This window comes from Lolium rigidum, chromosome 3 (assembly GCF_022539505.1).
Source record: "Lolium rigidum isolate FL_2022 chromosome 3, APGP_CSIRO_Lrig_0.1, whole genome shotgun sequence".
In the NCBI taxonomy this organism is placed as follows: domain Eukaryota; kingdom Viridiplantae; phylum Streptophyta; class Magnoliopsida; order Poales; family Poaceae; genus Lolium; species Lolium rigidum.
Genome location: NC_061510.1, coordinates 147607055 through 147673189, shown reverse-complemented (window position 1 = coordinate 147673189; position 66135 = coordinate 147607055). Strand labels below are relative to the sequence as shown.

General features: G+C 42.8%; 2 protein-coding genes and 1 pseudogene across 2 annotated transcripts; 1 reads left to right on the top strand and 2 right to left on the bottom strand.

The window, feature by feature from the left end:
- Positions 1-19722: 19722 nt before the first annotated feature.
- LOC124695644 (putative F-box/LRR-repeat protein 23) lies at positions 19723-24316 on the bottom strand. Its single transcript, XM_047228469.1, has 2 exons — positions 23952-24316; positions 19723-20207 (listed from the first exon to the last, which is right to left on the bottom strand). The coding sequence occupies exons 1-2, from the start codon at positions 24314-24316 to the stop codon at positions 19727-19729; spliced, it is 846 nt and encodes a 281-aa protein (XP_047084425.1). The 3' UTR covers positions 19723-19726.
- A 17896-nt stretch (positions 24317-42212) lies between these two features.
- Positions 42213-47512, top strand: LOC124698382 (annotated as a pseudogene).
- Positions 47513-48063: 551 nt separating this feature from the next.
- On the bottom strand, positions 48064-59044 carry LOC124698381 (villin-2-like). Its single transcript, XM_047230862.1, has 24 exons — positions 58856-59044; positions 57789-57926; positions 57577-57676; positions 57403-57471; positions 57078-57314; positions 56795-56972; positions 56576-56708; positions 55348-55507; positions 55117-55270; positions 54935-55035; positions 54693-54851; positions 54327-54395; positions 54182-54250; positions 53887-54024; positions 53025-53153; positions 51619-51766; positions 51483-51493; positions 51258-51398; positions 50922-51047; positions 50110-50166; positions 49889-49987; positions 49614-49812; positions 49012-49208; positions 48064-48542 (listed from the first exon to the last, which is right to left on the bottom strand). The coding sequence occupies exons 2-24, from the start codon at positions 57842-57844 to the stop codon at positions 48429-48431; spliced, it is 2844 nt and encodes a 947-aa protein (XP_047086818.1). The 5' UTR covers positions 57845-57926; positions 58856-59044; the 3' UTR covers positions 48064-48428.
- Between the last annotated feature and the right edge of the window lie 7091 nt (positions 59045-66135).

The following is a 66135-nucleotide window of genomic DNA, read 5'->3' as shown; positions in this document are numbered from 1 at the left end:
TCCCAAGAAGTTCTTTCTTTATAGCCATTAAGATGGGCTCAGCGGTTTTAATGATGCAATCATGAAAAATAGAGTATGAAGCAAAAGAGAGCATCAAGAAGCAAATTCAAAACAAATTTAAGTCTAACATGCTTCCTATGCATAGGAATCTTGTAAATAAACAAGTTCATGAAGAGCAAAGTAACAAGCATAGGAAGATAAAACAAGTGTAGCTTCAAAAATTTCAGCACATAGAGAGGCATTTTAGTAACATGATAATTTCTACAACCACATTTTCCTCTCTCATAATAATTTTCAGTAGCATCATGAGCAAACTCAACAATGTAACTATCACATAAAGCATTCTTATCATGAGTCTCATGCATAAAATTATTACTCTCCACGTAAGCATAATCAATTTTATTAGTTGTAGTGGGAGCAAATTCAACAAAGTGGCTTTCATCATATATAGGAGGCATATTGTAATCATAAAAGAAAATTTTCTCCTCAATGCTTGGGGTACTAAAAGATCCTGCTCATCGAGCCAGCTTCCCCAAGCTTAGAATTTTCCATAGCATTAGCAACAATGGTGTTCAAAGCATCCATAGTAATAACATTCCCATTAGCATGCATATAAAGTTCCATGGGTTTTTTAATTCTCTCTTCAAACACATCATGTCCTAATTCAAGATAAAGTTCATAAAGATCTCTCATATTTTTGTTGTTTTCCATTATGCTTAACTAGTGAAATAAAAACATGCATGATATTAAGTAAAGTAAAACAAGTAACTAATTTTTTTGTGTTTTTGATATAGCAAACAAGATAGCAAATAAAGTAAAACTAGCAACTAATTTTTTTGTGTTTTGATATAAGTGCAGCAAACAAAGTAGTAAATAAATAAAGCAAGACAAAAACAAAGTAAAGAGATTGAGAAGTGGAGACTCCCCTTGCAGCGTGTCTTGATCTCCCGACAACGGCGCCGGAAAAAGAGCTTGATGGCGTGTATTTCACACGTTCGTTGGGCAACCCCAAGAGGAAGGTATGATGCGCACAGCAGCAAGTTTTCCCTCGGAAAGAAACCAAGGTTTATCGAACCAGGAGGAGCCAAGAAGCACGTTGAAGGTTGATGGCGGCGGGATGTAGTGCGGCGCAACACCGGGGATTCCGGCGCCAACGTGGAACCTGCACAACACAACCAAAGTACTTTGCCCCAACGAAACGAGTGAGGTTGTCAATCTCACCGGCTTCTTTGTAACAAAGGATTAACCGTATTGTGTGGAAGATGATTGTTTGCGAGAGAAAACAGTAAAACAAGTATTGTAGCAGATTTGTATTTCAGTATTAAAAGAATGGACCGGGGTCCACGGTTCACTAGAGGTGTCTCTCCCATAAGATAAAAGCATGTTGGGTGAACAAATTACAGTCGGGCAATTGACAAATAGAGAGGGCATAACAATGCACATACATGTCATGATAAGTATAGTGAGATTTAATTGGGCATTACGACAAAGTACATAGACCGCCATCCAACTGCATCTATGCCTAAAAAGTCCACCTTCGAGGTTATCATCTGAACCCCTTCCAGTATTAAGTTGCAAAGCAACAGACAATTGCATTAAGTATGGTGCGTAATGTAATCAACAACTACATCCTCGGACATAGCGCCAATTTTTTATCCCTAGTGGCAACAGCACAGCACAACCTTAGAACTTTCTGTCACTGTCCCAGGTGTCAATGCAGGCATGAACCCACTATCGAGCATAAATACTCCCTCTTGGAGTTAAGAGCAAAAACTTGGCCAGAGCCTCTACTAATAACGGAGAGCATGCAAGATCATAAACAACACATATGTAATAACTTGATAATTAACATAACATGGTATTCTCTATCCATCGGATCCCGACAAACACAACATAGAGTATTACGGATAGATGATCTTGATCATGTTAGGCAGCTCACAAGATCCAACAATGAAGCACAATGAGGAGAAGACAACCATCTAGCTACTGCTATGGACCCATAGTCCAGGGGTGAACTACTCACTCATCACTCCGGAGGCGACCATGGCGGTGTAGAGTCCTCCGAGAGATGAATCCCCTCTCCGGCAGGGTGCCGGAGGAGATCTCCGAGAATCCCCCGAGATGGGATTGGCGGCGGCGGCGTCTCGGAAGGTTTTCCGTATCGTGATTTTTCGCATCGGGGGTTTCGCGACGGAGGCTTTAAGTAGGCGGAAGGGCGAGTCGGGGGCTGACGAGGGGCCCACACCACGGGCGGCGCAGGCCCCCTTGGCCGCGCCGCCTTGTGGTTTGGCCACCTCGTGGCCCCACTTCGTATGCTCTTCGGTCTTCCGGAAGGTTTGTGGCGAAATAGGCCCCGGGTCTTTGTTTCGTCCAATTCGAGAATATTTCGTTACTAGGATTTCTGAAACCAAAAACAGCAGAAAACAAGAATTGGCACTTCGGCATCTTGTTAATAGGTTAGTTCCAGAAAATGCACGAATATGACATAAAGTGTGCATAAAACATGTAGGTATCATCAATAATATGGCATAAAACATAAGAAATTATCGATACGTCGGAGACGTATCAGTGTTCATCATCCAACAAGAGGGTGTAGAGTAGTCCTATTATGTGATCATTGTTGAGAGTGTCCACTAGTGAAAGCGGGATCCCTAGGCCTTGCTTCCAAGCATCGAATCTCCGTTTGTTTACTGTTTTGTTGCATGTTTACTCGCTGCCATATTTTATTCAGATTACTATTACCACTCATACTCATCCATATTACTTGCATCTCACTATCTCTTCGCCGAACTAGTGCACCTTTACATCTGACAAGTGTATTAGGTGTGTTGCAGGGTTGCTTGAGAGGGATATCTTTGACCTCTTCCTCCCTGAGATCGATAAACCTTGGGTGATCCACTTAAGGGAAACTTGCTGCTGTTCTACAAACCTCTGCTCTTGGAGGCCCAACACTGTCTAAAAGAATAGAAGCTCCCGTAGACATCAGTGTGTCATCGGCGGCAACATGGAGGCGAGTCACCGGCGAGTTGCGGCACCGGTGGTGAATAAGAGTCCATGTGCGAGTCATCGAGGAGGTGTGCGTCATCGGCAGCAACATGGAGGTGAGTCACCGGCGAGTTGCGGCACCGGTGGCGAACATGCGGCAGCGAGCATGTCATGGTGGCACGCTCGCGGTGAAGGCGTAGGAGGTGCGTCTCTCGGTGAGTCCAATGGCGACGGCGGCAATCGGCGTGCAAGATGGCATTGGCGGCCATCTGCGAGGTGCACCGACGACATCGACGACCACAGGCTTCAAGGGAGAAAAAAGTAATAGAAAGATTTGGGAGGTGATTGTTGGAACAAATCTTGTTATTAGTACTATGTTTAGAGTTTGATCATGTTTGTTTTCTGTGCAATCGAGTTACCGGCCGGAAAGCTGCGGAAGTATACACATGGAAAGATGTGATCCCGTGTGTGTACAAGCTGATGGCACGGTGTAGCTAGAAAAGTGCACGTAGTCTAGCTGAGATGGATAAACTCGCTAGTGGTTAGCTAGGTTGTTAGTGTCGGCATCTGTGTGGTGTTGGCCTGGTCAGCGCGGCCGTTGTGAACTAGTCGTGCAAGTGCCCAACGTGCGTGTGTATAGCTAGTGGGTGAGTAGTAATCGGATCAGACCGATGCGTGTGTGGGTTAGTCGTTGGTTTCCTATAAAAAGACTTGTAATCAGTTTGGGTAAGAAATGAGAGACACAGAGAAAATGTAGCACTTGTGGGAGCCACGGGAGTCTCACAGCAAAGCTGTTTTTGTTCTTCCATGGCTTGTGTGTCTACAGTTTGTGAGCGTGTGTGTGAGAGAAATACAAGTAAGATCGTGAGGTTGACAGGTAGAAGAAGAAGTAGCTTCCAGGTGCAGCTCCTACAGAATAAGATATCCAAATTGTTCGGTTTGAAATTCGCTACAACTTTATAGTTTACGACTTTTCCATTGGACGTCGTTTTGATGGAGTTTCGAAGCGATCTTTGAAAAGTGTTCAGCAGGGACAGATTCCGGGAAATTCCAGATTTCACCATAATGAGCTATTTCCTTCCATATTTTCCTATTTCCTGCACAACAAAGTTGAAACCAAGAACTTGTGCACTTTTGCAACTATTAATAAGTTATTCCCTTAAAACATATAGTAATTGGTGTAAAACAAGCATGAAACATCAAAAATTATAGATACGTTTGCGACGTATCAACTTGATCTCGCGGTTCTTGAGGCGGTTGAAGCGGTTGAGTTGGGGTAGCTCATCGAACTCGATGCCAAAGGTTGCAGGAATGTTCTCAACCGGTGGAGCGGCTTGTGCAGCCATGGCGCGTGCGCGGCTTTTCGTGTTCATCTAAAAATCAATCATTAATTAAGTACCTTTCAATAATTCAAAACTTTAACTATTTTTTTTTGATCCGATAGAAATAAACATGGAATGATCCTCAACACATAATACAAAAGAATCTCCTCAAATTTGAAAATATAATATGCCCATTAGGATGATAAAGTTTATAATAAGACCTAAGTCTTTATTGATAATCGCAAGAGCTAGGACATGGGTTTGCTGAAAATAAGTTGGGGATCGAAGGAGAAACGTACCTTGGATCAATGGAATGTGAGGAATTGAATAAAAAATGAACATATTTAAATATCCAATGGGGTTGATTTTGATTTGGGAGGAAGAAGAGAGAGAATATGAATGTATTAGGTTTAGGTTAACCTCTTCCCTGGGCATATAACGTGAATTGGCAGTCGGTACGGGCACAGCCCACCCGTACTGAGCAACTCTGCTATAGGATTGGGGCATATCTATGACGCTGCACTCGGTACGGGCGCGCAGTATGGTCGTAGTCCCCCGTACGGGCGATCTCTATTCTTTCTGTGAAAATTTTGAAAGTCGCCATTCTCTCGGTACTCTTCGAAACGAATTTTCATATTTCCATCTTCTTGTCGCGAAGTGGTACGGGCGCGTCCCACCATACCGGTGGTCACTATTTTCTCTGGAACACGCAAAAATTGATATTTCTTTTGCATGTTTGCACATGCCTTTACACACCAACATTACCTCGAAAAAGACTAAGGAAAACAACAGTATATAAAACTGAAGAATACCCATATGTTAGTATATCAAATCAAAAGGTATAGACACATATTTCTTTTCCACTTTTCCAAAAGATCTCATGAACACTCTTGACATGTTAGTGTTATGATACACTGTGAGTTTTGTAAGGGTATGGTTTTGTTCAGTTTGAGCATGCATAAAATTGTTGAAAGTGCGTTCAATAGAAACATTACTATTGCTTGCTCCACTACCATTATTCTAGTTTTATTTTGAACTCCTACAGGATTAGTATATTGTTTTTGAAAATTCGAGCCAAAGTTTTGACTCTTCCATACAGGGTTATAAGTATTTCGAGCTATGAAATCTACTTCCTCAACATTGTATTTGGTGATGGAATTAACTTGGGTATTTCCAGTACCATTTAAAATATTTAAAAGCTTATCTACCTTCGAAGTAAGCTCTTCATTATTGCATTCGTTGAATCAGTTCACCTTTCTTGAGGAGGATCTATCTACATGCCATGGAGCATGGTTGATTTTCATGTCATCTCTAGAAGTCTTATAGCGACATCAACTTGCTTCCTCATGAATGTACCTCTGGCTACAGTATCGCATAGACTTTGAAATTGGGTTAAGGGCATTATAAAATAAGTGGAGAATTAACCAGTCCTCCATTCCATGGCTTGGACAGCTCATGACGGCTTCCTTCATCCTTTCCTATGCAAGAGCTATTGGCCCATGATCTTCTTGTCTAAAACCTGTAATATTAGATCGTACATGCATAGTCTTTGCCGGAGGGAAAAACTTAGTCATGAAAATATTAGTACATTCCTCCTATGAATTAATAGTACCTTTAGGCAAAGCTAGCAACCAGTCTTTTGCTTTTCCACTTAATGAAAAAGAAAACAAACGAAGTTTTACCGTATCGGGGTTGACATCTTTAATACACATATCTTAGTAAATGTATTCAAATGCATACCCGAGCCTCTAAATTGATTCTATTAAACTAAAATTAAAAGTTTAGGCTTAATTACAAAGTTCTCCACTGTGACAATGGGCTCAGTAATAGGTGCACGAATAAAGTCATCATTAGGAACAAAATATTCCCCAAGCTTCTTTTGTGTCATGGTCCCTATATTTTTGGTATTTTTGATTAAGACAAACAAAAGAACAAGTATCTATTTTTTTGGGTTTTCAAATAGATAACAAAAGTAAAATAATAACAATAATTAAAACAAAAACAAAAACAAAACTAACTAACAAGGTCTTTAGTAACCTTACCGTAAGAGCGAAATTGCTTCCTCAGCAACGGCACCCGAAAAAGGATTGATACCTTTGATCTAGATTATGGATTGCAGTATTGTAAGTTTTTTTTCTCTAGAATACCTAGGTTTAATCAAACCTTGGAAAGCACTGCTAAAATGGTGTAAAGGAAACGTCTACAAAACTTGTGATTTTATCTTACGTTTACCGGAACTTTCCAGTTTACTTTGTTTGGTGTTATGTTCAATGGATTAAAATAGGCCAGGGTCAAGGATTGTCCTACAGCTATGCATACATATAGAAATGAAGTACACATGTGTAGTAAATAAAATAGTGATAAGAGATTTGTGAGCATCACATCCGTAAATACTACTGCCCTAAAACCAGAGGTGACAAGAGTCTGTTGATCCAACCATTGTCCCCACAACCGCGAGTAACACCAGTTATTAAGTAAATACATACAAACCAAAGCATTAATATAGATGATTCAGTTGTTGATCCCAAGCGAATCACTTAAAGTGTACCGTCATTTTCCCTTTTTGTCACTAAGGTTTCGTGATAGCACGCCGTTCTCCCCTCATCCCACCTCTTCCTTTGATCTATCCGAGAGGCATGGGTACTTGTAGGTCCTTGAATTGAGGCAAAGATACAAGATTGCAAAGCTCATATTCAACTTCTAGACAAACTTATGAGAGTAGATGCATATAAACGATGCGATGATTCACCCCAACCCGCAACCCGTGAGGACTACTCACACATGATATGAAGATCAAATATATAAATCGTTGTTGAAAATACTTGGATTCAAATCACAATATATTCTTACAATGGCCGCCAATTCTCAAGGAGATCTATATTACAATGATGATGGCTATGGAGGTGATTGGAGAGGAAAATTGATGAACAATGGTGGTGGATCTCCTTCGGTGTGGTGTAGAGGGATCTGGTGGATGGCGGCTCTGTGTGGCGACGAATGGCTCTCAACCAGTTCCCTTTACGAAACTTATAGGGTTTGACCTCGGGAATCTTCCGACGCCCAGTACGAGCGAACGGTACGGGTGGGGCTTGCCCGTACCGATGTCTGCTAAGCTTCCTGGAACCGACTTTGACCCTCTCATTGATTTTGCTGCACTTTTGATGAGATTTTTTTTCAGTAATTGCAGGTCCATTTTCCGTTAAGACTTGATTTCATGCACACCATACAAAGAGAGAAATGATTGCACATCTTTGTAATAATTAGTCATTAGTGGCATACTTAGAGAGAAGTTTAGTCAATTTCTTGACTTTGCAAAGGGTTTAAACATGAGGAAAAATGGTGTATTTCACAGCCATCACTCCTCCTCCCCCTCCTCCTCCTTTTCTCCTCACCGACGACTGATACGTCTCCGACGTATCGATAATTTCTTATGTTCCATGCCATATTATTGATGATACCTACATGTTTTATGCACACTTTATGTCATATTCGTGCATTTTCTGGAACTAACCTATTAACAAGATGCCGAAGAGCCAGTTCCTGTTTTCTGCTGTTTTTGGTTTCAGAAATCCTAGTAACGAAATATTCTCGGAATTGGACGAAACGAAGACCCAGGTTCCTATTTTCACCGGAAGCATCCAGAACACCCGAGAGCCGCCAGAGGGGGGCCATGTGGGCCCCGGATGATAGGGTGGCGCGGCCCGGGCCCCGGCCGCGCCGGCCTATGGTGTGGCCACCCCTTCGACCCTCCTGCGCCGCCTCTTCGCCTATATAAAGCCTCCGTCGCGAAACCCACGATGCGAAGAACCACGATACGGAAAACCTTCCGAGCCGCCGCCATCGCGAAGCCAAGATGCGGGGGACAGGAGTCTCCGTTCCGGCACCCTGCCGGAGCGGGGAAGTGCCCCGGAAGGCTTCTCCATCGACACCGCTGCCATCTCCACCGCCATCTTCATCACCGCCTGCTGCTCCCATTAGGAGGGAGTAGTTCTCCATCGAGGCTCGGGGCTGTACCGGTAGCTATGTGGTTCATCTCTCTCCTATGTACTTCAATACAATAATCTCATGAGCTGCCCTACATGATTGAGATTCATATGATGATGCTTGTAATCTAGATGTCATTATGCTAGTCAAGTGAGTTTTACCTATGTGATCTCCGGAGACTCCTTGTCCCACGTGTGTAAAGGTGACGAGTGTGTGCACCGTGTGGGTCTCTTAGGCTATATTTCACAGAATACTTATTCACTGTTGAATGGCGTAGTGAAGTGCTTATTTATATCTCTTTATGATTGCAATGTGTTTGTATCACAATTTATCTATGTGCTACTCTAGCAATGTTATTAAAGTAGTTTTATTCCTCCTGCACGTGTGCAAAGGTGACGATGTGTGCACCGTGTTAGTACTTGGTTTATGCTATGATCATGATCTCTTGTAGATTGCGAAGTTAACTATTGCTATGATAATATTGATGTGATCTATTCCTCCTACATATGCATGAAGGTGACGAGTGTGCATGCTATGCTAGTACTTGGTTTAGTCTTTTGATCTATCTTACACTAAAGGTTACTAAAATATGAGCATTATTGTGGAGCTTGTTAACTCCGGCATTGAGGGTTCGTGTAATCCTACGCAATGTGTTCATCATCCAACAAAAGTGTAGAGTATGCATTTATCTATTCTGTTATGTGATCAAAGTTGAGAGTGTCCACTAGTGAAAGTCTAATCCCTAGGCCTTGTTCCTAAATACTGCTATTGCTTGCTTGTTTACTTGTTTTCTTGTGTTACTACTCTGCTGCGTTACTACTGCTTGTTTACTTGTCCTGGGCAAAGCACTTTTCCGGTGCCGTTGCTACTACTTATTCATACCACCTGTATTTCACTATCTCTTCGCCGAACTAGTGCACCTATTAGGTGTGTTGGGGACACAAGAGACTTCTTGCTTTGTGGTTGCAGGGTTGCATGAGAGGGATATCTTTGACCTCTTCCTCCCTGAGATCGATAAACATTGGGTGATCCACTTAAGGGAAACTTGCTGCTGTTCTACAAACCTCTGCTCTTGGAGGCCCAACACTGTCTACAAGAATAGAAGCTCCCGTAGACATAAAGTACTTTTCTGGCGCCGTTGCCGGGGAGGGAAGGTAAACGGCACTCACACATTGGCAAGCCCGGCAACTAAGCACTTTTCCTCCCTCGTCAACTACGCGCCAAGCTATTTTCTGGCGCCGTTGCCGGGGAGGAAAGGTAAAAAGGCACTCATACTCCGGTTCCGGGTAACGAGTACTTTTACGGCGCCATTGTGTTTGTGCTCGAAGCTATTTCCTTTAGATCCTGCAATTGCATCTTTTTGTTTCTTGTTTACACTAGTTTAGCATAATGGACAACAATGAGCTTCTTATTCTATTTCCTGATTTAAAACATGGATTGTTTGATGCGAAAATTAAAAAACCTATGAAATCTTATTTGCATGCTGGTAGTAATATTAGTATGAACGCTTTGAACACCATTGGTGATAATAATATAGAAAGTTCTAAGCTTGGAGAAGCTGGTTTTCATGATCTTTTTAGTCCCCCAAGCATTGAGGAGAAAATCCTCTTTGATGATACTATGCCTCCTATATTTGATGATGAGAATAATAATGATAGCTACTTTGTTGAATTTGCTCCCACTACAACTAATAAAATTGATTATGCTTATGTGGAGAGTAATAATTTTATGCATGAGACTCATGATAAGAATGCTTTATGTGATAGTTATATTGTTGAGTTTGCTCATGTTGCTACTGAAAGTTATTATGAGAGAGGAAAATATGGTTGTAGAAATTTTCATGTTACTAAAACACCTCTCTATGTGCTGAAATTTTTGAAGCTATACTTGTTTTATCTTCCTATGCTTGTTACTTTGCTCTTCATGAACTTGTTTATTTACAAGATTTCTTTGCATAGGAAGCATGTTAGACTTAAATGTGTTTTGAATTTGCCTTTTGATGCTCTCTTTTGCTTCAACTACTATTTCTTGCGAGTGCATCATTAAAACTGCTGAGCCCATCTTAATGGCTATAAAGAAAGAACTTCTTGGGAGATAACCCATGTGTTATTTTGCTACAGTACTTTGTTTTATATTTGTGTCTTGGAAGTTGTTTACTACTGTAGCAACCTCTCCTTATCTTAGTTTTGAGTTTTGTTGTGCCAAGTAAAGTCTTTGATAGTAAAGTAAGTACTAGATTTGGATTACTGCGCAGTTCCAGATTTCTTTGCTGTCACGAATCTGGGTCTACCTCCCTGTAGGTAGCTCAGAAAATTAAGCCAATTTACGTGCATGATCCTCAGATATGTACGCAACTTTCATTCAATTTGAGCATTTTCATTTGAGCAAGTCTGGTGGCCTAATAAAATCCATCTTTACGGACTGTTCTGTTTTGACAGATTCTGCTTTTTTATGTCGCATTGCCTCTTTTGCTATGTTGGATGAATTTCTTTGATCCATTAATGTCCAGTAGCTTTATGCAATGTCCAGAAGTGTTAAAAATAATTGTGTCACCTCTGAACATGTTAATTTTTATTGTCCACTAACCCTCTAATGAGTTGTTTCGAGTTTGGTGTGGAGGAAGTTTTCAAGGATCAAGAGAGGAGTATGATACAATATGATCAAGGAGAGTGAAAGCTCTAAGCTTGGGGATGCCCCGGTGGTTCACCCCTGCATATTCTAAGAAGACTCAAGCGTCTAAGCTTGGGGATGCCCAAGGCATCCCCTTCTTCATCGACAAATTATCAGGTTCCTCCCCTGAAACTATATTTTTATTCCGTCACATCTTATGCACTTTGTTTGGAGCGTCTGTGTGCTTTTGTTTTTGTTTTTGTTTGAATAAATGCTTGTGTGGGAGAGAGACACGCTCCGCTGGTTCGTATGAACACATGTGTTCTTAGCTTTTAATTTTCATGGCGAAGTTTCTTCTTCGTTAATTTGTTATATGGTTGAAATTGGAAAATGATACATGTAGTAAATTGCTAAAATGTCTTGGATAATTTGATACTTGGCAATTGTTGTGCTCATGTTTAAGCTCTTGAATCATATACTTTGCACCCATTAATGAAGAAATACTTAGATCTTGCTAATTTGGTTTGCATATTTGGTTTCTCTAGAGTCTAGATAACATCTAGTATTGAGTTTTGAACAACAAGGAAGACGGTATGGAGTCTTATAATGTTTACAATATGTCTTTTATGTGAGTTTTGCTGCACCGTTCATCCTTGTGTTTGTTTCAAATAACCTTGCTAGCCTAAACCTTGTATCGAGAGGGAATACTTCTCATGCATCCAAAATACTTGAGCCAACCACTATGCCATTTGTGTCCACCATACCTACCTACTACATGGTATTTATCCGCCATTCCAAAGTAAATTGCTTGAGTGCTACCTTTAAAATTCCATCATTCACCTTTGCAATATATAGCTCATGGGACAAATAGCTTAAAAACTATTGTAGTATTGAATATGTACTTATGCACTTTATCTCTTATTAAGTTGCTTGTTGTGCGATAACCATGCTTCAGGGGACGCCATCAACTATTCTTTGTTGGATATCATGTGAGTTGCTATGCATGTCCGTCTTGTACTGAAGCAAGAGAGATCTACCACCTTCATGGTTGGAGCATGCATGTTGTTAGAGAAGAACTTTGGGCCGCTAACTAAAGCCATGATTCATGGTGGAAGTTTCGGTTTGGACATATATCCTCAATCTCATATGAGAATAATAATTGTTGCCACATGCTTATGCATTAAAGAGGAGTCCATTATCTGTTGTCCATGTTGTCCCGGTATGGATGTCTAAGTTGAGAATAATCAAAAGCGAGAAATCCAAAATGCGAGCTTTCTCCTTAGACCTTTGTACGGGCGGCATGGAGGTACCCCATTGTGACACTTGGTCAAAACATGTGCATTGCAAAGATCCGGTAGTCCAAGTTAATTAGGACAAGGTGCGGGCACTATTAGTATACTATGCATGAGACTTGCAACTTGTAAGATATAATGTACATAACTCATATGCTTTATTACTACCGTTGACAAAATTGTTTCATGTTTTCAAAATAAAAGCTCTAGCACAAATATAGCAATCGATGCTTTCCTCTTTGAAGGACCATTCTCTTTACTTTTATGTTGAGTCAGTTCACCTATTTCTCTCCACCTCAAGAAGCAAACACTTGTGTGAACTGTGCATTGATTCCTACATACTTGCATATTGTACTTGTTATATTACTCTATGTTGACAACTATCCATGAGATATACATGTTACAAGTTGAAAGCAACCGCTGAAACTTAATCTTCCTTTGTGTTGTTTCAATGCCTTTACTTTGATTTATTGCTTTATGAGTTAACTCTTATGCAAGACTTATTAATACTTGTCTTGAAGTACTATTCATGAAAAGTCTTTGCTTTATGATTCACTTGTTTACTCATGTCATTACCATTGTTTTGATCGCTGCATCCACTACATATGTTTACAAATAGTATGATCAAGGTTATGATGGCATATCACTTCAGAAATTATCTTTGTTATCGTTTTACTCGCTCGGGACGAGCGGAACTAAGCTTAGGGATGCTTGATACGTCTCCGACGTATCGATAATTTCTTATGTTCCATGCCATATTATTGATGATACCTACATGTTTTATGCACACTTTATGTCATATTCGTGCATTTTCCGGAACTAACCTATTAACAAGATGCCGAAGAGCCGGTTCCTATTTTCTCGCTGTTTTTGGTTTCAGAAATCCTAGTAACGAAATATTCTCGGAATTGGACGAAACGAAGACCCGGGTTCCTATTTTCACCGGAAGCATCCGGAACACCCGAGAGCCGCCAGAGGGGGGCCCTGTGGGCCCCAGATGATAGGGTGGCGCGGCCTGGGCCCTGGCCGCGCCAGCCTATGGTGTGGCCACCCCTTCGACCCTCCTGCGCCGCCTCTTCGCCTATATAAAGCCTCTGTCGCGAAACCCCTGATGCGAAGAACCACGATACGGAAAACCTTCCAGAGCCGCCGCCATCGCGAAGCCAAGATATGGGGGACAGGAGTCTCTCGTTCCGGCACCCTGCCGGAGCGGGGAAGTGCCCCCGGAAGGCTTCTCCATCGACACCGCTCTCCACCGCTATCTTCATCACCGCTGCTGCTCCCATGAGGAGGGAGTAGTTCTCCATCGAGGCTCGAGGCTGTACCGGTAGCTATGTGGTTCATCTCTCTCCTATGTACTTCAATACAATAATCTCATGAGCTGCCCTACATGATTGAGATTCATATGATGATGCTTGTAATCTAGATGTCATTATGCTAGTCAAGTGAGTTTTACCTATGTGATCTCCAGGAGACTCCTTGTCCCACGTGTGTAAAGGTGACCAGTGTGTGCACCGTGTGGGTCTCTTAGGCTATATTTCACAGAATACTTATTCACTGTTGAATGGCGTAGTGAAGTGCTTATTTATATCTCTTTATGATTGCAATATGTTTGTATCACAATTTATCTATGTGCTACTCTAGCAATGTTATTAAAGTAGTTTTATTCCTCCTGCACGTGTGCAAAGGTGACAGTGTGTGCACCGTGTTAGTACTTGGTTTATGCTATGATCATGATCTCTTGTAGATTGCGAAGTTAACTATTGCTATGATAATATTGATGTGATCTATTCCTCCTACATATGCATGAAGGTGACGAGTGTGCATGCTATGCTAGTACTTGGTTTAGTCTTTTGATCTATCTTACACTAAAGGTTACTAAAATATGAGCATTATTGTGGAGCTTGTTAACTCCGGCATTGAGGGTTCGTGTAATCCTACGCAATGTGTTCATCATCCAACAAAAGTGTAGAGTATGCATTTATCTATTCTGTTATGTGATCAAAGTTGAGAGTGTCCACTAGTGAAAGTCTAATCCCTAGGCCTTGTTCCTAAATACTGCTATTGCTGCTTGTTTACTGTTTTACTGTGTTACTACTGCTGCGTTACTACTGCTTGTTTACTGTCCTGGGCAAAGCACTTTTCTGGTGCCGTTGCTACTACTTATTCATACCACCTGTATTTCACTATCTCTTCGCCGAACTAGTGCACCTATTAGGTGTGTTGGGGACACAAGAGACTTCTTGCTTTGTGGTTGCGGGGTTGCATGAGAGGGATATCTTTGACCTCTTCCTCCCTGAGATCGATAAACCTTGGGTGATCCACTTAAGGGAAACTTGTTGCTGTTCTACAAACCTCTGCTCTTGGAGGCCCAACACTGTCTACAAGAATAGAAGCTCCCGTAGACATCAACGACCTCCTCCTACTGTTGTATGGATGACCTTATACTCCTTCCCGATGGCCTCCTGCTCCTCCAGTGGCCTCCTCCTCCTCCACCACCTCTGGCCTCCTCAACCGACCTCCTCCTCCTCCTCCTCCGGTGGCCTCCTCATCCTCCTCCGGTGGCCTCCTCATCCTCCTCTGAAGGCCTCCTCCTCCTGCACCACCTACACCGGTGCGGCAATGACAACACGGCAGCCCACGACCACTGTTTTCAAGGACAAGCCCGAGCTAGATCTAGATTTAGATCGGCCTTTTTTCCGATTTCGAGAAAACTTACTGCCGGCGCACCAGGCTAGTGCGACGGAAATAAATCGTGTTACCGCTAACGCACCAAGCTAGTGTACCAGCGATAAACCGTTACCACTGGCATGTTTCCACCGGCGTAAGCTGGTGCGCCGGGGATAAGCAAAATATGTGTCCACATCGGTAGGCCTTTTCCTAGCAGTGTTGCATGGTGAATTCGAATCTTGCCGATGCTTTTGGCTGAGGAGCGTACCCACTTACAACCTAGCTGTTAGGTGTAGGGAATTGATCAGGTCGTGGAGTATCGATCAAGCCTTGTCTGATTGAAATGGGTACTTATTTCTCACTCTTTGCATTTTAAAGTAAGTGTTGCACTTTTCTTTAGATATGGATGTATTCGAACGAGAAGAGGATGGGTTTCGAGGAAAAAAAAAATTCTATTAAAATACGTCTAGATACATCTATATCCCGATAAAATGATGACACTTATTTTAAAATAGAGGTTGTACTTTTTGTTCCGCCGAGAAGGTAGAGTCTTACTATAGCGGTTAATAGCATCCAAACCTATTAAGATAAAGAACCTTATTTCTTATTCTGCTCAGAAATGTTCTTGTCTTTATATTTTACATTCAGAAATTCAATTTAGCTCCCGGGTGCGTATGCTTCCTCTACCAAAAAATTATATTTCAAAGAGCCGAATTTTTTTTAAATTTTTTTTTACATGTACAACTTCATAATATATGTGTGTTCGTCAAGTTTCACGAAAAACCAATATTTTTTATAAATGGTCTATGTAAAAAAGAGAAAATTTATCTTGTAAAAAGCATTATTTCTAGCACTAAGTTTTATTTTTTTTATACACATCACATGATAAGTCATTTTTTTATGAAACAACTTTGTCAGCGTGTAGCACGTGAAAATGTTCGTACGGGTTTTTCGTTTCAATTTTTTTAAAATTCAAAATATGTGTAAGATGAATTTTAAAATAGAGGGAGCATATGCTCCCATGCTGCAAAACACAACTCCCACATTCAGCTTCTAAGCACAGTGGGCTCTTCTACGCCGACATATCCCTAAAGAGCACTAAGCTCCCAGGGTCGCGCGCACCCCTGGATGCTCTGCCCGTCCCTTTCGCGGGACCCGCAGCGCTTGGTGGGACCTACCATCGTTGGGTCGGTCGACATGTCGGTTTGGAACAACGTGTCCCTTGAAAAATCACAAACCGATACAGTTCCAGAGAATCAGGCAACACAACTCTCTTTCCCTTTCCCCTGCTACAATGCGGCGAGAGGGAGACGACCGCCCGAGAGTCCCTTCTCACTGGCGAGTCCGACGGTCAGCTCTGGCTCATGGCTCTGTGAGGAGGTGCAGACCACGACTCAACGCCGGTGGGTGGGGATTAGGTCTAATTTATGTAGTTTAGGGGTTTCATGCGAGGCGGTCGGCGTCATCCTGGCGTAGGAATAAGGTCTCCCCGCCCCGTCCTTGCTGTAGAGGTGCTCGGAGGAGCGCCGACGAGGAGTATGTGGATCTTTTGGCGCGGTGGGCGTTCGATGCTTCGGCCTTGTGCGACGGTATCGGCATGCCGCGCAACGAGGATGGTGGCTGTCTCTATGGGCGACGGTGGCTTGAAGGTGCGGTATTTGGCCACCTCTTGCAAGGTAGAGCACCGACGAGCCCAGATCCGGGGTGGATGGAGGTGGAGCACCGCTGAGCCCTGATCCGGGGCGGCTTGGATGTGAGGGATGACGACAATAAGAGGGGCCGGCCCATTAGAAGAGCAGATCCACCGCCGTCCCGATTACCATCGGCATCCTCGATTCCAGGTCGTCGAGGTATGGAACCTCCTCCGCCCCGAATGACTTACTTAATGTCTTCCCTGTTTCCCTGTCAAATCGATTGAGATGGTAAATTGGGGAGAGAGCACACCGGTGGCAGAAGACACACCAGTTAACCAGATCGGCAGCGAGGGTGGCTGGGTCACCCGATCCGGTCGAGTGCTTGCGCGGTGCTGGGAGGGAGATGTGCTAGGGGAGAGAAGGGATCCTATCTTTGCTTGACCACTGGCTTCTTGCTGCTGCTGCCTAGGAGATACGTGCGTGTTGCTTCTGCTGGCTGCTAATTTCTGAGAGGGAGTGAGAGGAATTGGTGAGACGTGGCTTGGTGCTCTACGTTGCTGAGAGGAATTAAGAGAGATTGAGAGATGTGTTATTTGTTGCTACTGATCAAAGACAGGGAGATAGATGGTTCTAGAGATTGGAAAGAGGGTTGTGTTGCTTGTTTTTGTAGACAGTGTTGAATGGTGTTGTTTATGTTGAATACAGAGAAATACAAAGAGAGATATGATTCTTTGAGTGAGGCAACAGTGAGAGGTGAATATAGATTTTTTTATGTAGAAAATAAGAAAATCATTGGACCCTTTGTTTTGTAGGTCATATATCATGACTGAACTAAAACCACCTTAATGCCATTATTATACATACAGATATATTACATGGAAATTTCAAACTGGAAGAAAAAGGAGACAACCCTCTCAATCTCTTGTATATATGCAAGATTTGTGAACAGATCAATATTTAAATGAAAACAATTTTCTTTTGGTACGATGGAGCGTAAAAGGCTCATTCAACTCCTGACATTTACAGATTACTTTGAACTGCATTGTCTTTGTCATTTTATTCAAAGGTATTTTTTCCATATTCTCCATTAGATATGTCTTATTTTAATTATTTACCAGGTAGTATCTGCAAGAGTTGCCCACTCTGTAAATGTACTGGATCAACCAAAATAGTTCAATCTTTAGTTATTATATTTCCGTTCGTTCAAGCACTTACGATGATGCTCTTAAATTTGAACACAGAAATTAGTTCCAAATTTAGTGGATGTGTAATTTCGAGTGATCCTCACAACTGATGTTTATCAACAGTAGCAGAGGTAGCACCTTAATTGTTTTGTTTTAGAAATGGGAAACATAGTCTCAGTATCTTTGGTTTTGTTCATCATAATAGATGAAAAGATTAATATATGCCTATTTGTTGCATATTGAAGTGAGTTATTTCCATGTTGAGACAAGCTTTTCCCGAAAGGTAATATGCTACAGAGGCGGTACTTTATCTCATGCCTTTGCTTCTCACGATAGATTGCTTGCGATGTTCGGTGGGCTTACCATGTCCTTGTCAGCAAAAAAATTTACCGTCCATTATCTACTTTATAGAGAAATTATAGAGTGCTTGCCCTTCTTTGGTGAAAATTCACTTCATGTCCATTACATAATTTTCGCAGAAATCACAGGGTGCTTATTATTGTCATACTTGCCTTTCTTCTGAACAGAATTTGTAGGAAAACAAAAATGCCATGTCTTTTTTTTTACTCAGAATGGTGCATACAGGAGAAAGTATTTATTACTCAAAAAATTATAGGCATTATGTCCTGAACAACAAGAAATAATGCGGCTTCTGTATGGCATTCACGTTGGTCATTTCTGAATAGTATTTGCAACTCCAAAAAATAATTATTTATGCTATTTCATACATATTAGAAATTGCTGATTTGTCGCAAGGTTGGGTAGAAATAAGGTGCAGCTTGCACGGGCTGATGCTAAGATGCAATTTACTCTATCTGTTCCTATTTAATTTGCTTGACCCTAATATTTCTAATTTGGTTGTAAAGATATTTTCCAGGCTGTAGCCCAGTTTTTCTGACATTGTCGAGGTAAAACCTATCCTTCATGGATCAAATAGAAGTAACATTATTCATAGATTCCTGACATTATTGTACTAGCAGACCTGAGAACTGCCATAGCTTGGGAAGATGCAAAGTTGCGCATTGCTGGAGCAAGGTTCACGTCCATATTGTTTCACTTGCCTTTTGTACTGTCCGATCTTATTGTTGTCTGGCTTGTGATCTCTTCCTTTCTAAAGTTGTTCGGTGATGTATCTGCTTAACCTGAAATTAGACTTATGGCGATTTAGGGAGTGCCTCAGTTTTGCTAGACGGTGCCACTGGCGGCGTCTTCTTTAGTGGTGGAGATCACTGTCACTGGCGACGTCTTCTTTAGTGCTGGAGATCACTGCCACTAGCGATGCATCTTCAGTGGTGGAGATCCGAGTCGAGCTTACTTGCGCTAGATGAAGCCGGCGTGCCAACCAGGGAAAACAAGGAACTCGACCATCCGTAGAGACATTGCAATCTGTATTTCCATGTATGCTCACTGACATGCCCATGCTTCCAGTATCTTTGTGAATGATGCTTTACACTTTTTTTTCATGGTCCTTTGAGATCAGATGGTCCAGGTCTTTGGTTTGCTGCCTATATAAATATTAGAGTATATGTGGCTTGCAATAAAGCTTATTGTGATAGCCGCGGTTGGTTTGTTTGTAGACCTATGCGAGAAGCTAACTCTGAAACCATGCATTTGCTGTAGCCTTTGTGCTGATACGGTATGTTTGAATAAGTACTCCTGAACTATGTAATGAGTTTGTCTTATTTACCAAGCGAGACAGAACCACACCCACGATGACACACCAACACCGACGCGAGAGAATCAAATTGCTAATATCGAAGGACGGCGCAGCAGAGCGCGCCTGGACCATCTAGTATAGGTCCTAAATACGACACCAGCTCTCGTAGATTATCCTTGCGGTGCCGTTCCTCATGGAATGCGTGTACCAACTTTTAGTTCCTCGTAATAATTGAAGAACCGTGATTCATAGTATGCCCTTGACCCGATACCGGCACTGCGCATAGGCTTGTGACATCAATATTTGCTTTACATGTTATTTATTGCATTGTATACTATATTTCGTTTGAAATTCTGTAGTGACTATTGATCTATTAAACTGATTTTCCTTAAACATGAGCTAAATTTATTTTTCCGAAAATCCTAGGTCCGCCGCTGTCGTGGGGACGCCTGAGCGTGTGGACCCGGGAGCACCTCGCGTGCAGCTCGTCGTTCATCACGATGTTGAAGCAGTGGCGGATGTCGAGCGACTCTAGGAGTGGGCAGCCCTCGAGGATTGCCGCTAGGCCACCGTTGCTGATGCGTTTCGCGAAGAGCTGCAGCGAGCGCAGCTCAGGCATCGTTGTGGCAATCGCAGCCGCCTCCACATCCCCGGAAACTCGGCAGTCTTCGAATCGCCCGCTGCTCAGCCGGAGACGCTTCAGCAGCGGGCAGGCCTTGCCGGCGGCCGCGCACGTCTTGGAGAAGTCCATGAGGTAGTTTGAGACCTCTAGCTCCTCTAGGAGAGTGAATTTTGTTATCGTTAACGCTAGAGACGTGTCGCAGATGCTATCGCAAGAGATGAGACGGAGGCTCTTCAGTGAAAGCGCCCTGCAAAACAAGCACGTACCCGCTTGAGTCTGAATTGTTGCTGAGCAATAAGTTGATTATAATCTTGAGGGCATAAAGTATTACACATAAGAAAAAAATTGCTTATCACAGAATGTAAATAAATCTTCTTTTCTAATTGCAGCACGGATGGTCCGAATTTCCTGTCCACGCTTGGTTCACAAAGACTCTTAGTCCTGAGTGCCAGTATTAGAATTCTAACCTAATATCTCTCCGCTTAAAGTGTGTAACCAAGTAGCCGCGTACATTCAAAATTGCCATTTTAATTTTGCCTGCACATTTTAACTTGGTGGTGTGCATCCAGAAATGACTTAGTCCCGTGCACGGGACTTCCCATGCACGAAACCACTATGTTTCGTTGCGTTTCAATAAGTCTACGATTTCTAAAACCTGATGAAACTTAATGATATTTGGTAGCATCAATCGTAAAGCAAGAAACAATGTGAATCCGACAGTAACCACATGCACAGGACCTCCCATGCACGGGGCAATCTCCACTCTCGGTGTGCATCGATGTCAATATGACATAACCAAACATCTTTTTTTATGGAAAAAAGGTAGGGAGATTCCTTAATTATGTAATGTGTATTGGGTACTTACATATACAAAGACTAAAAACAGAATGTGCTAAAATAGTTTCTAACCAATCGAAAAATTGGAAAGTATACTTTTTTCTAGTCCAGTGACCCACCGAGACAAATTCAAGTACAGTACGTATGCAATATTGGTGCCATTTATCAGAAGTGGGGGCTTCATTATTAAAAGAGTAATTTGTTCCTTCTGACCCAAATGCTTGTTCCATGAGGCGGAAAAAGGGGCATCTTCAACTTGGCTTTGATATCACTAAAAGCTTCATAAACCAATAGATTTGTATGATCTTGTAGGGCTAATATAATCTCAACCAAAGTTTTAAATATCAAGCTATAGCCTTTTGGGAGATCGAGCGGCTATGTCATTTATAGGCTAAATGAGAAAAAACAGATAATAGCCGGCTATATTTAGCCTCTAATTTAGCCACTAAACCTCATGCATTTTTAATTTCTCTTCTCTTTTCTTTCTTATTTCTTGTTTTCTGAATTTGAATTTAATATAATTAGATAAAACTTGTGAGTTGAATAATTAAATACTTATTTGCCTTGAATAGTTGAATAAGTTGTATCACGAATCGAGTTTGAGTCACAGTTTTCCTCTTCTTTTGGTAAAATATGACTGAAATATTCCAAGTTTTTTGAAAAAAAAAGCTAAATGAAATAGCCCGCTATAACCCGGCTATAGCCTTTTATAGCCTCCAAAAAAATCGTAGCTAAATGAGATAGCCGACTATTTTAAACTATGATCTCAATATCTTTGGGAAAAGAAGATAGGACTAGAAAAGATGCTGGAGGGATTCCTCGACATTGCAGTTGTGCAAGGTAGAGTTATAGGAAGGAATCTTTTACGGTACAATTTACTAGGATATTTTATGCAATTCACAAGGCAAGAACATCATAACACAGATTTGGATTGATTTGTTACGAGATTAAAATAAATTGAATCATACCACATCATAACTTGATATTCTGATGCTACTTACCAAGCATACGCATGTGACTCGATTGATCCCATGACCCATTTTTTGTTTGTCCACAAGATTTCACGTAAATTATTGATACATTTTCTTCAAATTTTAAATACCGAAATCCAAAATGTTCCAAAACTACCGAAATTTCAAAAAAAAAATAGTTGGTACCAAATTTATCTCTTTACGGAATATTTTTGCTCCTAAGACTAAGGGCATACCAGCCACGGATCTAATCAGGCCATGCGGGAGTGCTGAACACAGGCTGATGTCGACGCCACATCGTTCACCAAAAGACGATCCATCCATGTCATTGGCACAACAGCTGGTCAACCTAATTTAACGTCGGACAAACGTCGGTTAACTTCGACTAATGCGGTGGCGGTTCCTCAGGCGGCCACAGGCAAGGCGTTCCGTCGCCTTACCCATGTGGTGACAGTAATATGCGTCACCAACTCCTCGCGTACATCCAACGTTTAAATAGGCTCCAGCACCCCCCCCCCTCCCCTCCTCACTCACATTCCCACAACCCACATCGCACAATTGCTGCCACTAGACCACTCAAATTAAGCACTAGCGTAGCGACACCAATGATGTCTCAGAATGGTAATGGAAACGTCACGAACGTAGCGGTGCTACGGCAGAGAGTGGCTCCGACCCACAATTTGATGGTCGATGAGGTGTATGAGCTCCACGACAACTGAGAGGGGGCGCTAACGGACATGGAGCGTTGCGCCATCTCGGGGATGCCAACAACGTAGAGAACTAATAGTCTGTCTTCCGCCATCAACGGGCTCCTGCCACGATGGTGCCAGGTGCCCCGAAGAACAAGAACGATGAGGGCGGCGAATGTTGATGGGGTGTGCCCAGGCGCACCCTCGACGTTGTCATCGCCTATGTCAAGGGCGACAGAGAGCATCTACCTCCTTACCCTAGCCATTTCATGCACCAACGTGATGAGCTTTGAGCAGGTCGACGCCGCGCTCATTCTCTTCGGGGGCACTCTACTAGTCTGCGGCGCACCGCGCCCTTTGTCGTTGGCGGACGTTGGAGTCAGGTGTGTTGTTGTGTGCCGCTGTAGACCCCCATGACAACCCATTAGGGGCGTTGTTGTGTGCCGCTGTAGACCCCCATTCTGAAGTATATAAGTTTTTTCTCTATGAATGTCAAGAGATCCTAATTCTTTGACCACTTACACGGATTGTTTATACATGAGAGAATAAAATAATAAGTTATTATAAGCAATGTTAAGAATGGGAAGTTTCCTTTATTAGGTGGATCTTTATGCCTGCTAAATCTGCTCCTTGGTGAAAAGATACTACTCTTAAAATCAACTAGTAGTATTGATTAAAGTGAACGGTTAATATTTTCCGATCCCTACCGTAAAAAGCCTCTGTAGGTAGGGTTGGCAATGGGTACCCATGACCCGCGTACCCGCCGGGTAAAAACCCAATAGGAGTACGGGTATGGGATAAAATATTACCCATGGATTTGTAGATGGGAAACATATCATACCCATCGGGTAGAGTGGGTACGGGTATGAGATCATAGAACCCATACCCACGTACCCATGTACCCATCTAAATTTAACAAGTGGGCCATCGTAATATTCTAAACTACTCAACTTTCCTCCTAATCATGCCTTCATGTTGCTAGGTTGAACCTCACGTTTTTTGGTCTTACAATCGCTGCTAGGTTAGTGAGAATTAGACCTCTATTTACAAGTGTTTCACGTCTTGTCGTATTTTTTAGATCAATTTGATGTGTTGTAAGCACGGGTATTTTTACTCGCGGGTACCCATTTACCCTGCCGGGTGATGGGTATGGGAAAAACTTGTACCCATTGACGGGTATGGGTATGGGTGATGGGTAAGAATGAAAGTGATGGGTATGGGTATGGGATGGTTCTATCCGTACACATACCCTGCGGGCGATAGGGGGAGGGTCACAAGATTCTCTCTTTTAAGAGAATTCCTAGTACTTTTCTTTTTTTGATTGAGGGAGAGAATTCCTAGTTCTGATCGTAGGTAGGTAATCTGATCGTAGGTAGGTAATCTGATCGTAGGGTAAGTAATCTGATCGTAGGTAGGTCCTGTCTTGCAACTCCTTTTCTTGCTTTGGATCGCGGATCGAGAAAACAAGAGAATGGGATTAGTTAGAATCCTTACGATGTATCGCTGAGGAGGAAGATGACGCTGTCGTCGAGGTCGCCCTCGGCCCAGAAGGCCTGGCACTGCCCCGCGCCGCGCTTGACGGCCTCGCGCGCCATGCTGTTGATGCTGTAGGGGAAGATGGGGCGGCGGCCGTGGAGGCGCAGGTCGACGCGGCGCCATAGCTGGGGCTCCTCCCGCGCTGCCCGCGCCCAGGGCCCGCACACCTGCGCCGCCCCCATGAGGATGTCCAAGTGGCCCAGCCTGAGGAGCACGGTGAGCAGCGCGTCCCGCGGCAGCTCCGCCCAGTCCCTCGTCGCCTCCTCCGGCGCCGGCGGCCGTTCTCCTCGGTGGGACGAGGAGGACGAGGAGGAGGAGGCCATGGCTATCAGGCTATGGCGCACGACGCCGAGCTGCGGTGCCAACACGGCGTGGAAACTCGAGATCAATCGCCGAGGCGCCGTGCCAGCGACATCAAGTGTTCTTGTAGCTGCAGTAGGTACGACGAAGTAAGACGTCCAAACCGCCTCTGAGTCACGTCTGACTAGAAACAAGACAAACGGCCGGCCCACATCTGTTCACACATAATATGGCGGTGAGAGCGCGCACGCGAGGTATAAAGTATAATTTGTGACATCAGGTTCTCATTTAGTCATAAACTCATAATGCAGGTCAAAGCTCAGCTATTCATACTTGCTGCTGCTTCTTTGTCATAATTTATGATATCAGGGTTTCATTTAGTCATAATTTGAGGCAGCCAAAGCCCTCGTCGTCTCGCACGCCATTGACCCTTAGAGCAAGATGAAGGCTCCTCATAACCCGTGGCCTCAATCTGGCGTAGCGTCTTGTTTTGTCTGCTGGCTAGTCTTATCAATTGTGTCCTACGCTGACTGTTTCTGTTTCATTCGTGCCATAATCCTAATAACAGTATCCACCATTTGACTAAATTTGTATGCACTTCTTTGTAGGTTTAATTGTCCATTTGTCTTCGGTATCTCTAAAGTTATTGAGTAGAATAAAATACCCTTGCCCAGGAAATGCTCTTATCTATGGCCCTCCTATTAGCGCACATCCGTACCTTAGGTTGAATGAACGCCTGTGGTGACTTCGTCAATTTCAAGATCCAATCCGCCGGTTCAGTCTTCTGGAGGTGCTCATAGGGGTAGGGTGTGCGTGTGTGCGTTCATAGGGGTGAGTGTATGCGCGTGTATGTGAGCGCCTGCGTTTGTACTGTGTTTTTCAAAAAAAAAAAATCTTTTATGAACTTTGTTATATTATGATCCAAATTTATATTAAAAGAAGGCTAACTTCTGACGAACGGAGTAAGGCCCGTCGCTAAGTAGGTTTGGGCCAAATAAATGGCTCATGTACACATTTTAATTCGTCCCTGAATTGGAACCGCCTTTTAGTGCGTGAATAAATGGCTCCCATGGCCCACGTACACATTTTAATTGTCATTGCATTCATATTCATGTTGTTCTCTACAACACACCTATTCGCATAGCCATGGTCGATTGGAATTGTCCATGTTAGTTCTCGGACTCCAGTGATGACTCCAGCAAACAAAAGACACCTAGACCAACTTATATAGCCCAGCCTATGGTCTTCGCTGCATCATATACATCAATGATAAGAACCACACTTAAGGCCGAGGTCACGGAGGCATGAAAGAGAAGAAGGAAGAAGAGGTGTCCGAGGTCGCCAAGAAGAGAAGGCACAAAACACTACGGGAGACTAGGAGTCTGCCGACGGCCGCCAGCCGTCGGCACAGCAAGGAAGGCCATCGACACAGGCTGTGTCGACGGTGACCGTCGGTGTTTTCTCGTCGGGCAAGATCTGGTCGGGGACAGCCCAATCACCGTCGGCACAGACTGGCCATCGGCACAGACTGCTGTGCCGACGGTTTTACCCACGGCATAGTATTTCAAAAAAATTGAATTTATTTTTGAAAAAAATTCAAATTATGTTTTTTTGAAAAAATTCAAACATTTTTTTATTTTGATGTGCCGATGGCTTTACTGTCGGCATAGCATTTTAAAAAAAATTGAATTTTTTTTCACTTTTCTTCTTTTTCTTCTTTACTTGTTAATCTTTCACAATCACACTTTTAAGTCTAAGTACACCTAATGTTAGGTCAAATTGCACTTGTGGTCAAACTTCTCGGTTGGTCACTCATCCTCACACTACTCCCGCCCCGGCACACTTAACTTCTTGGTTCTCTTCGGATAAGGCTCAATAAAAGAAATGACACTTTGGTGTTAATACTACCGTATCAATCATATTAACCCTTTGACCGTGATGCCACACCTCTATATTTTTGAATTCTAAACAATTACTTAAGTAAACAGTAATGAATATATATATAAATAGTAATAATATAGAATTTGAAAAACAATTAAATGATTTTATTTTTTTTCTTCTTATTTAATTATGGAATAATTATATCTGTAAATACGAATTTGGCAAATAATATGTCTAAATTGATCAGAAAAATGAGAGGAATACAAATATGACATCCATATCATATTTTGAACCTACAAAGTTAATTTACCTTAAAACCATGAGCATTAGATCAAGTACCTCTAGTTTAAATCTGACTAACTTTATCGAAAATAAGGTGGGAAACGGCCTTGGCATGGCATAGTTTGCCGAAACGAGGTTATATTTGGCACGTGTGTGGACCGTAGGATGGGAAGAAAAACCCTGGACGCGGATTTCTAATCCGATCCATGGCGACCATTTTTCATTTTTAGCATGCCCAAACGTTTGTCTTATGAAGCAGGTACATGGGACGCATTTTAGTATAACGTGAAACCTCCATGCGGTGATAGTAGACCACCTACGCACCACCTATCACATGTCATGTGACGTGTTAGCTTTTTGGGAATCCGTGCGGCTTCTGGTGGTGTCCCGCCGAATCCGATGGAAACTGGCCGGATTTGAACTCGGCGTCAACTATCCGTCGCTTAAGAAATTCCGGAAAAAATGTTTTTAGTTCTACGATGCATCATTATATGTGCTAATTTTTGTCCGTTTCGTTTGTCCGGTACGACAATACTGCATGTCCCGGGAGCGTGTTTTGGCCAGATGGCAAAAAATCCAACGGACCCATGTGGCGTCATTTTATATGTCATAGTAACTATTTAGTTTGTCAAAATTGGGATACAGCAATTATTTGAAAAATCCTTCACGAAAAGGGCTATTACTTCCGGAGTTCTATGGATTTCAGGGGAAATGAGGTGGGAAACGGCCTCGACATGGCATAGTTTTCCGAAACGAGGTCATATTTGGCATGTGTGTGGGCCCTAGAATGGGAATCAAGACCCTGGACGCGGATTTTTAATCCGACCTACGGGCGACCATTTTTTCATTTTTAGCGTGCCCAAAAGGTTTTTTTTTGTGAAGCAGCTACATGGGGCGCATTTTAGTATGACGTGAAACCTCTGTGCGTTGATAGTAGAGCACCTACGCACCACCTATCACATGTCATGTGCACACGTTAGCTTTTTGGAAACCCGCGCGGCTTTCGGCGGTGTCCCGTCGAATCCGCTGGAAACTGATCGGATTTAAACTAGGGGTCAACTATCCATCGCTCCAGAAAATTCCTGAAAAATGTTTTTAGTTCTATGACGCATCATCATATCTGCTAATTTTTGTCTGTTTAGTTTGTTCGCGAATGGGTGCACCCGCACGCCCTGTATGGCGATACCACATGTCCCGGGGGGGCTGTTTTGGCCAGATGGCAATTTGAACGAAACCAGAAAAATCCAACGGAGCCGCGTGGCATCATTTTATTTGTCATGGTAACTATTTTATTTGTAAAAATTGGGATACAGCAATTATTTTGAAAAACCCTTCACGAAAAGGGCTATCACGTCCGAAGTTCTATGGATTTCAGGGGAAACGAGGTGGAAAACGGCCTCGGCATGGCATAGTTTGCCGAAACCAGGTCATATTTCGCACGTGTGTGGGCCCTAGGATGGGAAGTAAGACCCCAGACGCGGATTTCTAATCCGACCCACGGGCAACCATTTTTCATTTTTAGCGTGCCCAAACGGGTTTTTTTTGTGAAGCAGCTACATGGGACGCATTTTAGTATGACGCAAAACCTCTGTGCGGTGATAGTAGACCACCTACGCACCACCTATCACATGCCATGTGCACGCGTTAGCTTTTTGGGAACCCGTGCGGCTTCCGGCGGTGTCCCGCCGAATTCGTTAGAAATTGACCGGATTTGAACTAGGGGTCAACTATCCATCGCTCCAGAAATTCCGGATTTTTTTAGTTCTACGACGTATCATTATATGTGCTAATTTTTGTCCATTGGGTTTGTTCGCAAACGGGTGCACCCGCACGCCAAGTACGGCGATACCGCATGTCCCAGGGGCCCTATTTTGGCCAGATGTCAATTTGAACGAAGTCAAAAAAATCTCACGGCGCCGCGTGGCGTCATTTTATATGGCATAGTAACTATTTTGTTTGTCAAATTTGAGATACGGAAATTATTTTAAAAAATCCTTCACGAAAAGGGATATCACGTCCGGAGTTATATGGATTTCAGGGGAAATGAGGTGGGAAACAGCCTCGGCATGGCATAGTTTGCCGAAACGAGATCATATTTGGCACGTGTGTGGGCCCTAGGATGGGAAGCAAGACCCCGAATGCTGATTTCTAATCGGACCCACGGGAGGCCATTTTTTCATTTTTAGCGTGTGTAAAAGCCATGAAATTACCTCGAACATTATAGCTCATTTCTAAGAAGGTTTGTTTAGGTATTCAAAATATTCCGATATTTTTCTATGATAGATATTATTTTTTTGCAAAATTTGATATATTATACTTATTTTAGAATGATTTAGTCATGCTTTTTCGAAGATTGACGTGGAGAAATAGTAAATAGCTATGCTGGTCTGAAGTGAAAAAAAGAAAAAAAAATGTTGTGCCGACGGTGGCCGTCGTCACCTCCGGCCTGTACCGACAGTCAGTTTAACACCGACGGCCATCCTTATCACCGCTCTCCGGAGGCTCATGTGCCGACGGCCCCGATATTTTTCCGTCGGCACAAACTGTACCGTCGGCACATCTATGCTCTCCCGTAGTGAGAAGCGCGACTGCTAGGCCGGATTATCCGCCCACACTAAGCATGGCTTCTAGGCTGGATTATCCGCCCACACTAAGCACGACTGCTAGGCCAGATTAACCTCTCACTATTCTCTTCGTATGCCTAAACTACCCTTCCTTAATGGCTCCCTATATATAGGCGCCCACCCCCCCTTCATTAGCTAGAGTAGAATGAACTAGAATTAGGCTCATGCCTCCATCATCCCTAGTGGATTAGGGAAACCCCTCCTCTCTTAGACAGAAATCTATGAGTTGTATCAATGTCCTCTTTATGTGATTAATCTACTTGTGTGATTCTACTTCAGTCTCTCGCACTAGTGATTCTATCGATTGCATACCAATCTCTCGTTCGGGGATTCTACCTCGTGTCTTTCCCTAGTGATTCTATCGGGACGGTGGTTCGGTTCGTTGAAAGCATCATGTTCATCCCTCACCCCCTCCATTTCTAGATTAATTCGTGAGATCAGGCCACACAATTGAGGCTTAGCCAGCATCATCTACGAGTAAAGTTGGTATCTAGATGGGGAAGACTGGCCTATGGAGAGGGGGAGCAGCGATCCGTTGAATGACCACATCGATGACGAACTAGTATCTATCATTTCGGGAAGTGTGTACATATAGTGTGAAGTATATAAGACTGTCTTGGTTGTATATATACTCCTTTCTAGCTAATATGTATAATTTTTCACATGTTATTCTTTTACATATAAATCTGACAATATTTTGAATATATAGTGTAAATTATGAGTCAACTTGTAATTGTTTCACTTAACTCAATGCATCTTAAATATTTCATATTAACATAGTCAAACCGATAAAGTAAATATATATACCTTGGTATGATTGTATATGAGACATGAGTATAACTGTATCCATGAGTGAAAAGTATTTTTTTCATATGGAAATATATGTCATAGTATCTAGTATTCTAGTGGCATTAATTTGGCATGGTAGATGTTAACAGCTTTTTCTAAAAAAATGATAAAAACTTAAACCGTTTAACTTTTGAAAAAAAAAGGGCGTCCCCCGGGGGATCTGATTTCCCAGCCCCCGGGTCGCCAGCCGTTGGATGGAACAACCTCCACCGTACGATCTGGTCGGAATTAAGACATCGTCCCGCTTTTGCTGCCGGGCAGCAAAAACTTGCGAATTGCAGCAAAACAACTAAAATCAGCTTCCCCGTCGCCAACCTCTCCTCTCGGGCGCCAAGCTCTCCGGCACTGGCGACGGCCGCGCGGCAACCGCCGGAGACAAGCCCCTGCAGCAACCTCCGCCGCGTGATCCATGGCGCATCTGCTCCGATCCGTGCTGTACCCTCCTCCAGGCCATAAGAACCACCTAGTCCCACCGCCAATTGTTGCTTCAAGCTCTGGATCTAACCAGGGTCCTCGCCGGCGAGCTGCGGCAGATACGGCGAACGCCAGAGCAGGAGAGCCGTTGCAGCAACCCATCCATGGAAGATTCAACAACCCTCCGGTGTTTTTCAACCAGAACCCCGAAGATGACCAACCAGCTGCATCGGTGAGTTCTTCTCTCTGAATCTCCACGAGTTCTGCTGCTGCAGTTTGCTTCTATGCTGCAAAAAAACTTGTAGACCTAGTAACCGTGTAGCCAGGTGCTGAAAATTGCTACACGTGATGGGATTGGCCTTTGTATTAAGAAATATTTGTGCTTCATGCAGCAATGATGCTGCATATAAAATTATTGCTACAAATATAGTGCTGCACATATTCTTCATCATATATAGTTGGTCATTTATGCTTCTCAAAAAAAGTTCAACGAGTAAAATAAAGTGCTTGCAGAGGTAGTCCGGATTTTGGACTGCATATTGCTACGTAAAAAGTTGCTTCTAGCTACAAGACTATAACAAAAATTCATGTTATGTCGACAGGGGTTTGTTGCCGACAGCATCCTTCAAGGTTTTGACCTCAACAAGCCAGCGCAAACAGAAGGTTATGATGGTGCTGATCAAGATGGGAATGATGCAGCAAAATTTGTTCCTGGACCAAATAGTACAGCAAGTGCAGGTGCTTCCAATGTTGCTGAAGAAGATGGTGAAGAAATTTGTTCACAGCCTGTGGTTCCATTTGTTGGGATGATGTTCGATGACCTTGAAGTAGCAAAACAAGTATACAATGACTATGCGTGGAAGCTTGGTTTCGGCACACGCATTGGAAACACCAAGTATAGCACAGCACGAGGAGTGTCAAAGGACACAATACTGAGCAGAGTGTTTGAGTGTGTGCATACTGGTAAACCAGCAGACTGAATGTAAGAATGCTCGCTGCGAGAAGCAAAGAAGCTGCTTGCAAAAGTAAAAGAAGCTTCGTTGATATGAGCAACATTGGTGAGCAAAAGTCAAGAAGCAAACAAGCTGGTTACTGAGATGGACGTGAACGAATCAAAGCAGCGTAATATTTTGCTTCGATGTGATCGTAAAGCACATATGGTTGTTGGGAAGCGGAATGGCCATTGGTCCGTCACTCGTTTTTAAAGAAGATCACACCCACCCAATGGTGAAGCTAGCAGGGAGGCGACGCTACTACGGATCACATAGGAAAGTCCCAGAAGAAGATTTCCAATTCCTACAGACGCTACATAATCAAAACATTACAACCGCTCAGATAATGGGTTGTCTAGGAAGTGTGCATGGTGGCGACCCAAGGACGCTAGGCTACGTGAAGAGAGATGTGTCTAACATAAGGACAATGCTGCGAGAGGAAGTATCACAGCGTGATATGAGCATGGTGATTGAGTACTTTGAACGCAGGAAAGCGAGAAAGTCCAAATTTCTTTTATGACACACAAGTTGATTCAAACAATGCTCGTCGGAGGATTATTCGGGTGGATGGAAGGACCGAGCACTATACCCCAAGTACAAGGACTGTGTTTTCTTCGACACAACCTTTTGCACCAACAAGTATAATCTTCCTTTTGCCCCAATTGTGGGAATAAATAACCACACACATACGATTGTTCTAGGTTGTGCTTTGCTACCGGATGAAACAACAGAAACATTTAAGTGGGTATTTGAAAGGTGGATGCTCGCAATGAATCAGATGCACCCAGATCATATAATGACGGACCAGGACCGAGGCTATGGCTACTGCAATTGACAAGGTATTTCCAAATTCAGTACACGATGTCTGTCTGCTACCATGTGCTGCACCTAGCAAGGAAAAACTTGGTCCAAATTTGGGAGAAGGCCATCCATTTGCGGATGCATTTTACTCATGCATATATGGAACCGATACTATTGAGGAGTTTGAATTCTGCTGGCAGCATATGCTGCGAAGCTTCGACATGGCGAGAGAACAACCACCTCAATAATATGTGGAAGAGCGAGAAAGACATGGGCACCAGTTTACTTCAAGAAAAGTTTTTTCCCATTCACAAGCACAACTGGAAGATCGGAAGGCCTTAACTCATACTTCAAGACATTGGTTCGCCCTAGTGACTCCGTGTGGAATTTCGTGCAGCAGTATGAGTTGTGCCAGAATTTGATGTTGGATCGTGAAGACAATGCGGGCTTCACAATGGAGACGACGACAAAGCAAAGCTTTGGGGCAGGTGAGACTCTTCCATGCTACACAACACTTATACATTGTCCCCTAATGAATATGTAGCATTGTTTTATTATTACCTGGAGCATTTACTAATTACATTTGTGACAAAAACAAAATACGATTACAGCATTGAAGAACAGGCATTGAAATTTTACACAAGGGAAGTCTTCGACAGGTTCCAAAAAATGGTTCAGAGTTCAACAAGATTTTACCCTATCCATGTAGAGGCAGAAGGCTTATGTTTTGATCTTGTTCCAAATCAAGACCTTGATGTGAAAACTTATCGGGTTGCAGTTAACCCTGAAGAAGGATTGTACACATGTGGATGCAACATGTTTGAGATGTGTGGTTTAATATGCCCACATATCATTAGGGTGATGGTGCACCTCAATGTGCAGCAAATACCAGGAAGATACATGCTTGAAATGTGGTCTGCAGCAGCAACAACACATGCCCCTGAACCTGGGACAAATACAATCAGATTTGGTGTCCCGACAAGTAACACACTCAAGTACAACTCACTGTGCAGAAAGATGAACCAGTTGGCATCTGACGCATGCTTCGATGATGATACATATGTTGCTGTATCCCGCATTGTTGACGAAGCAAGCAAAGTTGTTGCTACAATGCTGAAAGCAAAAGGTCAAGTGCAGCAAGAAGGAGAAGGTTATCAGCATAGACGAGTGAGGACCAGAGACAGCAAAAACCTGAAGCTCCACAGCAACAAACAACAACAGTAGATGGTACTGCAAGTCACCAGGTGAAGAATCCTCCACGTACGAAGCCAAAAGGTCGCCCAAAGATAACAGAAAAGCGGAGGAAGACATTGGTCGAGCTGCGGGATGAGGCAAATGAGAAGAGAAGGAAGAAGCAAAGTGAACCTAAAACACCAAAAGAGCCAAAACCAAAGAGGAAGTACAGGAAGAAGAAGTGCCCATTCTGTGGTGATGAAGATCACATATCTGTAAAGGACTGCAAGTACATGAAAATTGCTTTGGCTAGAGAAGATGCAATGCAAGCGGGAGCAGATTTGACGTTATAGATTGCTTCAGCGAGGAATTATACATTTAATTCTGAAAAATGTTGAGATATGTTACAGATGCTTACAATTATAGTATACAAAGTTACAAATGTTGATAAAATGTTACAGATGCTACATTGTTGATTTTCTACCCCAGGCTGTCTTATATTTATTTTGTAACCTGGATAGTGTAAAATGATACTGGACAAAAATTGCAGCAACAAACAGATGCAGATGCAGCACTTTTAGCTTGTGAAAACAACATAATAGATATGAGTTTGCAGCAACAAATTAATTCCAGTCAGGAACATACTATATTTGTCATACTGGGGGACACAAAAGGGATCATTTGAATTGACAACTTCTTGATGGTTCAAGCATTGAAGCATTTTATTGTATCATTGTGTTTGCATCATAGTAGAAAATGGAAAAGCTCAACCTAATTGCTTGCAGCATGCATGTTGAAAAATAAAAGGTTAGGTAAAATTTGGTTTGAAGCAAAACTTGTTTATTACATTGTCAGGGAGATAAACTCTTTGTGTGAAGCAACACTTAAAAATGACGGAAGTGCATGTACCACAGGTAAATTGACAGCAAAAATATATGAGCATGGTAGCAAAGTGGGTTATGTATTTACAGCAAACAAAATCAACTTATGTAGCAAGTAAAAAGAGAATGATACTGGAAAAGACCATAAAACATGAGAATACTTGTCATACTTAAACTCAAAACATCATCCATATTCCAGAGCCAACATTAAACTTATATCTGGTAGATTGTACTGAGAAAACATAAAAAGAACTGATCATTCAACTAACAGGTCCAACATATAGAACCATCACCAGAAGCCTAGTTCTACTCCATGTTCCAGTACATGGTTACAGTTACAAAAGGCAGCAACACCATGTGTTTTGAACAAAAAGCTAAACTATCCTCGCTGCAAATCCTCGTTCATTATCACGTCGACATCATCACTCTGGTTATCCCTGTTGTCGATTAGGCTTGCTGCGAGCAACCTTCGAAAATCTGGAACTACATCATTCTCGAAATTTGGCATGACTTTCCCATTGAAGTGCTCCATGTAAAGAATGCTGTAGAATCCACGATCATACTCGCATCAACCAAAAAAATGGTGAAAAACAAAGTAAAAAGAGGAAAGAAGCAGAGAAACATTATGACTGTATCATTTAATTGTCAGAAAACAGTGAAGCAAACTTACAAAGTGTCTTGCTGTGGATGGTCAGGTGTGGTTTCCTTGAATTTCCCAAAGTCAACCCATGAAACTTTGGACTCGTTTGCAGTCCGGACGAAGTTGGAGAACTTTGGAAAAAACAAACAGCATGGGATAGTAAGGACAAAAATAGTTGAAGCAAAACATTAAGAAAAAAAGGTGGAAATTGCTACCAAGTTGTTTGCTGCTTTTGCTAAGCTGCTCACACCATTCTCCGGCATCATTGAATCAAAAATGTGAAATTGCTTGCACGACAAGTTGATGCAAGCATACAATCCAGTTGATCGGCTTGTACAATGGGCAGGTAAAGCTACATACAAACGAGAGAGATAATTTAAGAATGAAGAAGTTATACATGCATGAGAAACCTTGAAATTGCTCACAGAAACAAGAACACACACGAAAAACTCACCATGTCATCTTTCAGAATTTTGAATTTGCTACATGCAATTTTGAACTCTTTCATGACAGAGGCAGGGTCAAAAGTAGAGGTTTCTACAGCAAGCTTTTCCTGTATGTTTGGAAAACAATAAAAGATGATGAAACACGTGATAACATTGGACAAGCTTGGAAGAGAAAATGCAATAAATTACTCACCGCAAAGTACGGAGAGAAAGCATATCTCTTGTGATTTCGGGGATTCTTCTCAAGCACTTGCTTTTGCTGCATGATTGAACTTCTCTGTCCAAAGTGCCATCACTACGTTGCTCAGATATTGGCGTGGACGAAGAGCTCCAATGAAGGACTTGTACGAGCAAAAGAATCGACCAATCTTCAGAAACTCTTTGCTGCAGCAATGGAAAACCAACAAACACTTTTATTTCCAAAAGAATGAAGGAAAAAGGGTAAGATGAAACACAAAACCCATGCAGCAAAAAATAAACAAAAATGACACGGAGGACTCACGCCGCTTCATTCTTCTTCTTCCTCTTGAATTTCCGTCCATGTGAAACATATTTGTCGTACTTACGCACAACATCTTGAGAGACCTTAATCTTCTTCAGCTTCGGAGGTGAGAGTTCACCCTTGGCAGCCCTCTTGTACCTAGTTTTCTTTTCAACAGTTTTAGCACCAGTACTAGCATCTTTGGTGACAACATCTGCAGCAACATCTGAAGCAGAAAAACACAGACAAAAACCATTTTATGCTGTGAATTGCAAGTGAGTACTAAGATAAAACATTTAAACAAAAAGAAGGAATGTAGCAACAATTATTATGTAAAGTAGCCAAAACAGTATACATAATGTAGCAACAAAAAAATGAAAATGCAGCAAATGAACATTTTAAGCTCAAGGAATACCGAAGGAGAAGGGCTTCTTTCAGCCACAAGAACAGTTGAGCCCACATTTAAAGGAATACCAGCAATCAGACTAAGTTTGCCATCGGCAGCAAAAAGTTTAGCTCTCTTAATAACTGAAACATCTGCACCTAATAAAACTTTCAAAACTTAGTAAACATGAACAATGAAAGATGAAAAAAACTTGCTTAGGCAAAAATGACCTGTGTTTGTAGGATGTTGCGGTGACACGTTCTCGCCCAAGTGATCTTCAGACATCCCTGGATGGTATGGGTGGTGTTGTAGCCTCCATAACTTTAGGCTGCTCGAAGCTAGTAAAAAATAAAAAAAGAACGAGATAGTTAGACGATCAAAAAACTACAATTACAACACATAAAATAAAGCAAATGTGTCGTCAAGCTTACATGTGTCGTCAAGCTTCACTACGGAAGGAACATCAGCGAGCGGAGTAATTTCTTCTGCAGGAATAGTGATTTGATCTTCGGACACAACAACTCCATCCGGATCCCGAGAGAATAGCTCCATTGATGGAGGGTCAGGGGCTCTATTCCAAGCTTCTACAGATATACCCTCCGGTATACGAGCAAATGGTGAGTTTGTAGGTGACATCACAGGGCTGTCAACAGAAACCTGTTCACCAGCAACATCTCCACCAGTAGAAGAATCCAACAGAACAGCAGATTGCGGCATATCCACGACGAGTGTGCGTGAGTCCATGACAACAGCCCTTGCTTCGACAACAAACTCGTCATTGTCTGTTTCTTCAGAATCAGCTGCCGGGATTTCTTCATCATCATGATTGGAAGTACCTTCATCATCATGTCTGTCAGCACCGTCCACATTTTCATCTTCAACTCCACCTACGTTTGGGAAATGCACACTAGGACCATCACCTTCTTTCTTTGCTGTATCTATGTCAATAAGCAAAGCTGCCATGCGCTGCGAATGCATTTGCTTCAAACCAACACCAAAATTCTTGAGAGTGGTGTCAAGATCACGACCATAAATAGACCTGTGTTTCTCATACAGATGCTTGTAAGCAGTTGGAACCCGTCGACAGATACATAGCACATACATCGGGAAGAAAAAATGGAGGTGATACAGCTAATAAAATACTAATGAAGCAGTATAAAAGAGCAATTGTTGCATTCATTATAAAAACTCGGGGATTTTGAGATGAAAACATGGTAGCACATACCATTAAGCTGTAGTAGCAACATTGTTAAAATAAAGTAGCAAAAAATATATAACATGTTAGCAAAAAGTATTGGTTTGCTACATAAATGCTAATGAAGCTGGAGGTTTTCGAGATGATACCATGGTAGCACATAACAGTAACTATAGTAGCAACATTGTTAAATGTAAAGTAGCAAGACAATATAAAAAATGCAGCAATTACATGAAAAATAATAGAGGAAAAAGGCTGAAAACAATGTACTATACCTCAAGATCCTGACTAGTAGGAAACACAAGCCATTCATTGAGCGAGGCAGATGGGTTCACTTCAGATTCTTCAACAGGCTGCTCGACAGGCTCCTCAACATGATGACGGTTGGGAAAAGCAGCAACTCCATAAGGAGTGTTTGACAGTTCAAGAAACTACACAACAAAAAAAGAGAAGAAAATAAGGATCTTATAGAAAAAACTACAAAAAAACCAAGCGGTGCTATGAGTAACTCACCGGACGCCTTCCAAAAACAGTCTTATTATTCGGGATCTTCCTATCAGCATCATTTTGGACAACAAACTTGAAATCACTACTGGTCACAAAACATACTCTAGGAATTGAGTAGTTAATGACATGTTGGTTTGGTGGAAAATCAAGGTGATCCATGTAGACAACCTGTCAAAGAAAGGATGGAAGCATAAACAAATTCAGTTACAGTAGCGAAGATTAAAACATGAAAAATAGCAAAAAAGAAAAAAACAAAACAGAGCATGGGGTAAGTTCAACAACGTACAGCTAGAAGGGCGAACGGTCCAGTGATCCAAAACTCATTTTTCCTAGCATTTCCTGGTACCACTACCTCTGCTGTCTTGCTATTGATTTTTGTAACCTCCTGCATTGCTAACTCAAGCAAGTGTTCATCCCATGCAAACTCGTGAGTCCTCCGAGGGTCCAACATACAGTCCAAATAGTCAAGGCTAATCAGATTTGCGCTACCAGGGGCAATAACCGTAGCCAAACATATAAGATCCCATGTTCTGATAATGGTGAGGTCATCCGTAACATCACAAGCCTTGAGCAATTTAACGGCATGCTGGATGAAAGGCCTTGATTGTCCTTCTTCTATGTATATCTGCCGCAGCTGAGGATGCTCACCTTTCTTCTGAACAACAAGTCTGTCGCCGCATCGAATTCCAAAAACTTTCCTCACCATATCTTTTGTGAAAACTATCCTCTTCTTGTGGAACTTGAACTCCCGCAAACCAGGGCTAGTATGAGAGGCAACAAAGTCTATTAGAGCATTAGGAATGTTGAATGGAGATACATTCAACAATGCTCTAAATGCACTCTGCTCTTCAATAATACGTCTCTTCGGATCATCGAGCTCTGCAGCAAGAGCATGCAGACGCTTTGCAGCAAAACGATCCTTGGAAACCCAATGACCAATCCCATCTTCCTGTTAAAAATGAAGAACACAAAAAAAATCAAAAGAAAAACATTTAAAATGATAACGCAGCAATTCATGTACATAATGTACATAGATGGGTAAACAAAACTTATAAACACAATGGCCTATGTAGCAAACTAAATAAAAGCAAAAGACACAAATGAAGCACAAGCATACAAAGAATGTATCACCAGCGTAGCAATTATCACAGAGAATGTAGCAATCATGAACATTTGCATGCAAGCTGGATAGCAATTATCACAGAGAATGTATCAAAAATATAAAAGGATTTGCAATATAATTAGAATATAGCTAATTTTATGAACCTATGCAGCAATAGCAAGCACACAGGATAGCAAAATAGAAACGTATATCACCCCTAGAAATACACAGGGGTAGCTCGCAGGGTACAAAATCAACATGACAAACGCCTACAAATCCTAGTACAAAATCCACACGAGAACGAGCTCGAACTTACAGCCCTAGAAATACACAGGGGTAGCTCGCAGGGTACAAAATCAACATGACAAACGCCTACAAATCCTAGTATAAAATCCACACGAGAACGAGCTCGAACTTACGGCCATGATTGCACGAGCAGAAATTCCTCGAACGACTCGAATCGAATGCCGGCGAAGATTCCCTTGAAGAACACCTAGAAAATGAAGGGGAAAAGTGAGGATTCAACGGGTACGAAACAATTACTTGGACGAAAATGAAGGCAGCGTGTTTTAATCGCGCGGGAAGCAACACTGGAGGCACACATCAAAGCAAATCATCGGCGGTGCGCGGATTTGCAACGCCACCGCGGAGTTCTAGCCAGCGGAAAAATCCTAGGGTTGGGGGAAGAGCAGCGGAGGAGGAAGTCCTAGACGAGGAAGAGGTAGCCAACTCACCGGAGGAAGCGGAGGAGCGCGTCGTCTTCTCCGGTGGCGGAGAACCGTCGGCGGCGCGCGGATTCGCTCCGCCGTCGCCAACCTCTCCACCACGAAACCCACGAGCCCCCACGCCGTCTCGACCAGGTGGTGGGTGGGATGCAGCAAATGCGGGATAGGAGTAACGCCCTGTCCGCGAGTGCGTGACGTGGCGCAATATCAGCCCGACGATGGAAGTCCATCGGACGACGCTCCATCAGGAGGTTGCGACGCGAGCGTCCCCCGGGGGAATAGAATCATTTTCCTTTTACGAAGCGGACGTACCATTACTAGCCAAATTCGAAGTTATATTCCACAAAAAAAAACCAAGTTATATAATCAGCAGTTTTAGTCAGACTGGCAGCCAAACTCGAAGTCGGCCGTTTTTACTCCAGCAGAAGAAGACCCACCAGGCATTCCTAGACAAAGTCTTTGTACACCAGTGCACCGCCGTCCGCCGAATGGAAGCTGTCAGCGATGCCTACGTGGTACACCAAAGCCTGGCTTATCCAGCAACGTTATTACGTTAGTTACGATGAGAGCTTGCTCAACTGTCAGCCTTTGCTGGAGAGCTGCTCCAGTTGTCCGTCCTCCCAGATTTCCACCCCCCTCGGACCTCGGTCCCCTTCATCATCAGACGAATCGTTGAATCACGGGTCGAAAATCGGTGAGCTGACGCATTCTTCTTCCTCCTTCCCGTTCCTCGTGAATCTGCCCCTCTTTCTTTCCGCTAATTTTGTCCAGTGGTTCCCGTACGAGCTGTTGAGTTTGGTCGATGTCTGCAAGACAGTTTCTGTCTATAGATCTGTTGGGTAATTTGCTAGTATAAGATTCGGTGTAGTGCCTGCCCGTCGAAATTATATCTAGTTTCCTGCCCTTAGGTTTATTGAATTATCGGATGGTTTACAGCTGCCCATGATTTCTTCTTTTAAGAGGGTACCATTTGTTCATTGTGCACTAGGAAGTCTTTGTATAGAAGAGAACCGTCAAGAAGACGGGCAAAGTTCCCTCAAAAAAAAAAAAGACCGGCAAAGTACAGGGTGCTAGCAAGGCTACAAAAAAAGAGAAGAAAAAACTGTACAAGGCTAACATTTGTTACATCTGGAGGTCCAGCATGGAAGGGAAGCTGACGCAGTGCCTCGGCGCCAGTGAGCATCCACAGTCTGGCTTCTTCGAGGACTGAAAGAACTAAGTCTCGCCCACTGGGGTTGATGTTTCTGAAGATAGCATCGTTACATGTCTTGCAGAGTGACCAAAGAAGTTCATTATTGTTTCTGTTATTTTGAAAAGAGGTTTATTTTCGGTTCTGTATGACGACGGCGTTATGGAGATCCTGTGCCGCTGAAGTGCAATATTTTCGGTTGGTTGGCTCTGCATTACAGACTCTGGACATCTGATCGGAGGCACAGACACGGACTACAAGACAGTCGCGACCCCTGCGCGGTCTGCCTGCAGGACGAAGACAATGTGGATCATGTGCTGGTCAGATGTGCTTACACACGGCAAGTTTGGTTACGAGGGTTGACAAGGGCGGGTCTTGTGCTTCAGGAGCCGGGGTTAGACAGTACCCTGGAAGCATGGTGGACGGAGGCCAGAGGGCGGGTCGCAAGGCTGGACAGGAGGAGGTTCGATACGCTGGTAATCGCCACGGCATGGCTGATCTGGAAACAGCGGAACGCCAGAGTTTTTGGCAACATCAGGGATCAGTGTGATGTATCCCAGTTGGTAGACAGGATCCATGACGAGTACAAGCTTTGGATGAGTGTGAGAACCGGAGGAGAGGAAATCCTAGTGCGAGAGTGGGGCCTAGGTGCTTAGGTGTGGAGTTTTGGAGGGTTAAGCTGATTGTATGCAATCGGCTGTAATCTCTTGTAAACTTGTGTCTCTACCTTCTATAAAAATCTGGCATGCATTTTGCGTGCTCTCGAAAAAGAAAAGAGGTTTTTTTGAACAATTAAGCAATCGAACCGCCGTTATTTATTTGAACTATGGTGTTTGTTTTATTGACCATTTATACAAAAGTAAAAGCTAAAAATGCATCTTTTTCAAGGTAAATGTTCTAGGAGTAATGCCATCACCCATCAGGCACCTTTATTTGAGCAGAATCACATTTGATACTCTTGCTTTTATAATACAGAAGTTCGATTTGGCATAGTACTGTTTATGACCGACACTAGCTACGGCTTTATTAATGTCAGAGTGATATCCCCATTTCATAGCATAATTTTTTCTTTGAAGCTAGTAAAATTGCATTGACCATGTTGTATTAAAACTGCTTATCACTTGACATGCTATGTGAAAACTGACGACCTTTCATTTTCTTATGCTGCAGCTGACCATGTACCGCCTATTTCTCCTGTAACAAAAAGAAGTTGCAAGGATGACATCACTTAGTGCCGACATTTTACATGACATACTGAAGCGTCTCGACGGAGCCGCACTAGCAAGAGCAGGATGTGCCTGTGCTGATCTCCGGGACATATCAAGAGAAGAAGAGTTATGGGAAAATGCATGCCGATCTTTGTGGCCATCAACAAACCATGATGATGTTAGGAGCTTAATCATTTCTGTTGGTGGATTCAGGAAGTTCTATGCAGATTGCTTCACACTTATATTGAATAAAGATGTTCCTGCGGTTCAGACCAATAAAACTAACCTATTTGCTGAAGAATGGAATGAGTCGGACTACTACTACTACTTTGATGACACAGATGAGCTTGAAAAGGTCTTTCCTTCAGACTTCGTGTCGCTAATCGACATACAGTACAAAGACCGTGCACTCTACTCGAATATCATATGGGGAATTCCTAGCTCGGATGGCTCAAATGGCTGGTTCAACAACTGCCCATTTCGGATAGATGTGTTTCATCACTCGCCTGAAAATAATGATAACAATGATGGAGAGGTATTCCTATCAACCATCAATGACTTACCATCGGTACCCTCGTTGGAGCAAGAAAGGAAAGATGGGAAACTTTGGAGGGATCTGAATGATGGTATAAAGTTAAGCTGGATCATGATCAACCCAAAGATGAAGCTTGCTGTTAACCTGTCAAGTTGGCACCCACTAGGTGGGCAGAGGCACTGGCCGACAGATACTGATTTCGTGCTACGCTACGGTTCTGTCCTTCCGGCGAAGGAGGTCCTGCCATGCCAGGTAGCGAAATGCATTCTGCTGATGAAGTTCCGCATGACCAGTACAGGGAATGAAGAGACAGGGGAACCATCGACGCTTGCATTGACAGAATTGAACATGCAGATAGAAGATATGGAAGGTGTCCATCTCAACGGGCACCGCAGCCTCCTCGTCCTGAAGGAGGCACTGAGCTGCCACCGGAGCAGGAACTATAGCGAGGTGCTTGATTCATGCCATTTGTACTTGAGGGCACAGAGCCAGCTGAAAGAGGAGAAGATACGAAGCGAATGCCGGTTTGAGACGCTCTGCATCGTCACCGGCATCACGGTATTTGCTTCCCTTTGTGTCATGTGCTACAGAAAGTTTGACAGATTCTGACAGTGCAGTCTACTTTGCTGACATTTAGTCAGGGAGTCTCTGCATTTCGGAAGTGCTGCAGTTTCTCCTCGAAACAGGCTTTCGCCCCGCTTTATAAATAAAGCAACCACATCCATACAAGGTTCAGATACAGGACCACGAGACCTCCACACTCAACAACAGACTGCTGGGGCAACAGCACAACATGCCCAAACGAACAGAAAAACGATACAACCCCAAAGAGAAGGGTCACTCAGAGGCTGGACGACGTAGCAAGGCGACGGGCAGCCGCAAGAAGATCCTCCAACATGCCGTCCGGGCGCTCCCCGTCCCGCTGCCTACACAACGGGTACCACCGCTGCAACAAAGCCAAGAAAGAATATAAGGAGTCGAAGCGCGTCGAGGGAAGATACGCTCAATGACCATCTTATTACGCACAGTCCATAGAGTCCGAGGTTAAGGCCGCGAACACCAGCCGAAGAGGCGCCTCCTCCTTCCGGTGTTGTTCGCGTGGGCCTCAATAAACTCACCGAGGACCGAGGCTCGCCACTCGGGCCCCGGCGCCTCCTGGAGGAAGCTCCGGAGGAAGCGGGCCGCGAGGGCAAGAGAACATTATGTGGGTCGTCGTCTCCGGGACCGCACACAATGGACAAAGCCCGTCGCCCGGTCCGTGCCTCTTCGCAACCTCCACCCCGGAAGGAAGGCGATCCCTAAGCGGCCTGCCATATGAAAATCTTCGTCTTAAGCGGGATTGGAGCTTTGAAAAGGGGAGCCGTCCAAGGCAGCGGGGGCCCCTAAACAAGGCCCTATACGCGATCCGCACGAGAGAACGAACCGGAGGGCGACGAGCGCCAAGAAGGCGAATCTAGTCCTCCCGGCAAGGCATCCGGGAGGAGGTTCCGCAGGGCGGGCCGGACTCGGGGCCTCTCCCCGGGTAAGCCCGCGCCGGAACGAGGATATCCCGGCCCCTCCGGGCGACGTCCGCGACAAGGCGGGGGTGGGTCGGCGCAAATAGCGAACGAGGTCCGGAAGTCCCGGCGGATGGGACTAGCCCCCGCCCACGGGTCCGGCCCGAACATGGTCCCTCTACCATCGCCTATGGAGAAGGACAGGTCCCGCTCTAACCTCATGCTTAACGTCCCGGAGGGCCCTCCAAAGCCGAGATCCCTCCCGACGATCACGAGAGCGAGCAGGCCGGCCCCGTAGGTATTTCGCCTTGATTAACTTAAGCCACAAACCCCCATCATCGGAGAGGATCCTCCAAACCCATTTCAGGATGAGGGCCACATTCATGTGACGAGAGGAGATTATCCCTATGCCCCCAAGATCCTTGGGGGCGCACACATCGGCCCATTTGACCATGTGATATTTTTGGCGGCTCGTTCGTCCCCGCGAAGAAGCGAGATAGCTCTTTGTCGAAGGCCGCATGTACCCCTTCGGGGAGGAGGTACGGGCCCATGATATACATGGGAAGACTAGACAAGCATGAGTCGATAAGAACTGTTTTGCTACCCTTGGAAGTGAACCTCCCGCACCATGGTTCAGCCTTCTCTCTAACTCGCCCCACAAGGGGGGCGAGGTCTCTAATAAGGATCCTAGAATCCCTAACGGTACCCCCAAGTAGTTCACAGGGAAGGTTGCCAACCTACAATTGAGGTTGTCGGCGATCCGCCGTTGATCTTCCGGAGGGTACCCCAAGACCACTACCTCACTTTTGTCAAAGTTTATTTTAAGGCCCGACATGGCCTCAAAACGAGAGGAGAAGGAACTTGGTGTTCTGGATGTCCCGGTCCGAGCCCTCGAACATGATCATGGTATCGTCCGCATATCGGAGGTGGGTCACCCCTCCACCGGGGATGAGGTGGCCGACCACTCCGGTAATATGGCCCGAGATCCTAGCCCTCTCCGGAATCTCGGCCGGGGAGTCAACCGCCGCGTTGAAGAGGATAGGGGAAAGGGGGTCCCCCTCGTCTCACTCCACACGCCGGCCTAAAATAGGGACCCACTTCCCCATTAACGTTGATGGCCGTGCCGCCGGTCATCACCGTCCGCATAATCCAGCCCAATCATACGGTCATCAACGCCTCTCCTCCGGAGGACTCTGCCGGAGGAAGGCCCAATCCAAACGATCGTACGCTTTCTCGGAAATCTAGTTTTAGGAAGACACCCCTCCGGTGTCGACTCCTAACCTCGTGCACAATCTCGTGCGAGCTAGAATCCCATCATGGATGTGGCGGCCCTTAAGGAAGGCAAGCCGGTATTGGTGCGTAATCCGCTCCATAACCGGGGCCAACCTTACCGCACACACCTTGGAGAACAACCGCCGGATCACGTTGATGACCGTAATAGGCCTAAACCGGCGTATATCCGTGGCCCCCACAACCTTGGGGATCGGGGTAATAACACCGTAGTTCGAGCCGCTCCCATGTCAAGAGTTCCCACGTAGAACTCTTGAAACATTGGCATGATAGTCTCCTGGAGTTTCGCCCAGAATTTCTGGAAGAAAGCAACCGGGAGACCATCAGGGCCAGGGGCCGAGCTAGGCTTCATGCCCTCAAGCGCGCCCCGGACTTCCGTTGGGAGGAACGAAAGGGTGAGGGCGGCATTCTCCTCGTCTGAGACCCAGGCCCTAGCTGGCCATAGATCCGCCGCGAGGGCAACCCCGGTCCTGGGGCCTGCCGCGAAGAGGCCTTTATAGAAGGAATAAATATGGGTGGTGATCTCCCCGGCCTCCTCCAACAGGAGGTCACCATCCCAAAGACAGGGGATGGAACACTTCCGGCGACGGCCATTGGCGATCGCATGGAAGTAAGCGATGTTCGCATCCCCCGGAGGAGCCACTCCGGCGACTCCGTTGTCGCGAAAACCTCCTCCCCCCGGTATATCTCCATGAGCGAGTGTTCCAGGGCGAAGCGCTGAAGCCACTCCTCAGCGGCTAAGCCCTCCTCGTCCGCGGCGCGATCTAACTCCTGGATCTGGCGGAGAAGTATGTCCTTCTTTAGGCGAACCTCCGCCCCGAGGTTCGCCCCCCAGCCACGCATAAACTGGCGGGCAATCTTCGTGCAGTGATGCCAAACATCAACTGCGTTGAAGACCCGTGGTGGGGACTCTGCCGCCCGCTCCCACTTGTAGCCAACCGCCTCCGCAAACCCTGGCCCGATTAAGCCGAAATTTTCAAAGTGGAAGCGGTTTAGCCTCGGGGGGTAGAGCCCCCGAGCACGAGAGAAGTGGGGAGTGGTCGGACCCAATCCCGGTGGCCGCCCTCGGGGTGCATAATGGGAATTCCATTTCCCATTCAACGGACACAAAGACCCGGTCCAAGCACACTCGGACCGGGTCAATGCGGTTGTTGCACCACGTGAACCGGGCACCCACTCTAGTAATCTCTCTAAGGGCGAGATCCGCAAGGCAGTCGTTGAACATCCTCATCCTAGGGATGTCCACGCGACTCGAGCTCTTGTCCTCCGGGGAGCGTATCAAGTTAAAATCGCCGACCACCACCACGGGGTGGTGCACCGATCGATCTTACCCCGCAACTCCTCGAGGAAGGATCGAGACCTCGAATGGTCCGCCGGCCCATAGACAATAATAACCTCCCAGCTGAGGTTAGATCGTTTATGGGTGACGGCCATGCTCACGAAGAACTCGCCATGCTCCATATCCTCAACCTCGAAGGTATCCTCCTTTACGCCTAGGAGGATGCCGCCAGAATGGCCCGAGGCAGGACGCCAGTGCCAGGCAAACTTGTCTCTACTAAGGCCCTCCAACTCGTGGAGGAGGAAGGACTCCTTAATCGTCTCTTGGAGTCCCACAATGTCCACGTGCTCGCGCCTTATGTACTCCTTCAGCTGTTGTTTGCGGCCCGGGGCCTCGAACCCCCTGATGTTCCAAATGAGTGAGAAGAAGGGGTTACTCATTGGATCACATCAGACTGGGGGGTTCCCCTATTGGGAACCGATCGAGCCCTACCACGTGTCGAGGGACCGGACGGTGGTCGAGGAGGTCTCCCTCGCGGCCCCCCCAACTGGGTGACCGCGTCAGAGCTATCCAAAGGGTTAGACCCAATGGTAGGCTCCAGACCAGACCCAGGTGCCAACTGCAGGTGCTGCAGTTTCTTGAGCACTTGTAGACACATCGACCTTATATTACTTAGGGTATGCACCTGTGCCCCAGGTTTGTAAGACTTATCCTATGAAAGATAGGTGAATTTCATGCTAGTCGATTTGAATGGTACTGGCCTTCACTATAAACTGTTTGCGGCAAGGTTGATCTGATCATGATACATTCAAAATATGAATATGAGACTACTATTATTACAGCATAGACAGTGCAAAGTAAAGCTAGAGAGTGCTCTTATAGAACAGTCTGTGACCAATTCATTCAGATCATATTGTATTTACTACGCGCATCTGAAGTACTACTGTAAGTCTGCATGAGAGTCCAATTGGCGCGTTTAATAACAAGGGAAAAATTATGTAAAATAATCAACAACATTTTTTCCCGAGAAAACGCCAAGACTTTGGGTTTCATTTTTTTTATATGGGTTTCATTTCATTGAAAAGAGAGAAGCTTGGTTGCAATTCTCAACTGTCTGCTTCTTTTATGTTGCATACACTAACTTTGTCATTCTTTTTCTGTTTACTGATCTGTTTACATCATCAGTGTATATGCTCGTACATCATATGAGCATCATGCCATGGCCCATTGTTTTTAATTATTGATGGGCTGGATTTGTATGAAGGTAGCATGATGAAAAGTATCAGGATAACAGAACTTTGTATAAAACTTCTATTGTTTAGACGAGGGCAATCAATAGAATACTGATAAATAGAGAAGTATTTGCCAAATTAAAATAAAAACAAAATTCTGAACATCAAGTTCTGTCATACGGTGTACATATTAGTGCCAATATAGCATGACCTTTGAAAAAATCGCCAAGAATGCCCCTTTGAACCGACTTGAGCAGGGAAACGCATGCGTGGATGGAGAATAACCCGAACAAGCTCAGAGTAACTGATGTAGGGACGACCCATGGAGCTGTGTAACACAGATCATGTACAAATAAAATAAAAAATACCCTAGAAAACTTGGGTAAATCAGCGGATAAATCCTTTGCATCTGGAACATGACACGATTGCTGGACATAGGCTTCTGATGTGCCATGACACCAATGTGGCAATCATGGAAGATAAGACTAGGAATTTGTGCAACCTCTGTAGCCGGGAGAAGGCTATGCTTCAGAAAAGATCGGCTTTTCTTTTCTGCGCTTCTTGCTTCCACCTTGGCTGCTGGTAGAACTCCTCCTTGGTAATACCGAACACGGTATGGAATTCGCTGTCCGATAAATAAGTCTGCAAAATAAACATGGGATTAGCCTTTCCAACCCGCCCGATGAGCACACGCACCTGTGTTCATACTCCAGGTGGTTCGATAGTGAGAAAGTAAACATAACAAATAGATGCAGACATAATGAATAATTATTTCTTACTAATTCTATTACTTTGACTGCAAAATCTACAACTGCTGTTCAAGGATCAATGATATACTACCGAACTTAACCATGTTTGCTTATTATATGTGAATCCTTCAATAGATCCTCAGTCGTACCCAGTTACCTTGTGTAAATATAAAATGAAAAGTCAAAGAAATTTTAATTAACATATATTTTGGGATGAAGAAACATCATCTAATAGAAGGTTTTTTCTTCAAGCAAATTCCTCCGTATTTTATATGATCGCAAGGAATTTAACCATTTCACGAGATAAAACAGATAATGATATCACAGACTCTGTTCTTAAGGAGGCAATGGAAATGACAAACCTCTCTGCGTTTGTAATCTATCCCACGGACAGGGTCAGTAGACTTTGATATCAGACGGTCATAACTAAAGATTGTTTCACCTCCATTTTCGTTAGCAGTTTCTTCCTGTGATACATCAGGCTCTTCTCGCTCCCCCTCGGATGGCACTTCATCTCCAGGAGCATCCTTATCCGTATCAAATTCTGTCCTCTCAGCATCTATACATCAACTGAACTTGTCAATATATGTACCAAGATAAGGAAAAAAAACGTAAAAACAAATCTCAGCAGGAGTCATCTTCATTATTTATTCTTTCAACCATTCGAGTCATAACTAGAACCTCCATAATTTACAAAACAGCCACATGGAACACAGTTAACACGCTAGACTGTAACCCAAAGTATTGATGTTGTTTTTGACATCTTGCTGACGAAAACAAACAAGGCCCTATCAGTCAACTATGTCTGTATGAAAAATGATGCAGTGAGTCTAAAATATAGCACTACATGAAGACAATTTTGATGTAGAAACATATCAAGTGTTAACGCTATCCTTATAATTAAATGTGAGGGAAAAAGGGAAATATAAGTCAACCAGTTTCATCTGCAGTTGGGATAACATACCAATGCGAGGACTTAGAGTAGATCCCTCAGCAGTTAAAACATTAGATAATGCTGCAACAGCAGCTGCTCTCTGAGAACCTTGACCTGCACGAGATGGGCTTTTGGGTTTTGATGATGTATCGAGTGAAGATGATAATGCAGCCAATGCTGCCGCACGCTGAGTATGACCATCACCGGAGCTTTTAGGCCTATCATTAGACTAAAGAATATCATGGCATTAACTGACTTTTCAAATATGTAAATGGTAATAATTGGCTAAGAAATTCTCTACTTACCTGTTTGTCTTGGGAAGATGGATTAAACGCGGATGAAAGCGCAGCCAATGCTGATGCCCTTTGAGTTGGTCCACCATCACCTGAGCCCTTAGATCCACTCTGCAAGCAATTAAAGTTGTACGTTAGTAAATTTAGTCCATTGGTTTTACATTTCCAATTATATTTTGCATGATATTATAAAAAATAATTCTAAGATTTCTAATAGGAGCATTGTAACTTACCTCAGAACGCATTCCAAAAAGAAGTGAAAGTTTCTTCTGAAATGAATTCCCGTGAATCTGTATCAAGAGGAAAAAATATTATAAGGCATCCTATAACAAGTGTGAGCAAGTAAGTGGTACGACCAAATACCATAGAATAGGCGAGTATAAGAAATCATGCAGAAATAGCATTGCTGGAAGTTACTATGGGAATATCAACTGGTAGGCAGTAAATTACGCAGGCGAGATAGAAGAAACAAAAACAGTTAAAAAAGAATAGGGTAGTTGTAGTACTTCAAGCATCCTCCTCTTGAGCTTTTTAGGGTTGAATTAAACTCACCGGTCTAGCGTTAAAATAAGGTTGGTTTAGGAAGTCGCAAATGTAATCCCCTGAACTTTGAATAACCCAACTACCGGAGATAAATATTTCTGAATATCCATGTTTACGAGTCCTTCCGATTATTTTAGATTTTGATATCTCAAATAAAATCATGCGTACACTCCAAGTCCCGTACTAACTTCTGTTGAGCAAACAAAATTAGTCAAACGAAAATGGGAAAACCAACTGCAGTTATTTGTCAGGCTTCTTAAGTTCATGTGGATCAGTTCTAGGTTCAGAACGTCCTTCACTCATAGTGAGAGAGTCAGCAAGCAGAACAGCCATCACCCCATCCCTGAAGAAACTCTCACTCTCTCAGCTCGTGATGGTTTCCATATACAAAGGTAGTGTTTCCCGTTAAGTAAAACTCCCCTCACAAATGGATAATGAGAACAGAATTAGAAGTGCAAGAAAAAAAAAGTTAGATGGAAGTGTTCAGTAACCAATAGCGTACCACGGATCTTGTGCTATCCCAGGAGAAGTATGTCCTAAAGAAGCAAGGTTCATTCCCTTCACTGACTTTATATAGAGGCACATCAGGAGTAAGACCTTCAAAGGTCACTTCATGTTCTATGTATTTCTGGGAAAAAACAGTTATTGATATAAGTCGAACAATAATTACTCCCTCCATCCTAAAAAAAAGCTGCTCAACTTTTTCTAGATGCGGATGTCTCTATAACTAAAATATATCTATATACCTCTATATCTAGACAAAATTGAGTAGCTTTTTTAGGGACGGAGGGAGTACTAATATACATGAAAGCAGCAAGGTTAATGCTTCATGTCATACCTGGCCAGTTTCAAATGCCGTCTGTTTCTCTTTCGTGTCCACACACTGACCCATCCAAACAAAGACTTCGGCATGTGTGTCAAGTATCATCACATCTTCAGTCAACAAATCATCTTGTGAAAAATTGAAAACTTCAGTAACCTGTAGGTAAAGAGGCATTTTAGAAATTTGAAATCTCAGGCCCTAGAACATAAAATTTAAGGTTCAAGGAATAAGACAACAAACCTCCAGTCTTCCTGATAAGTGGTGATCATGTTATGACAGATGAAAACGAAATAATGAAGGATGATTAGGGTACTTGTAATAGATTTAGAGTAACAATAAGATGAAATTATGGAATTAAGTTTTGACTACAACTGACCATTTCTAAATGAGAAAGTATACAGATGAGGTTCTCTAACAACATCTTGTGTGGCATTTTTACTTGTGTAATTCTGCTTTCCACCAAGAGCAGACCAGAAAGCAGAGCTCTCAGTTCCCTCCTTGCAATGTTTGACAGAAGTGCCAGGCTGTGAATTTGGAAAACATCAGATAGTCACAGTTAGCAATAAGTAGCTGGGAATGAGAGAAACTAACTTTTTTTTTATTTAGTCATAACAAGGTCTGCTTTGGAAGTAGGGATCAACCCTGATTCCTGCAGCAGGCATTGAACTGTTTCTATGAAATTTATGCATTCCAAACAGGCCTTTTCTGTGGCAGCAATCATGCTCATATTGTTTCATATTCTCCAATATTTTATCCAGTGGAGGCTATATTTTATCTAGTGCAGGCCAGCGTTTTTGGAAAGTATAACACAATGCATACATCCAACAGGAATGTAAAAATCCATCTTAATTCAAATATCGCATTGCCTCTATGCATATTATGTAGATACAAGTTTCCCCCAACAACAGAAGGGACAGATTTTGTGTAGCCTTTCCAGTACATGGCTACTTCACTGTAACACAACAGAAGGGACAGATTTTGTGTAGCCTTTCCAGTGCATTTTTCATGCATAGTGGTTTCAAGTTACCATTAGCAAATTGCATGAGAAGGAACTTCAAATAAAATGTACAAAGATGTAACTTAGAGTGTTTTGTATAAACATTTGCTAAAACATATTTGGCCGGCTACAGTTAGAATATGGTTAAGTTTTAACATGAACTAACCTTAGATAACTCTTATTTTAATAACACATACTACCTCCATCCCAAGGCTTAAGGCTTTTTTTAAAGTCAAACCAAGTAAAGTTTGACCAAACTTTTAAAAGAATCTGTCAACAAATATGATATTTTGTAGATACCATATAAAAATACATTTTATTATATATCTAATGATATTGATTTTGCATTTTACATGTTAATGATTTTTGATAAAAGCTTGGTCAAACTTGACATAGTTTGACTTGCTTAAAAAAAGAAGCCTTAATCCTTGGGATGGAGGTAGTACTACATAGCCAGGTTAACTCCTATCTTAATGATCCTACACTTATCAGATTCTATTAATATAAATGAAGGCTGATTTTGTTCCCTACAGGTTCATCTCTAATTTCAGTAAAAGTTTCCAGTAACAGATGTGAACTCATTTGCTCTAAGTTCTAGATAGATATTGCATCATAAGGACCAATGAGAAAATGTAAAAAAAAAAAGAGATGATGTTCCCAAGAATCCATAAGTTCCAATTTCAACAAATTCACATCTTCTCACAGTTTGCCTTTGTTGAACAGAGAATTATGCACTAACTAGAGAAAGAAGGGGAATAACAACGGTGGTATTTTTTCTCATATACCTTCAAAAACTCAGCAACTTTTGCAGCCCACTGTTGCTGTTCATAAGAACTTGTGTTGCCAATCCATGTAAACATTGAATTTCCAGATTGCAGGACAAAACAATCGGTGGAGCTTAGGGATGTTGAAACCTAAAATGTGTTACTCACAAGTTAAAGATAGAAATAATTTGATTTCAAGAACCTTATAGTGTATAGCTTAGGTTCGTGGAAGCTGTACATAAAATAACTATGCTAAAGCCATTATTTAATTTTAATATTAGTAATTCCATCGAAAATGTCAACACGAATAAAGTGAAGGATGTGAATAACATTAAATTGTACTACTGAAAGAAAAATTAGCACTCAATATTTTGAAAGCAGCTACGCAATTAAAGCCATTCAATATGTTTATGCCAACCAAACTCTTCTACATATCTCAATATCTTAAACACGGTAACTCAAAATTTCAATGAAAATGTAGAATCAACTTTTCACTTGCCTCTCATGTGTGTCTACACTTCTCTTGGTTTACATTATTTCATCTTAACTGAACCATAATTACCATATTTTGCGTTTTCACTTTTAACCATTGTTATACTATTATATTACACCAAGACAATCCATTAATGCAAAGTCGTAGCACTATATTTGCGCAAGAATCTCAGTAGCTAGCTGAATTCTCAGTTCTTATTATGTTATATTACCTCCGTTCTAAAATATAAGCCTTTTTAAAATGCTAAACTAGCTTTCTAAAAAGAATTACATTCCAGAATGGAGGTAGTACCATCTTGACAACATAACAATAACCATTGGATGCAGTTTCATGCTTCAAAAAATATTATCACTTTGAATTGACATAAGCACGGATAGGGGTAAACAATACCGCATCAACTTGAAGTGTTTTGTTGTTATGGATTGATGTTCCATGAATGTGAACAAGAGCAATGCCGGTGCCAGAATATGTTTCATCTTTCAAGCCATTCTCTTCTACAGATTTCTTGTATCCGGAGCTGATTCCACCCTGCATGATTTTCAAAAAACAATTAGCTGTTACTTTTCCTATTGATTTTGTAAAATCTCTTCCACACATATATATAAATGCATAGTTTATTCATCACAGAATTGCAATTATCGGTCATCAGTTAATCATACAAAAATTGAGTACCATAGGAACGTACCTTAAGAATAACCATGGGCTGGAAAAGAGCAATAAATTGCGGAGGCTCTTTCCCTTGATAAATACGACCCTACAATACCAGCTACAAGACATTAAAATCCTTCCTGGATACTATTGTACAAATTTTCACAACAGAAATACGGTACCAGAACAGGTCTTCCTTTCATTGAATTCCATGTTGTATTAACTATTTGAAGAGCCATATGTTGATCTTCCTGTGCGAAATAAACAAAGAGAAAAATAAAAAATCCCAGCACAGTCGTAATGAAAAAAAGTTGGCACAAGAATAATATTTAGTTGTGGCAGAAAATAATACATAAAAATGACAAAAAGGTCAAGAAGGTGTCGATGAATACACACCATCAAGGCATCCAACAGATGGTGTGGTGATCACACGCAAAAAAAAAAATACATTACATATGGGAGAATGTCCAGAAAAAGTCAAGAAAGAAATTTTAAAAATAGTAAGGTGCGTTATATATAACAGTTGGAAACAATGAAAGGCTAATTACCGGTATGCTATCCTTCCCGATCCAGTAAGTTAGATAGAATTCTTCTCTCTTTTCACCAGAATGATATGTATACAGGATAATATAACAATCTCCACTATGGAATTTTCCAAGATCCTCCTTCGGAAGAGCAGTCTTAGCACTGCCATCAACAAACCAAACCTGTAGGTGCATAATGTTCTTATTGCACTTTCAGGTTTAGGGCTGTGATTATAAAAAAAAATATGATGCAAGATAAGCAAAACCTCAAGTTTTCCGCCGCCTTCTAGCAAAGGAGGAACTTCCTCATTCACTGGTGTACTGTTCTTTGAGGCCCCCTTGACATCACCTTTTTTCTTCAGCAGTGCTAGAGGACAACAAAATATTATTAGCAACGGTCCAAAGGGGAATTTTGGCTTATCTCAAAGGACGAGAACAAATAATATACCTGCAACTTTTCCTCGGCCATCCTCCGCACTGGTATTTCCAGTTGCACTTACCGGCCACGAATCAAACTTGGACTTGAATGTATGGTTTTCATAACCTTGAATTACTTGGGTTACTCTTGTTGTCTTTGGTCTATTTTGTTTAACTATGAATTCCTGCAAATCCAATTTTGGATAGAATGACGTATGTGAACAAGATAAAAGAAACTGCAAACATATCCTTGTGGGGTTACCTCAACTGCCGTACTTGCAGCTTTCCTATCTTCCACTTGTGTTACTCGACCAACCCATACAAATAACTCAGACCCGCAGTCAAGTAAAAAGCATTTAGTGTTCTCAAGAATTGATTTTGTCAGGACAATATCTTCTAAGTTCAGTTTACCATTATTGATACTGCAAACATAACAATTGACTGTGTCAAAAAGTTCTATGAATGAAATAAAGTTGAACAACTTGAAATTTGTACCATAAAACTAGAATACACTGGGGAAGACAGACCTAAAGATATAACTTTATGGATCAACTAGAAGTTTTGCTGCCTATTCAGTCCATGTTACACCACTAACAGGAACTGCACAAACCTATAGAAAGTATTGTCTAGGGCTAAGAAAAGGTATCTATACTTTTCCCTGAATACCCCTTACAACCACTAAACATCCTCCAAACGATTTAAACTGGGGCATAGGGTCGATATTTTTAACGCCTTGATCCCCTTATCTTGAAATAGATACGCCCAAGGCCATGGGCAGATATAATATACTGATACGGATGTTGTAACTTTAAGTAAAAATATTGTGGATTTTTAAACTTTCATTATCCTTAATTCAGCTAGAAAAGGCAGATATTGAATATGTTTTCGAGATTTTCAATTCTATTCACTACAAAAGGAATTTTGTTAAATTTTGATCTAATTAAAGAAAAAGGATATAAATGTATTGGAAATTTTCATTTTGACTGATTTATACTGAATTCAAAACAATCCCATGCAATCAAGCAGCCACCATGTGTATCAGTAGATGTAAATCTAAATAGAATCTAAGTATAACATTTAGTTGATTTTCGTCAGAAGTAACTATGCTCATCAGAAAGCTATCAAAGATGGTTGCTAGCACAAGTGGACCGAAAGGGTCTGCCATGCATCGTTCTCCAGGAGAAATAGTGGTTTTTTTTTTTTTACTTTATATCTTAGATCACTAGTTTCACTTCTTTTTTTCTCTTTTGCATTAGATCTAATTGTGAATAGTTCAGACTGCAAGACAGGTCCGAAGTCTCCAATCTTCTCAATCTACCGATCAGTACATCTCACAGACCCCACAATTCTATCTATCCAATAAGTGCAGCAGCATTTTGTCAGTAGAAGTATGTGAACTCATTATAACTTGAATCAGTTACTTCTCCGTACAAAATCATGAGTGTCTAATTATTAATTAGCTGGACCAGTTGCAATCCTTATTCAAATACCTGTAAAGCTTTGTCGGTGAAGTTTCAAGAACAACATCATCATCACTTACAACTTTCTTCCCTATTGGTGCGAAACCACCAAAAACGACCCAGAATTCACCTGAATCTGATTCTGCTTGAAATTTTCCATCATCTGTTGTAAGAAAAAACTATAAGTAAACTATGTGTACTCGCTGCAGGAAGTCATGGAGTATTCAGTTTTAACGTTGCTCCTCTCACCAACAATTGCAACATCACACACTCCTTCATGATACTTGTCCTTTAAATGTTGGATCACTTCTAGGGCTTTGGCTCTTTCTTGAATATTGGAATTAGCGCCATTGAATTGATATATTTTCTTTTCAGTGTCTAAGATAAAGACGTCATCATGGTTCAATGATGAACGAGCAAAGGGAACCTGAATAAACAAGACACATGCTTTGATATAACACTGAAGAATTGATTTAAAACTTTATATGTTTTTCTCTAATCACAAGAAAGAAGGAGATGAAATGTAATGCACCTCTTTAACTCTGATAGCTCTCTTTCCTTTGACAATATAGAGCCGTGTTTCAAACTTGTCCTCTTCTGGTGTTTTAAACCCCGAGGCAAAGCCGCCCTCCAATGGTATAATGCATGGCTTGAAGTATGATATAAACTTATCAGACTCGTAGCCTTGGGGTTCCCTGTGCTGGACTGCACGACCCCCAAGCATGGTATCAAGTTCAACTGTCTTAATTGCTGCAGTGCCAGCTTCATCCTGCATGACAACATATCAAGTCAGGATGAGGACTGCAAGGGCTATGACGTGTCGGTATACAAAACATGTGGTGTTGCTGAGGATCTACTTGGCTAGAATCTTTCCCAATCCAGAAGTGGATGTCAAATTGGTAAGCACCACCCCTGTTACAAGTTGTCTAGCAAAAAAGATGAACACAGCAGTAAAATGTCATATTTATTCAGGAAGAAATAGAAAGTTACTAGAAAGACTCCTCTGGATGATGAGTGGACTAAACAATCACCTGCAGGATTATATATGAATCTCCGCAGTAGAATTTACCATAATCTGGTTTTGGTAAAGGAACTGGGTTAAAATTCTCAATCCGCCATATTTCTGTCCCACTGTGCCGTTGTTAAGGGAGACGCAACATAAAGGGACAACAGTATTGCACAAACAGGTTTTCAGAAAAAGCAAACCAACAGAGCATGCCAAAGAAAATGTAAGTAAGGATACGGTTTTTGTCCTGCTCCCTGGAATGCAGGTTCAAGCACCTGTTTTGCGCTTGACATTTAGAAGCAACCTTAGAAACGGATTAATGGAGCAGAAGAGACTGGCAGGCGGATCCACCACAGAACACCAGGAGCTTATGTACTGAGAAAGGAAACAGAGAAGCAGTTAGCCCATCAAAAGCTGCAGTTAATCTGGAGTCCTGGACATGGATTTGAATACACCTCGCAAACAATGGGGGATTGAAGCAACAGTAAAATCAGCTTAAGTGGTTAGCAAATGGGCCATATGAATTAATAACACATGAAAGAGAACGCCAGCCAAGGGAAATGATCAATTGCATAGAAATTCAGGCATAACAATGTCATGTGGCTGGAATTGCATAATTTTTTGCTCCAGCCAGAATCATACAAGTTTGGTCAGAACATGTAATCTAGAGTCTAGCCTTGTATATGCAGCACCAAGGACAATGTGTCTACCACATATACATAAGAAAAAGATGGCAACCGCTGAGATCAGAAGGCCGCGGGATCATCAATATCTCGTGGCCGTGACTGACTATCATCACCAGATTCCCACGAAGCCCAATTTGGATCAGGTAAATTATTAGTTATCTGCGTCATCTCGACGCTTTCTTCTATTACTACGAATGGCACGCATCTGGGTGCGTTTTGTTCGAGGAAAAAAGCTATCTATTCACTCCATTAAAACACCTAGAAGATGATGGAGAGCCAGTGCTCAATGCAGCCACTGATCCGATAAGTCAAGCGGATCAACGACAAGTTGACAGCCTACCTCAGTGATCCCTGACAAACATGGCGATAAAATAAAGAATTAGAGGTTGGCCGATCGCTCACATTTAACACCCCATTACCGACGATCGGTTGCCACGACTGGATCAAACAAAGGCCAAACTTCACAATCGCATTCCCACAAACACAAATTCCGCCACACCACGATCGGGTCGCACGCCTTACCCACGCTACTCAGATCAAATCAAATGCATTGAAACCTTAAGAGCAGAGAATAAAAGAAACATTGGAACACCCATCGGCGGGAGGCTGGAGAGATACCTTGGAAGGGATCCCGGTGGGACGGCGGTGGCGAAGGATCGATGGGCGGACGAGGCGTGGAGGTGGCAGGGAAATGCGGAGGCGATGCTGGCTGGGCTAATAAAGGAAGCGGGGGCGCTATTATTGCTCCCTTCCTCCTCGCTCTGTCGTGGGTGGGGGTGGAATGGAATGGAGCGAAACGGAGATGGAAGAAATACGTGGCGGCGTTTCGGGATTGCCTTTTTTAAGAAAACGCCCCCTATTTATAGCGAGCGTGCGGCAGAGGCTCGTCCGTCCTGAGAAGATGCGGAAGTCAGAAACCGGCATCTAGATCGAGCATCACGGACGGGATGGTTCATAGGAGTTTTTCTTTCGAACGGGGTCATCACAACCTTCACCAATCGATCGCATATGGTTTTTTTCTTGCAGAAAAAACAGAGTTTATTATAAGTTACTGATTATTACATCTCACGGATCACACAAAGTATCAACAAGAATAAGCCATCGAAAAATTATTAAAATGTGTGGCGAAAATATTATGTAGTAATGCGTCTCTCACACCGCCAACCACACTGGCTATATAAACCATGTGCGATCGTCACCAAGTACAAAGATCACTCACTCGAGTTCGTGCCAAAAAAAACTTAACCATCAGGTACTTTCGTTTCTTCGAACTATTTCTTACATACTCCCTTCGATCTTTTTTAATTTACTCGAATTTAGTACAACCAAGTCAATTAAAACAGACTGGAGGGAGTACATGAGAATATGATGTTGTCTAAATCAGATGTGTTTGTTACTCTTAAGAATGATGGATCTAGTATGGATGAGAAGGATAAGCATTGGAGCCTGATCACACATGCAGGAGATGGCAGCAAACATGTGAGGATTGAAGAGGACGCCCGTGGAGATTTTAGAACTTTGAAGCCACCACAATGATGATTGAAGACATGGATGAAATACACAAGATTACACTTCATAATTTCATCCATAGCATAATATGGTGCTGCGTCACCTTTAGTTTTGGACCAGGCCCATGTCATTTTCGCAGGAATTAAGTCAGCCATTTTTTAGAGTCTGTACTCAAGGGGGAAAGGCCTTCTAGGGTTTGATTCGGCCACCATACATATGGTTGGCCGAAATCCCACCTTTTCCTCCTTTAAATACCGTCATAGCCGTCACGTTTAGAATCGGATTTTGATTAAACTAAAAGTTAGCCATTGCTGCAACTTCGTGTACTTCTTTTGAGGCCAACGCCCAGAACAAGACCGACTATTCAGAATCCCACTTTATTCAATAAAGTTTTCATCTATATCCCCAATATTCTGATTGCATCATTAGTTCTTGTTCTCGATTTCAGGTAGGAATTAAGACCCTCACTAGTCAGGCTGCACCCGCAAGATCAGTAAATCCCGGAGATTGTCCTAGTGATTGCATTGGTGCACGAGCTTTGCACGTGTAGTCGGATCGTCAAGCACGAACTTCACCAATAAATCGAATTATCCTCATCTCATCGAAAGATCAGCCACCTTTGTCTTATCAAGTGGTATCAGATTTTAGGTTGCTCGGTGAGATTTTACAGTTTTTCTAGTATAGACTGCATCCGCCTTCATACCTATAAACCACGAAAAATCCAAAAATACAGGTAGGGTTTAGATCATATCATCCCGTAAACCCCCCTTAGCCTTAGCACTGTCTTTTCAGTTTTGCATAATTGAATTTGTGTCTGCAGCTACGTGTCGAGTTGGTGGTCTTAGTGTCTAGTCTATTAGAGTTTCGAGTTCTGGTCATATTAGTCACGCCGCCGCCTCTCGCACCATACGCATATCACCGCCACCACAGTCATATACACTCACCATCTACTTCTGCCACTGCCATATACACCCGTCATATACTTCCATCACTGTCATATACACCCGCCATATATTTCCGCCACCGTCATGTACATCTATCATATAGTAGAATTAGGTTTTCTTATTATTCCTTATTAGTTGTTGCCTTCTAATTTCGTCCGTGCTGTTCCAAAAAATTTCGTGAGATAAGTTTCAGCCGCCGGGAAAGAATTATGAAGGAGAGCAAAAAAAAAGTCTAGAACCGCCTCCGAAAAAATTATGGCTACATTGGTTTTCGACCTTGGGATCACTTTTCTCCACTGACAGTTATAGCGATATTTTTTTAAGCCTGCACACTTTCCGGAGCTTTTTAGAAATTTCGACAAAAAAAATCTGAGGCTATACTATTTTTAGACCCCGGGAATCAATTTGAGACATTCGCCCCATCATAGCGATTTTGGCATCTTGTCTTGCCACCTCATTGCTGCTAGTTGCTAGTGTGCCGCGTTGTGACCTCGTTAGTGTTCTAGACTCGGTCTAGCCTAGGACCAGCATAACACTGTTGTTGAGCATACTTTCAATATTGCATTGATGTTTTGACAATTGTTGTTTTTGCTACCATATTAGCCTTCCTACAGCTCTACATATTGTCTCCACGTGCTCTGTGTTGACACCTAGTAATCGCTTTGGCAATCTTTGGAGACGTTGATCCTTGCTAGTTGCCATATCACTTTCCTCATGTTTGGTAAGAACTTGTAAGAGCTTTGTATTTTGCTTGACGAATTACGCATGAACCACCATATTCCGTAGTTTGTAGGCATATACATTTATGCTTTTTGAGTACTAATCATGACAGGAACTACATTGGCCGATGTTGACCCGGATAAGATAACGAGTGCGGAGTTGCATGCACACTTCACCCACCTTTTGGGTAGGCATTCACACAACGTGGATGCGCGCCTTGGTGACGTGGATTTCAAGCTCACCGACGCGTTGGAGAAGATAGATGGCCTCGAGGAAGCCTTCAACTCCAAGCTTGACGCAAAGTTCCAAGAGATCTTGACCAGGATACCGCAGCCTCGCGACGACGCGCACGCTGCGTTCCTCGTGCGGATCCACCTGCGGGTACCGCTGCTGCTGCACCAGTCGCGCCTGGTGCACCCAATGATGAAGGATACGATGATTATGGAGGGTATGACGAGCTGGTAGATGAGAACGTGTTGGACGGCGAGGAGGTCGATCAACCTGCACCTGGTCGCCCACGTCAATACAACCGCAACGCTCGCCCACCTCCACGACCGGTACGTGAGGATGATCATGTTGCAAAATTTAAATTAAATACTATATCATTTGAGGGTAGATATAATCCTAATGCATACCTTACGTGGGAATTAGAAGTAGAGCAACGTTTTGCATGTTTACGATATCCTGATCATTTGCGTGTTAGTGCTGCTACTTGTGAGTTCACAGATTTTGCATCTATTTGGTGGTCTGAACATTATAGAGTACATTATGCTAATATTCCTATTACTTGGGGTGGTTCAAAACTTGCTATGCGTACTCGTTTTGGTCCTCCATTTTATCAGCGTGATTTGCTTAAAACATTGTCTCATTTAGAACAAGGGAAAAAAATCGGTAGAAGACTATTATAAAGAATTGCAAACTGGCATGATTCGATGTGGTATTGTAGAGGATAATGAAGCTATGTTTGCACTTTTTTTGGTGGTTTGAATAAAGAGATTCAACACATTTTAGACTATAAGGAGTACACCACTATTACTCGCTTGTTTCATCTTGCTTGCAAAGCTGAATGTGAAGTGCAAGATCGTCAACGACCATGGAGAAGAGCTAATATTTCTGCAGGTCGTACATCATCCTGGTCTCCGCGACAATCAGCGCCACCATCTCGTGGGGCTACACCGGCGCCTACTACCTCCAAGTACACTGCGCATGCATCACGAGCACCACAATCTGTTTCAAACAAGAGACGTTGTAAAAGAGCGAGCTATACGGATCATCATTGATGGAGGGAGTTGTAATAATCTGGCTAGCGTTGACATGGTGGAGAAGCTTTCTCTTCCTACAAGACAGTGCACACATCCATATTACATTTAATGGTTTGAGAGCTCTCGGAAACTCAAGGTAACAAGAACTACACGTGTGCATTTTACTATTGATATATATTCTGATTTTGTTGATTGTGATGTTGTACCTATGCAAGCTTGTTCTTTGTTACTTGGTAAACCTTGGCAATTTGATAGAGAATCATTTCATAATGGTAAAATTAATCAATATTATCTTATGCATGATGGAAAGAAAATTAATCTCAAACCATCATGGAGAACACCACTATTACTCGCTTGTTTCATCTTGCTTGCAAAGCTGAACGTGAAGTGCAAGATCGTCAACCACCATGGAGAAGAGCTAATATTTCTGCAGGTCGTACATCATCATGGTCTCCGCGACAATCAGCGCCACCATCTCGTGGGACTACACCGGCGCCTACTACCTCCAAGTACACTACGCATGCATCACGAGCACTACCTGTTGCTACTCCACCACCATCCGCTGGTCTTCCTTGGAGTTCATCTTCGATGGCCTCCACAGGGAAGACGTGCGACATTTAATGTCACAAATGTTTGGGATTCGGTCACATAAAAAGAGAATGCAGAACCAAACGTGTGATGTTGGTGCGTGAAGATGGAGACTATGATTCTGCAAATGACTTTGATGAAGATACATTGGTCCTTATTGCTGCACGTGATGGAGCTAATTCTGATTTTGCGACAGAGATGGAGGTAATGGAAGTTGACATTGTTGATCAGTACATGAGCTTAGTTACACAACGTGTGTTGAGTGTGCAATTGAGCAAATCTGAGCATGATCAACACCACAATCTGTTTCAAACAAGAGACGTTGTATAAGAGTGAGCTATACGGATCATCATTGATGGAGGGAGTTGTAATAATCTGGCTAGTGTTGACATGGTGGAGAAGTTTTCTCTTCCTACAAGACAGCGCACACATCCATATTACATTCAATGGTTTGAGAGCTCTCGGAAGCTCAAGGTAACAAGAACTACACGTGTGCATTTTACTATTGTTACATATTCTGATTTTGTTGATTGTGATGTTGTACCAATGCAAGCTTGTTCTTTGTTACTTGCTAAACCTTGGGAATTTAATAGAGAATCATTTCATAATGGTAAAATTAATCAATATTCTTATGCATGATGGAAAGAAAATTAGACTCAAACCACCATGGAGAACACCACTATTACTCGCTTGTTTCATCTTGTTTGCAAAGCTGAACGTGAAGTGCAAGATCGTCAACCACCATGGAGAAGAGCTAATATTTCTGCAGGTCGTACATCATCATGGTCTCCGCGACAATCAGCGCCACCATCTCGTGGGGCTACACCGGCGCCTACTACCTCCCAGTACACTGCGCATGCATCACGAGCACCACCTGTTGCTACTCCACCACCATCCGCTGGTCCTCCTTGGAGTTCATCTTCGATGGCCTCCACAGGGAAGACGCGCGACATTTAATGTCACAAATGTTTGGGATTCGGTCACATAAAAAGAGAATGCAGAACCAATTGTGTGATGTTGGTGCGTGAAGATGGAGAATATGATTCTGCAAATGACTTTGATGAAGATACATTGGCCCTTATTGCTGCACGTGATGGAGCTAATTCTGATTTTGTGACAGAGATGGAGGTAATGGAAGTTGACACTGCTGATCAGTACATGAGCTTAGTTACACAACATGTGTTGAGTGTGCAATTGAGCAAATATGAGCATGATCAACACCACAATCTGTTTCAAACAAGAGACGTTGTAAAAGAGTGAGCTATACGGATCATCATTAATGGAGGGAGTTGTAATAATCTGGCTAGCGGTGACATGGTGGAGAAGCTTTCTCTTCCTACAAGACAGCGCACACATCCATATTACATTCAATGGTTTGAGAGCTCTCGGAAGCTCAATGTAACAAGAACTACACGTGTGCATTTTACTATTGGTACATATTCTGATTTTGTTGATTGTGATATTGTACCTATGCAAGCTTGTTCTTTGTTACTTGGTAAACCTTGGCAATTTGATAGAGAATCATTTCATAATGGTAAAATTAATCAATGTTCTCTTATGCATGATGGAAAGAAAATTAGTCTCAAACCTATGACTCCTGAACAAATTTTAAAAGATGATCTTGCGAGAGCTAGTAGAGTAAAAAACGAGGAAAAACATAAGAGTGAAAATTAGATTGTTGTTGCAGATTTTGTGCCACATCAGACTAATATCGGATCCGAACCATGCTACTGAAATTCGTTTTAAAATCCTTGTTTGTTTGCTAGCAAATCTGATATTGCTGAACTTGATGTGAACACTACTCAATGTTATGATATTATTTGCAAATAAGTTTTGTTTTCGTTTGAGGATATGCCTCCTTTGCGACATGCGGTTGCTAACCTTTTGCAGGAATTCATTGATGTGTTCTCACAAGATGTTCCACCTGGACTACCACGTATTCGTGGGATAGAACACCAGACTAATTTGATTCCAGGAGCTTCGCTGCCCAACCGTGCGCCATATCGTACCAATCCTGAAGAGACCAAAGAGATCCAACGATAAATTCAGGTTCTCCAAGATAAATGTTACATTTGTGAGTCTCTTAGCCCATGTGTTGTTCCTATTATTTTGGTACCTAAGAAAGATGGTTCTTCACGCATGTATACTAGTTGTAGAGCTATTAATAATATTACCATTCGATATTGTCACCCTATACCTTGTTTAGATGATATGCTTGATGATTTGAGTGGTTCTATTATGTTCTCTAAAGTTGATTTGCGTAGTGGTTACCATCAGATTCGTATACAATTAGGAGATGAATGGAAAACAGCGCTTAAAACTAAGTTCGGTTTGTATGAGTGGTTAGTAATGTATTTTGGATTAACTAATGCTCCTAGTACTTTCACGAGACTGATGAACGAAGTTTTACATGCTTTTATTGGACGTTTTGTGGTGGTATACTTTGATGATATTCTAATTTATAGCAAATCTTTGAAGCATCATTTGGATCATTTACGTGCTATTTTCAATGCTTTACGTGATGCACGTTTGTATGGTAATCTTGAGAAGTGCACCTTTTGCACTAATCGAGTTGCGTTTCTTGGCTATGTTGTTACAGCGTAGGGTATTGAAGTTGATCCAGCCAAGATTGAGGCAATTGAGAATTTGTCGCAGCCAAAGACGATCACGCAAGTGAGGAGTTTTCTTGGCCTCGCAGGTTTTTATAGGCGCTTTGTGAAAGATTTTGGATCCATTGATGCGTCGCTGAATGAGCTTAGAAAGAAGGATGTGCCCTTTGTTTGGGGCGATGCACAACAAAAAGCCTTCATGATACTGAATAAGTTAACACATGCTCCATTACTTCAACTTCCTAATTTCAATAGAACTTTTGAGT

Excerpts from the sequence above, each read along its gene's own strand:
- LOC124695644 (XM_047228469.1), bottom strand. The coding sequence starts at position 24,316 with ATGGCCTCCTCCTCCTCGTCCTCCTCGTCCCACCGAGGAGAACGGCCG. Across the intron at positions 20,208-23,951 it reads TTCCTCCTCAGCGATACATC|GGCGCTTTCACTGAAGAGCC; the intron begins GTAAGGATTCTA and ends CTTGTTTTGCAG.
- LOC124698381 (XM_047230862.1), bottom strand. The coding sequence starts at position 57,844 with ATGTCAAGCGCAAAACAGGTGCTTGAACCTGCATTCCAGGGAGCAGGA. Across the intron at positions 57,472-57,576 it reads ATTCATATATAATCCTGCAG|ACAACTTGTAACAGGGGTGG; the intron begins GTGATTGTTTAG and ends CTTTTTTGCTAG. Across the intron at positions 53,154-53,886 it reads AAACACTTCAAGTTGATGCG|GTTTCAACATCCCTAAGCTC; the intron begins GTATTGTTTACC and ends AACACATTTTAG.